The sequence below is a fragment of the Chrysemys picta genome, unplaced genomic scaffold, assembly GCF_011386835.1.
Source record: "Chrysemys picta bellii isolate R12L10 unplaced genomic scaffold, ASM1138683v2 scaf91, whole genome shotgun sequence".
In the NCBI taxonomy this organism is placed as follows: Eukaryota; Metazoa; Chordata; order Testudines; family Emydidae; genus Chrysemys; species Chrysemys picta.
Genome location: NW_027052798.1, coordinates 42,539 through 113,715, shown reverse-complemented (window position 1 = coordinate 113,715; position 71,177 = coordinate 42,539). Strand labels below are relative to the sequence as shown.

At 49.8% G+C, this 71,177-nt stretch overlaps 2 protein-coding genes across 2 annotated transcripts; both read right to left on the bottom strand.

The window, feature by feature from the left end:
- Positions 1-33,028: 33,028 nt before the first annotated feature.
- LOC135977979 (intelectin-like protein) lies at positions 33,029-44,913 on the bottom strand. The gene is made up of 8 exons (XM_065579101.1): positions 44,595-44,913; positions 43,346-43,409; positions 40,706-40,855; positions 38,787-39,034; positions 38,247-38,405; positions 37,307-37,427; positions 35,544-35,647; positions 33,029-33,986 (listed from the first exon to the last, which is right to left on the bottom strand). Exons 1-8 carry the CDS (start codon positions 44,643-44,645, stop codon positions 33,834-33,836), a joined length of 1,050 nt encoding a protein of 349 aa, XP_065435173.1. The 5' UTR covers positions 44,646-44,913; the 3' UTR covers positions 33,029-33,833.
- Positions 44,914-47,396: 2,483 nt separating this feature from the next.
- Positions 47,397-48,716, bottom strand: LOC135977981 (interferon-inducible GTPase 5-like). The gene has a single exon (XM_065579103.1). The coding sequence runs from the start codon at positions 48,702-48,704 to the stop codon at positions 47,397-47,399; it is 1,308 nt and encodes a 435-aa protein (XP_065435175.1). The 5' UTR covers positions 48,705-48,716.
- Positions 48,717-71,177: the final 22,461 nt, after the last annotated feature.

Here is a 71,177-nt window from a genome sequence, read left to right as displayed (position 1 = left end):
ACCGACGCAGCCCCCTCCCCCACAGGAGCTGCTCCCTAACGGCTCTAACCAGCGATGCCCCCTCCCCCACACGAGCCACTCCCTAACGCTCTAACCAGCGCGCCCCCTCCCCCACAGGAGCTGCTCCCTAACGGCTCCAACCGACGCAGCCCCCTCCCCCACACGAGCCTCTCCCTAACGGCTCCAACCGACGCAGCCCCCTCCCCCACACGAGCCGCTCCCTAACGCTCTAACCAGCGCGCCCCCTCCCCCACAGGAGCTGCTCCCTAACGGCTCCAACCGACGCAGCCCCCTCCCCCACACGAGCCGCTCCCTAACGGCTCCAACCGACGTAGCCCCCTCTCCCTCAGGAGCTGTTCCTTAATGGCTACAGCTGACACAGGCCCAGCCCCAGTCTTGTGTTTTTTTCACAAGTGCTGGGGTTTTGCCGGGGGGCTGGGGCTTGTCTGGTGATGGCGCGAAAAGCTCCAGGCCCCTGGTGAAGTCCAGCCCCGCTGGGAGCCAGCAAAGTCGCTCCTCTCCGCTCACCGCTCTGATTGGGGGAGCAAAGAGTCCAGCTGCCCAGGGTGGTGCCGCTCCCTCCCTTCCCGTGTCCCATGAGCAACGGGATGGGACAGCTCCTATGCTCCTCCCCCACCCACAGCACCCACCCTGGGAAGGGGCAAATGGGGGTGAGGAGCCCCAGGAGCTGCTCCCAACCCATTGCAGGCCTCCCTCGAACGGGGGGGGGTGTGAAAAATCCCAGGAGGAGCAGAGGAGAGGCTGTGGGGGGCTGAGTTGAGCAGGTGGGAGTCTGGGATTGCTGGGGCGGAGGCTGGGGCTGAACTGACGGGGGATTGATGGAGGTGGGGGCTGGGGGGCTGAACTGAGGGGAGCTGTACTGCTGGGGTGGAGAATGGGGAGCTGAACTGGGGGTGTTGGACTGATGGGGTTGTGGGCTGGGGTGGGGCGGGGGGGCTGGACCGATGGAGGGTGGGCAATGGGGGGTTACTGAGGTGGCTGAACTGATGGGGGGGAATGGGTGCAGAGAGAATAGAAGGGGGAACTGGGGGACAGGATTAATTACTGCACAGGGGACAGGCAAATGTGGGGGTGACAGCTCCTGCAACAGGGACCAAAATCCCCTTCCCCTATAAATTGAGGAGAGTGGGCAACACGAATTGTCACAGACGCACACTGAGGTGGGCAGGGAGAGTTCTAACATCAAAAGACAGGCCGCAATTCACAGTGCAGTCCTTTTAAAAGAAGCTCTTTATTTCTTGGGGCCGATCTCATGAGTTTTAGGGTCTGACTCACAATTTTTGATCTCTTGAGATTGGCAATACCATAGACCCCTCTCCCACAGGGGTGGCTCCCTAAAGGCTCTAACCAGAGCCGTCCCCTTCCCGCATGGTTGGCCTCACCAATTCCTAGTCTTAGTCCTTTTGAAATCCCAATGAAATAGTTTTTCTGCAGTATTTGCCAATTTGTGACAATCAAAAGGCTTTGAAGAGATGGTCCAATTTCAATGATGTTCTGATGGAAACCATGCAAATTCCAAAACCCACCTGGTTTTCTCCCAGATTGCTGACCTGGCTCTTTGGCATCTTGCCAGCAGGATTGCCTCAGAGCTGGGTGTCCATTTCCCTTCAGAGAAAATTTTGCAATTGATTAGATTTATTCTAAATTGGGACGGAACCAATTTTCAAAATATTGAAATCCTCCACCATAAAGAATTACTTTTCTCCTGCCAGTTCTATCTAACATGATGCTATAAATTATTTCTGTCTCTGATTTGGGACCAGATTCACTGAAAATTTTGGATGGGGCCCATTGCTAATCTGAGCAGACGTCAGAATGAAATGTAAATGACTAGTGCCATCGATTATGACCTTTGCCCTTTCTTTCTCACCATGAAGGTGAATAACACCAGGGCCCACTTACCCATCTCCATCAACAATGGGGCCCTTCTGCTCTATCAGAGCGGCACCTCCCTCGTCCTCCACACCGACTTCAACCTCAGAGTGTCCTACAACTGGAACAAACACCTGAGGGTCACCGTCCCTAATGACTTCTCTGAGAGCCTGTGCGGTCTATGCAGCAATTATAATGGGGACCCTTCCGATGACTTCTGGACCCCAGCCGAGGATCAGGATCCCAGTGCCATACTCCAGGAGCAAAACTGGGAAGTGGAAGATGAGGATCAGTTTTGCTGGCACGATTGCATTGGAGGTTGCAGACCCTGTGCCCCCAGCATAGCCAGAAAGTACAAGGAGGAGGCCTCGTGCAGCCTGATAACCAAGGTCTCAGATGGGCCCTTCAGCCAGTGCCACATCAAGCTGGATCCTACAGTCTATTGGACAACTGCATGTATCATCTGTGCCACGACGACGACTACAGGAAGGCCCTGTGTGAGGCCCTGAAGGCCTATGCGGACGCCTGCCAGCTGGAGGGGGTCAGAATTGGGGAATGGAGGCAGCTGGCCAGATGCCGTGAGTACAGATTTGAATGCCAACATTATGTAAACGGGTTTGGGGGTCAGCACTCCTGCATTCTATTCTTCTCCTTAGGAGGGAGTGTGGCCTAGTGCTTTGAGCAGTGGTTGGGATACGAGGACTCTTGGTTGTACTGTACCTACAGTATCTCTGCCTGTCTGTCTATGGTATTTCTAAGGTGGCTCTCACTGTGAATATATAACATCTGCCGATGACACATGGGAGTGTGAGATAAGTTGATGCCAATTTTTAAGTCAATCATCCCTTTATGGGCCTGATCCTTTAGGGTGCCAGGCACCTCCTGCCATGTGATGAGCATCATTGACTCTTCTTGAGGTGAGTGGGATTGGAGAGCTCTCTGTGCCCCATTAGAGACGTCCCTTTCTGTCTATTTTAAATGCTGCTTTTTCATGGAGAGAACTTGCTGCTAAATCTGTGGGTCCTTCACTCTCCAGCCATGGAGTGCCCCCTGGAGAAAAGCCAGTACCAGCTCTGTGGAACAGCCTGCCCAGCCACGTGTGTGGACCAGTCAGCCCCCAGCAGCTGCCAAGATCCCTGAGTAGAAAGCTGCCAGTGCAAGGATGGTTTTGTGCTGAGCCAGGGCAAATGCATCCCACAGGGCAGCTGTGGGTGCCAGTTTAAAGGGTGCCCCATGCCCCCAATGAGAGCTTCTGAGTCGACAAGGCATGTGGGACATGGTGCATGTGCAATGCAGCCACTAGACAAGTTGAATGTGTGGGTGCTACATGCAAACGTTCAGAGAGATGCAGGCTAGTGAATGTCGTACGGGGCTGTTACCCTTCCAGCTACGCCACCTGCTCTGTGACAAGGAATCTGTGCTATGCTACCTTTGATGGGCAGAGATACGACTTCCAAGGGCACCTGCCACTACCAGCTCACGGCTCTGTGCGAGAAGGCAGAGGGACTGGTGGACTTTGAAGTCTACTTCCAGAAGAACAATACCTCTCCTGTACAGATCAAAGTTTATCAGACCAACCTCAGGGTCAGCAATCAATTCCCTGGGAAAGTCCTGGTGAGTTTCTCAAATTGTCTCTAATTTCATTTGTGGAAAGTCACCTGTTTGATCCAGAAAAGTTGCAGACAGCGCATGGAAGGATTTTGAAATATAGGGTGAATTGTAACCACATTCTTCTATAAACAGGGAGCCAATGGAGATATTTAAGGACTGGGGTGATGTGGTTACACTTCGGAGTGTGAGAAGGTGTCTGAATCATAGGACTGGAAAGTACCTCGAGAGGTCATTAGTCAAGTTCCATGCACTCATGGCAAGATTAAGTATTACCTAGACCATTCCTGACAGGTCGTTGTGTAACCTGCTCTTAAAAATCTCCAATGATGGATATTCCACAACCTCCGTAAGCAATTTATTCTAGTGATTAACTACCCAGATAGTTAGGAAGTTTTTCCTAACGTCCAAACTAAACCTCCCTTGCCTATGCCCAGTGATGCAGAATTCCCCCATGAGCAGCACCTTGCCCGTGGAGGCAGTTTAGGACAGAGTGGGGCACACAGGGCTGCTGGGGGGTCACAGACTGGGATTCAGAATGACTTGTAGGGGGGACAGACTGGCACATGGGCTCAGGAGCTAGTTGGGTGACAGCGTTGAGCCTGGGGAGGGGGGAGGGGGCTGCAGAGACCCGTGGGGATGAGGGGTGTGGGGATGGGGCAGATGTGCCTGACTGAATGGGAGAGGCTTGGGGTCATCCAGAGTCTGCATGGGGGAGGCTTCCCAACACCCAATCCCACCCCCCATGAAGAAAAACCTCCCACCCACACCCAGCACTCTCCAGTTTCACTCCTAGGTTCCTTCTCTCTCCCTGAGGTCCTCCATTACCCCTGACTCCCCAAGCCTTTGCCCTGCTTCTGACAGGTGCAGGAATTACAGTTCTGTATTGTAATATAAATGAATTACACAAAGTTCTGTATGAATATGCCTAGTAAGGAATCTGTCAAAAACAACTTTGCCAGAATATTTTCTTTTCTTTTTTTTTTTTTGGTCTCTACATACTGACAGATATCTTGAAATAAATTACCAAAATAATTGAAACTGGCATGATTATATTGTGTTATTTTGACAAGAAAGATATGCAGAATTTTGCAGAATTTTCAAACATTGTGGGCAGAATTTTTTATTTTTTGGTGCAGAATTCCTCCGGGTGTAATTTGTCCTTATTGAATTTTATCTTATTTACTTCAGACCATTTCTCCAGTTTGTCTAGATCATTTTGAATTTTAATCCTATCCTCCAAAGCACTTTCAATCCCTCCCAATTTGGTATCTTCCACAAACTTTATAAATGTCCTCTCTATGCCATTATCTAAATCACTGATGAAGATATTGAATAGAACTAGAGTCAAAACTGATCCTTGCAGCCAAAACTGATCCTTGATATGCTCTTCCAGCTTGACTGTGATCCACTGATAACTATTCTCTGGGAACAGTTTTCCAACCAGTTATGCACCCACCTTATAGTAGCTCCATCTAGGTAGTATTTTCCTAGTTTGTTTATGAGAAGATCACGCAAGACAGTATCAAAAGCCTTACTAAATTCAAGATATACCACATCTACCTCTTCCCTCCCATCTACAAGTGTCCACACTGTCAGAGTGTGGTCTCACTCCCAATGGGGCACCTCCTTGTGGCTGCAGCTTGGAATTAGCTCTGCTTTTCTGAAGCCCCTGCCTGCGAGTGCTCACTGTATGACACTCTCTCTACCTGAACTCGATGGTTCCCTCTTTGTGGCTTGGCCCTCTGGCTAGGTCACTGTAGTTTGTCCTTTCTGGGAGGCTTGTGTACCAAGTGTCACCAACTGCCCCAGGCAGTCTTCCAATTCACTGCCCTTCTATGGTGCCACATCCCCAGTGGCTGGTAGGGGAACGTGGGCTCACCCTCATCTTTGGGTTCCAGCCCAGGACCCTAAAACCAGCAGCTACGGTCTGCTCTGTCCCATGCCTTGTTTCTGTTTCCTTGGATTGCTTCCTATGTTGCCTCTATCAGTCTCCTCCTCTACCCTTCTTCGGCTACACCCTTCCCTCCTGGCCAAGCCTCACCTCTCCCTAGCCTCAGAGAGTGACTGCAGACCTCCTCCCTGCAGCCCCCTTCTGCCCTAAGCTACCTTGCTTTATACCAACCCCACCTGTTCCTGTTCAGCTTCACCCTTTAATTAGTTCTCATTGCTCCCTGGCTCCTCCTCCAGGTGCATCTTAGGTGGTTAATTGGCCTGTCTAGCCACCTTAACCCTTTCAGGGGCAGGTGTGGGGTGAGCACTCCCTCACAGTGTCAATAGCATCCAGCAGAGGTGGGAACCTGGGGAGCTGGGGCTCAAATAGAACAGAGAGAAGGGAACTGCAATAGCTAATGCCAGGGGAAATTCAAGTCTGGGTAGAGCTGGGATTCAGGCAAGCTGTAGGGAAGGAAGCAGGCCGGACTGGATGATTATTTGAACAGAGGTGGCTTATTATTGTAATCATGGACCAGAGTTCTGTGATGGGGTGAGAGGTTCCACCAGAGGTGAGCAAGGTTTCATATCCCATGTGTCTTGCTTTAACAGGTGAACACTTTCCTGATGAATCTTCCCTTGAACCTCATTGATTAAAAAATCACTGTGTATACGAACACAGCAGACAGAGACAGACACACACCTTGTTTGTGGGAGAGAGAGAGATGCACACTGCCCCTTTAAGTAAGCTGACCCACTCTTAAGTGCATTGTCTTTTTAAGTGGATCAGGAAGTTGAGACAGCAGCTGCTGCCCCAAGCACTCTCTGTCTCTCTCCACCGGTGTCCCCTCCCTGCTCTATATGGAGAAGGGGTAAGCGGGGTGCAGGAGCAGGGGGACACTCTGACATTAGCCCCCCCATCCTCCACCGCAAAGCAAGCAGGAGTCTCTGGGAGCAGCTCCAAGGCATAGGGCAGGAGCAGCACATGGCAGTGGGGGAAGGGACAGTTGAACTGCTGGCAATTGATAGCCTGCAACTGATAGCCTGCTGGGCGGCTGCAGCACAGGGACCTTAGGGGAGTAGGGAGCTGATAGGGGGGCTGCTGATCCACTCCGGTTCCAAGCCCCCACCAGCTAGCTGCAACGGGCTGCTCTTCCTGCAAGCAGTGGACAAAGCAGGCAGGTGCCAAACAACGTTAAAAGGGAGCATTGCACAACTTTAAACAAGCATGTTCCCTAACTGATCAGCAACATTAACCGGGACAACTTTAAGTGAGGATTTACTGTACCAAGAAGTGTTTCTAGGAAAAGGAAAGTGTCCAGAGCTTACCACTTTTAGCACTGCGCATACAATTTTTCTTACTGTTCTTATACCACTGGTGATCTGACTTAATCATTTCATCCGAAGAAGTGAGGTTTTTACTCACGAAAGCTTATGCCCAAATAAATCTGTTAGTCTTTAAGGTGCCACCAGACTCTTTGTCATTTCATCCTGGTCTTCCTGAAACCACTTGGAGACAAGTTTATTCCATAAGTGCTGGAAAAACTGTCAGTATTTTGGTTCTTTTAATTTATTTGTATTTTTGGTATTAAGACAAAGTTACATTACTGGTTGTAATCATACTAATTATACATTATTTATTACTTATTCGGGATCAGATTAATATTCAGAGAACCTGGCTAAAGATTCTGGTTTGCTGACTGAGTTCTCCTCCTCTGAGTGTGTTAAAAAGGATGACCAAATTTCTAAAAACCAATCCTCTTTCTGGAGTTTCGCTTGTGTAAGTACTTGGTGTGAAAGCTTTTCCTCTACACGGACAGCCCACATTTTACTTTCTTATATAACACACCCTATTTATATAATACAATTCCATAGGAGGAGGAGTCACATTTTTCCAGTAATGTGCAGTACAAAGTCTAGCTGCTAGCAATAAGAAGAAAATACTTTGTCATTCTGTTTAAAATGCAGATCCTTTACTGGAGCATTAAGGAAGGAGGTCAGGGGATCTCTAAGAAGCCAGCATTTTGTCATAAGATGGATCTCTTTAATAATTTCCTCTCAAAACTTTCTAATTCCTGGACACAACTACCACGTGTGCAAGTATGTTCCCATTTCCTCCACAATCTCTCTAACAGAGCTTTTCTCTAGCAGCAACAATATGATGGATCTTAACTGAAGTCTACTGTCATTTACACACTAAATTTATATAAATTTTATTGATGAGCTACACAAACTGAAGATGTATATCCCTTTTCCCACACATATACCCACTCATGCAGATCAATTTCTTTCTCCAAATCCCTCTCCCATCTTTTCTTCTGGGTTGTTATCTTCTCAACATCTTTGTCAATCAAAATTGTTTATATCTTAGAAATTACATTTATATTTTTCGTAAAGGCTTTAATTTTATTTACACACACACACATACACACACACACACACACACGTGTGTGCATACATAAATATGTAATGTAACTGAACAATACAGTTGTACTGTATGCTGAGTGCTTTGGTAGGGAGAAGGTATCTGATGATTACTATTGTTATAAAGTTAAAGGGGTTAATTTGGATACAACCAAATTTGGTTATTTTTAACATAACTATGACCTTTCTATGACTTTTACTAAAATTTGCCATGATGCCCACATTGCCAGATACACAAATCTCTTGCCAATAGCAGTTAGTAATAGAGAACATTTGTTTATAATCTATGAATATCTAGCTATTCTGATGAATGAGTTGCATTCTGCCATCTTCCCACCTCCACAGCCATCAGTCATTCTGTTTAGTTTGTTGTTGAATTAAAATGGGTTAAGTTTTTCAGCATGTTACCACACAAAATCACTCTGTGAGTTACACATGACTTGGATATCTGAAAAAGCACACAACTACAACAAATATGTGCTTTCAGGGGTCATGTGCATATCTCTGCAAAACTGACAAAAAAGTGAAAATAAAATTAGAAACTAAAACCAATGTAGAGTCAGAAAAAAGACTTTAAAAACTAGAGAGAGGAAGCAGTACTAAGAGCCTGTTAAATGACTCGCTCTGTATGACAGTTCCTACTGTGCTATCAGGGATTTCATGTTCTTTTTTGACAAATATTAAGTTGTAATAGATAAATAAAATAGACCAGTTTTTTCTTGTTTTCTGTGTTCTTTTCAAAGAATATAAATAAATAATAAACGAGGATACTGGGAGAAAGACTTGGAGAAACTAAGAGGGGGAAGCATTATATCATTGATTAATGTACATGTGACTATGACAGTTCTATTACATGAGATAAATAAAAAGTGTTGCATATAAATAAAAAGGTGATACATTTAATGTTTGATATTTAATAGGCTATTTATCAGTATTAATTCTCACTGTGCCGCAGTTTATCCATCTTTAAAATGGAGAGAATACCTGTCTGCTCCACACTGTGGTTTTTTTGTGTGTGACTAGACTAAATGAACATCTGTACTTACTTTCCTGCACAGAAAGAAGCAGAATCATCTATTACATGACCTCGGTTCTGGCAGATAAGGCTCTTTACCAGCCACTGCTTGCAGAAGCTGTGGGCACAAATTAGGCCAAGCACTTGTGGAAATAACAGCTCCCAACACACCAGACTGCTGAACCCTCTGAGGAAAAATCCCTGCTAAGAATCCAGCCACAACAATCCATCTCCTTCACCATCCAAGTTCTGGAACACTCCTGAAACCTCTGTGACAGCAGTTCCATGGCAACCATTTCTACTTCAACAGCTTCCTTGTAATCACTGCAGAACCATGCACCTCTCGCTTTCAGAACAGCTAAGGCAGGGCACTAATGTTTAGCTAGGCTCACGTCTTGATCACACCCATCAGGTTTGGCAATCTCATATGTGGTGCTTTTTGGCAAGAATGTAGAAATCACATCAGATACAAATTAAGACCCACAGCAGCAGAGACCAATGCTTAATTATATGTTTTAAAAAGCCAAAAGAGAGACACTCTTGCTACAGCATTTCATGTAGCATACCACACTAAGGGAATTAGAGTGAATGACAAATGGCCAAAGAAACTTAAGGTAACTAAGCCCTTTTGTACATAGCAGTATTACAAATCTACGTAGTATGTGCCAAGTAAAGTTTGAGATATCACATCCATGGAACAGTTTTATTTTTAAAAGTAAGGGCCGTTAACCTGTAGTCAGTAACACAAAATGTCTTAAGACCCTATCGGTGTTTTTTAGTAGTTAGACCAAGGGTGTGAAAGTCAAAATTTGAATTCAGTTCCCACCTCTGTCACTGACTTCCCTTACACCACTTACACTCACTCCACCAAAATGAGGTTAATAATAATTAATTACTTCACAAGGGTGTTCTGTTGTTTAATTAACGTTTGGCACTTCAATATTTGATGATGAAAGGATCAGAAAGAGTTAATTAGGTTATTGCTTTAATATCTGATATTTAGAGCAGTTGTCAGTTTATAACTATAAACGTATTTGTACAATGTATGGCTTGATGAAAAAGATATATAATGCTTTTCTTCAGCAGGTACTTTACTTCAAAAGACAAAGTAGATCATTGAAATATTCTCTGTAGTCAGTCCCTGGGGCACAGATGTTAGGCCATTTCTACAAGTCACAGTCAGTCGAAGCAGAACCATAAAAAGAACCCAGATCTCCTGATTCACCTGTTCTATCCTCTTCTCTATAGCTACCTGTCATGTGATGAACTACACCTTCTGTGATGGACTACTTTTACTGAACCAGGGCAGACTGCAGACAGACACCAGAGATGCCGGCTGTTAGCCAAGCATGGGAAGCAGAACTCGGGATCTTCAGCTCCAAAAATAGGCCTCTGTCACTTGAGCACAAAGAAAATTACCACCAGTTCTCCCTAAACTTGAAGTTTTTATTTATCTTTTTGGGCTAGTCTCTAGAGAGGGCACATACTCATAAACAAATGGGCAGGGGCAGGGGCAGGCAGGATGCACACATATATAACAGCCACTACATCACCCCCTTTTTGTGAGTTAACACCTGGTTGTCATGGCAATTGCACCACAGCCTTCATTGTGACATCCTCTAGCCCAAGCAAAGCTATTGAGGCAATGGACAAAAGTCAGTGCTCAACTTGGCCTCAGAGAGAGACAGTTGGTGCCGTGCTATACTGTAGCAATTTTGAGTTTCTAGTACATACAAGATTTGGCATTCAGACCTCAGAAGTAAGTGAGTTTTTCCGTGTACCCAATATAATAGAACTGTGTGAGTTTCTTTATGAATGGAGTTGTGGGGCCACAGGGGTTTCAGCCTAGTTCTCAGTGGGCATTAGATAGATTATTCCTGTAACTTTGAACTTAGATGATTCCAAATGAAAACAAAACTAACAAAGAAAAGCCTGAAAGAATCTTAACCTAGTATGGCAGGAATGATAGACAGAATGTCAACTGAGATGCTGAATCAAACAGCAGCTTTGACTGTCAAGACATTTCAAGCATACCTGAACATTACTTGGTGTCTATTCTTTTTTAAACTGTCTGTTGTCTACTTACACCAGTGATTTCAACTCCTTCAGTCATGGGGGTTTTAACCTGGATCATTTGTTGTTCGGGTGGTTTTCATTGTAGTTAGTGCTGGGGGTTGAGAGCCAGACTTCTGAGATCTAGTCCCCAGCTTTGCCATTGGCTTGCTTTCAATACTGATCTGGCCCATATCAAGAGCAGTGTTCTCAGGATCAATCCCCTAATCCACTCAGTTCTCTTCATAATGTATTTTATTAACATCAGTTCTACTTCAAATTATGAGATCTTAAAAGACTCAGAATAAAATCCATCCTGCTTGAAATAATCTAGGAACATAAATTTATGGCCCTTAAATAATTCTCCCCATACTAATCCAGCCGTCCATGGCATGTATTGTTATGTGTCTTATAAATTCAAGATCAGTGAGGCTCACTTTATCCCATAGATGCACATATTAGTGGTATCTGTGTCCATTATAAGCTGGATGACCCCTTGCAAATTAAAATCTAGTTGTTTCACGATCCCCTCACTTGTGCCCACTCCCTGTTTTATGGATTGCAGAGACATTGATTAGGTGACCTAAGGCAGCTTCACTATAATGCTAGTGCAGTAGCCTGTGTATTTTCCATTCTGTGGGCACAATGGGTAGATCTGGTAAAGGATTGTTCAAGGAGCATGTCTTGCCCTGCAGCACCAAGGGCTTCGCAGTCTGACTTTTCTTTATATGAAGGATTATTAACTTCATTATAGACATAAGGACTCTGAGAGAGTTAATGCCATAAGAATTGCTCAGAAGTTATTTGACTCTTGGTTTACAATGCTGGTTTTTAATTTATTTCATGATCATATTAACTGCATTGAAAAGGCAGCTGCTAAATGCCTTTCCTACTGCTACAAACCTACTTTTGAACTTGTCCTAAAGAAAGCAGCAGAGCCTACTCCACTGTTGCATTAGCTTACTGGGTTTGTTTGCTGGGAAAAACCCTAAATAGGACTTAATCAGTCTCTTAAACAGAGGGATATTGTATGAGATATGGGAACAGTTTTAAGACCATCTTCAGCTGTGGAGATCACCTCATTGTTTAATGAATTCCTTTGCCCTATCATTAATGAGATGAGTACCAACCTGAAAAACAGTCCTATCTTCACAAGTCAATAATAATCCTTGGTCTAGCCAGTGATCCTAAATATATATATATATAGAGAGAGAGAGAGAGAGAGCACCAATCACCACAACATCTCTCTATCCATCTATCAAAGTAGGGAAGTATTATTTACCTCTCACATAACACAAAAAAAGGGGTCACCCAATGAAATTAATAGGCAGTAGATTTAAAACAAAATGAAGTACTTCTTCACACAAAGCATAGTCAACCTGTGAAATTCATTGCCAAGGGATGTTGTGAAGAGCAAAAGTATAACTGGGTTCAAAAAAGAATTAGATAAATTCATGGAGGACAGATCCATCAGTGGCTATTAGTCAAGATGGTCAGAGACTCAATCCCCAGGCTCCAGGTTTCCTAAACCTCTAGTGCTAGAAGCTGGGACTGTACAACACTTGAAATTGCCCAGTAATGTTCATTCCTTCTGAAGCATCTGGCACTGGTCACTTTCAGAAGACAAGATACTCCCATTGTCCAATCATCTCTCTTTAACCGCATGGACGATTTCCCTAATGTCTAATGTAAATTTCTCTATTTTTATTCAATTAAGATCTCAGAACCCATTCGTGGAGGATGGAGTACCTCAGGTCAATGTTGGATTCTTGGTAAGAAGATAAGAAAAGTTTTACATTGTACACACTGTACAGAGTGACAGAGTGTGTGTGTGGGGGGAGGCGGGGGGGAGTGACAGGGGAAAAGGTCAGAGTTTGAGCCACATAGTGTAGCCAAAAAGCCTCAGCATACCATGTTACCATGTAGGCCACTGACAGCTTCACACATAATCCTGCAGGCAGCTCTGCTTAGTGTATAGTGTTGCATGTCTCCTTCTGAACCCCCTAACAGTTGAGTGGCTAAATGTCTGGGCTCCTCTCAGAGATCCCTTCCTAAAATAATAGTTTTAGGTGCCTCAAAAAGTCATTAAGCCACCCTTTTAAATCAGGTTTCCTGCTCAATGCTGGAGTCAGCAATCCTTTAGCTCCTGTACTGTTCACAGCATTCCTTAAACCCACAGTTCATAAATGGCTTTGGTTATTGGTAAAATACTCTTATTAGGAACTCATTGGGATATTGTCTGTCATTTTACACAGAGGAACAGAATAATAAACAGACTGTGTATTCCAACCCTAAATCGATAGACACCTCCCAGTGCCCTACCCATTCCTAACATTTTGTTGTTTCCATTTAATTTAGGATGAAGGCTCCATCAAGGGCCAGACCAAGGGTCCACACCAAATTTTCAGCTACGTTTTGGCCTCTAACCTACTTTGTCTTGCCGAATAAAGCCTCCTCACCTTTTAAAAAGATAGCTCCATCCTTGATCAGGTAATTCTGGCAATGAGCATACTCCTTGCCCTAGGTTAGAGTACTTTGGGGGCTGCAGGATTTCAGGTACATGTATGGAACAGGGCCCCCATCTTTCTGAAAATGTGGATGCAGCACTGTTCAAAAAACTCTTCCTTCGCCAGGGGTGTGTGTCCTGCCTGAACCCCGGCAAAGTCTGGGAATGCCCACATCTGGAGCTTGGGACCCATTTTTCTAGTTTATGATGCTCTCAAGAGTGAGAAAAGAAGGGAATTAGGAACAGAAAATGCAGCAGTCACATGTTTAGTGTGATCTCAACTTTGCTCTCTGTATTTCACTGGGACTGTAGGGTAGGCAGGGGGTGAGGAACAGCTCTACTAAGAGGACAACGTACTTACAAAGGTATTTCTACAGTGTAGTTTGGGAAGGGGCAACTGAGAGCCAGAGCCGGCTCTGGCTTTTTTGCTGCCTCAGGCAAAAAAGCCTCCCGCTGCCCCCCGCCCCCTGGCGGGGAGCACGGCAGGGGAGGTCGGCGAGCCCGGCCGCGGCCCCACTCTCCGTGGCCGGCCGGAGTGCTGGGGGAGGGCGGCGAACCCGGCCAGGGCCCTGCTCTCCCCGATCGGCCGGAGCGCCGGGAGGAGGGCGGAGAGCCCGGCCGCGGCCCCACTCTCCCCGGCCGGCCGGAGCGCTGGGAGTGGGCGGCCCCACTCTTCCCGGCCAGCCGGAGTGCCGGGGAGAGGGCAGCGAGCCCGGCCGCGGCCCTGCTCTCCCCAGCCGGCCGGAGCACCGGGGGAGGGCAGCGAGCCCGCCACGGCTCCACTCTCCCTGGCAGCCTGAGCGCCGGGGGGAGGGCAGCAAGCCCGGCCAGGGCCCCGCTCTCCCTGACTGGCCAGAGCGCCGGGAGGAGGGCGGCGAGCCCGGCTGTGGCCCCGCTCTCCCCAGGTGAGCGCCGCCCCCCTCCAGGTGCCGCCCCAAGCACACGCTTGGAGGGCTGGTGCCTGGAGCCAGCCCTGCTGAGAGCTACTCCAAAGATCTCAATCACTTGGAAAGAGATTATTCCCTAAAATCCTTTGCCCATGAGTAATGGAACACTCCATCCCTGATTCAATGGAATTTATTTTCTCCTTTGGTAGTGACCAAGACCAAGAAGAATGGCTGATGAAATAAAGCACATGGTGGGACAGCTGATGGCCATATAGGGATTAGGGAGTCATGGGGCTCACTGCTTTTCCTCTCTCTTGCCCATTTAGCTGATATGAAAATTTAGGAGTCTGCGGGAGCCCAGTTCCCCAAATTGATTTGAAATTTCTGTTGATGAAACAATAGAGATTTTATTAGAGGATGGAAGAAAGTCACATTAACATTGATTTTACCAGGCCGTGGGATCATTCAGTGTTATTAATGTAAATTATGGTATATGAGGAGGCAGGAGATACAGGAGAGAATTCCTTTCCTGATACTCACATTTCCTTTCCATTCATGTTATTTTAGGATGAATACTCCAGCATGGCTTCACTTGATCAGTGACTCTCCCTTGCCTGCCCCTGTACTCCCTGAGGCTCAGTTCTTTGGGTTTTATGAAAGTTTCCTCAAACAGACTCTACCCCTGAGTGAGTATTTGGATTTCTTCACTTCTTTATGTGTATGTATATTGGGGAGGGTGCATGTCCAAGTTTGTGCAGGGCTTTGGGTGTAGACAATATGGTTACCACATTTCTAAAAAGATAAACACATAACAATATATTCTCTGCAGTCATTGTAAGGAAGAACTACATTCTCTCTCACCCTGGGCATTTTCTGACCAACAACCAGCTCCAACCATTCCTCCTCACGTTAACATTCTCTTGCAATGCAAATACACCTTTCCCGCAATCCTGACTTCACCCTGCTACTGTCTAGTTAGTGATTGTCATATTCTCCTCTATCACTGCACTTCAGTAGAAGGGGAAAGTCTTAACATATTTGCAGAGTGATTCAAAGATTCAGGGTATGTTTACACTACCTGTCGGATCAGCGGGCAGTGATCGATCCAGCAGGGGTCAATTTATCATGTCTAGTCTAGACGCAATAAATCGACCCCCCCCCAGCGCTCTCCCATCAACTCCTGTACTCCGCCACCGCGACAAGCGCAGGCAGAGTCAAGAGTGGAGTGGCTGCAGCCGACTCACCACAGTGAAGACATGCGGTGAGTAGGTCTAAGTACGTTGACTTCAGCTACATTAGTCACGTAGCTGAAGTTGCGTAACTTAGATAGATCCCCCCCAGTGTAGACCAAGCCTCAGTTACTGCTTTGGCAAAGGAGTTTACTACTATTTAATTTAGAGCAGACCCTCTTCCATTCAGTGAGTACAGGAGATCTACTGTGCAGGTACATCTTTCTTTCTTTTGTGCGGGGAGGGGTCAATAAAGGCTCAGGTTAAAGCATGGAATAGAGTTGCCATCTACCTGAAAACGTAAATACGAGATGTTTATGTTGCTCCAGGCATTCTAAGGAGGCACCAAATTCCAGATTTCTCAGGACACTGGCCAACCAACACCTTCCCCCAACTATTGCTTCTCATCTTAGCATTTACATCAAGAAAGAATGATTCTTTACTTTCCAATTTATATCATGTCATCAGAGCATTAAAGAGCAGCATACAATGTCTCTGCCCAAAAGCGCTTACAATACAGCAGATTGATACAGATCTTACTGAGAGGTGGTAAAAAGGGATTGTGCTGATGCAAATGTTTGTGCTTCTTTTTCCTTGAGACAGAGATCTTCCTCATCTCCAACTTCACAGCCTCAGGCAGATCAACTGAAGAGTGGGCCATCTTCTGCCCAGCAAATACTGAGTCTCTCTTCAGTTCCTCCCTCCTCAAACACCACACAGTGTGATACGTCAGTGTAGGGAGTAGGGAGGAGGCGTGTAATATGGCAATCATCTTCCTGAAAGGGGAACTGTTAGATGATCACACCTTGCAGGCATTTTAAGGAAGCATCAGCTTCTGGATCACTCAGGGCACTGCCTGGTCTATGACAGAACTTGGTCATAGCTTCTCATTTTAGCATCTCCTTCAAAAGTCAATATCCTTTACCCCTGGGGGAATTCTGCGCCAAAAAAAAATCAAAATCAAAATTCTGCATCCTTTATTTGTCAAAATAATGCAATATAATCACATCAGATTCAACTGTTTTGATAATTTACTTAAACTACAATACAGAAAAATCACAAGAACTATTCAGCATTTCCTAAGCACGTGAAAGTTAAGTTACAAACACTTGGTAACTAATACCCTTTCATTTAAATTACATTACAGAGCACAAAAGAGCAAAAAAATAAGTAGAATGTCATTTTAAATTGTTCAGACTTTCACACATGAAAGTCATACAGTTTTGGTAATTGTCCTGGACCTGGCTGGGTACTTTGGGAAGTGCTTGGTTCTGATTGTCCTGACATTTTATTGACTCTTTGGTAAATGTTTTATTTGCCCTCAAAGTCTTTTTTTTAATGGGTAAGTAAAATAAATCCTGAGCTGTATTCTAACCCCATTGTGTCACTTTGGCACAGAAATAAAGTGAGAAAGCACATAGATCTTCCTAGCTCAGGATTCTCTTACTGTCATTTATAATAAGGCTCCTTTACATCACTCTAACAATGTAGGGGCCTTAAAATTTTTACAGGTTTTCTGCTCCTGGGGAAATTAACTGAGGCCTGGTCTACACTACGAGTTTAGGTCGACTTTAGCAGCGTTAAATCGAATTAAGCCTGGACACGTTCACACGACGAAGCCCTTTCTTTCGACTTAAGGGGCCCTTTAAACCGGTTTCTTTACTCCACCTCCGACGAGGGGATTAGCGACAAAATCGGCCTTAGCGGGTCGGAATTGGGGTAGTGTGGACGGAATTCGACGTTATTGGCCTCCGGGAGCTATCCCACAGTGCTTCATTGTGACTGCTCTGGACAGCACTCTCAACTCGGATGCACTGACCAGGTAGACAGGAAAAGCCCCGCGAACGTTTGAATTTCATTTCCTGTTTGCCCAGCGTGGAGAGCACAGGTGACCACGCAGAGCTCATCAGCACAGGTAACCATGATGGAGTCCCAGGATCGCAAAAGAGCTCCAGCATGGACCGAACGGGAGGTACGGGATCTACTCGCCATATGGGGAGATGAATCAGTGCTAGCTGAACTCCGTAGCAGTAAAAGAAATGACAAAATATTAGAAAAGGTCTCAAAGGCCATGAAGGACAGAGGCCATAACAGGGACGCGTGAAAATTAAGGAGCTAAGGCGAGCCTACCACAAAGCCAGAGAGGAAAACGGAAGGTCCGGGGCACAGCCGCAACCATGCCGCTTCTACGCGGAGCTGCATGCCATGCTAGGGGGTGCAGCCATCACTACCCCAACCGTGTGCTATGACTCCTTCACTGGAGAAACACACAGGGAAGAGGGTTTGGGGTACAAGGAAGAGGAGGATGAAGATAATGTGGATAGCTCACAGCAGCAAGGAAGCGGAGAAACCGGTTTCCCCAACAGCCAGGATATGTTTATCACCCTGGACCTGGAGCCAGTAACCCCCGAACTCACCCAAGGCATGCTCCCAGACCCTGAGGGCACACAAGGGACCTCTGGTGAGTGTACCTTTGTAAATATTACACATGGTTTAAAAGCAAGCGTGTTTAATGATTAATGATTAATTAGCTCTGGCAATCGCGGCCAGTAGAGCTACTGGAAAAGTCTGTTAACGTGTATGGGGATGGAGCAGAAATCCTCCAGGGACATCTCCAGAAATCTCTCCTTCATGTACTCCCAAAGCCTTTGCAAAAGGTTTCTGGGGAGGGCTGCCTTATCCCGTCCGCGATGGTAGGACACTTTACCACGCCAGGCCAGTAGCTTGTAGTCTGGAATCATTGCATAACAAAGCATGGCAGCGTATGGTCCCGGTGTTTGCTGGCATGCAGACAACATCCATTCCTTATCGCTCTTTGTTATCTTCAGGAGAGTGATATCATTCACGGTCACCTGGTTGAAATGGGGTGATTTTATTAAGGGGACATTCAGAGGTGCCCGTTCCTGCTCTGCTGAACAGAAATGTTCCCCGCTGTTAGCCACGCGGTGGGGGGGGGGGGGGAGGGGTGAAGTGATCATCCCAAAGAATTGGGTGTTGGGGGGGAGGGGGCTTAGTTGGGTTTGTGCTGCATGTTATCCCGGGAACCGCAGCCCCTCCTTTTACATTGCAAACCCATTTTAAATGGCCAACCCAATGGGTGCTTGGTATGGGAAATGAGGGCGCTACAGTTTGAAACCATTCCCACATGTTAAGAAGGTGAAACAAGCCAAAAGACTGTGGCTTACCATGGCTGCCTGCAAGCCGAAATCTGTTGCCTGGCACTGCGTGAGTGATCTCTCACACCAAACAGGCAGGCCCTCAATATAAGAGGAAAAATGCGACCTTGTAACGAAAGCACATGTGCTGTGTAATGTGAACAGCAAAATTTAACGTGAAAGAGTGTACCCATTGTTCTCTAAAATGTGTCTTTTTTAACCACCTCTCCCTTCTCCTCCACCAGCTGCAAATGTTTCTCCTTCACAGAGGCTAGTGAAGATTAGAAGGAGAAAACAGCGGACTTGGGATGACATGTTCACGGAGCTCCAGATGTCCTCCCATGCTGAAAGAGCACAGCAGAATGCGTGGAGGCAGTCAATGTCAGACTACAGAAAAGCACAGTATGAACGAGAGGAGAGGTGGCGGGCTGAATTGCGGGATGAACAGAGCAAGTGGCGGGCTGACGATGATAGGTGGCGTCAGCTTGCAGACAGAAGGCAAGAGTCGATGCTCCGGCTGCTGGAGCATCAAACTGATATGCTCCAGCATATGGTTGAGCTGCAGGAAAGGCAGCAGGAGCAGAGACCACCACTACAGCCCCCGTGTAACCAACAGCCCTCCTCCCCAAGTTCCATAGCCCCCTCACCCAGACGCCCAAGAACACGGTGGGAGGCCTCCGGCCACCCAGTCACTCCACCCAGATGATTGCCCGAGCATCAGAAGGCTGGCCTTCAATAAGAGTTAAAGTTTTAAACTACAGTGTGTCCTTTTCCTTCCCTCCTCCCCCACTCATCCCGGGCTACCTTGGCAATTATCCCCCTAGTTGTGTGATGAATTAATAAAGAATGCATGAATGTGAAGTAACAATGACTTTATTGCCTCTGCAAGCGGTGCTCAAAGGGGGAGGGGAGGGTGGGGTTTTTGGTTTACAAGGAAGTAGAGTGAACCAGGTGGGGCGGTGGGGCGGAGGGTTCATCAAGGAGAAACAAACAGAAGTCTCACACCGTAGCCTGGCCAGTCACAAAACTCATTTTCAAAGGAAATTGACATGGACATAGACCTCTCACAAAGTACAGGCCCCAGCAATGTGCAAATCATGGTGTTACTGGGGCAGGTTCATGCCGTGGAATGCCGATTCTGGGCCCGGGAAACAAGCACAGACTGGTGGGACCGCATCGTGTTGCAGGTGTGGGACGATTTCCAGTGGCTGCGAAACTTTCGCATGCGTAAGGGCACTTTCATGGAACTTTGTGACTTGCTTTCCCCTGCTCTGAAGCGCCAGAATACCAGGATGAGAGCAGCCCTCAAAGTTGAGAAGCGAGTGGCGATAGCCCTGTGGAAGCTTGAAAAGCCAGACAGCTACCGGTCAGTCGGGAATCAATTTGGAGTGGGCAAATCTACTGTGGGAGCTGCTGTGATCCAAGTTGCCAGAGAAATCAAAGACCTGGTGATATCAAGGATAGTGACTCTGGGAAACGTGCAGGTCATAGTGGATGGCTTTGCTGCAGTGGGATTCCCAAATTGTGGTGGGGCGATAGAAGGAACCCATATCCCTATCTTGGCACTGGAGCACCAAGCCACTGAGTACATAAACCGCAAGGGGTACTTTTCAATGCTGCTGCAAGCCCTGGTGGATCACAAGGGACGTTTCACCAACATCAACATGGGATGGCCGGGAAAGGTACATGATGCTCGCGTCTTCAGGCACTCTGGTCTGTTTCGAAAGCTGGAGAAAGGGACTTTCTTCTCGGACCAGAAAATAACCGTTGGGGATGTTGAAATGCCTATCGTTATCCTTGGGGATCCAGCCTACCCCTTAATGCCATGGCTCATGAAGCCGTACACAGGCAGCCTGGACAGTAGTCAGGACCTGTTCAACTATCGGCTGAGCAAGTGCTGAATGGTGGTGGAATGTGCATTTGGATGTTTAAAAGCGCGCTGGCGCAGCTTACAGACTCGGCTAGACCTCAGCGAAACCAATATCCCCATTGTTATTGCTGCTTGCTGTGCGCTCCACAATATCTGTGAGAGTAAGGGGGAGACATTTATGGCAGGCTGGGAGGTTGAGGCAAATCGCCTGGCCGCTGATTACGCGCAGCCAGACACCAGGGCGGTTAGAAGAGTACAGCAGGGCGCGGTGCGCATCAGAGGAGCTTCGAAAACCAGTTTTGTGACTGGCCATGCTACGGTGTGAAACTTCTGTTTGTTTCTCCTTGATGAACCCTCCGTCCCCCCCCCCCCGCCCCAGTTCACTCTACTTCCCTGTAAACCAACCACCCCACCCTCCCCTCCCCCGTTCGAGCTCCGCTTGCAGAGGCAATAAAGTCATTGTTACTTCTCATTCATGCATTCTTTAGTAATTCATCACACAACTAGGGGGATAATTGCCAAGGTAGACCAGGATGGGTGGGGGAGGAGGGAAGGAAAAGGACACACTGCAGTTTAAAACTTTAAAACTTTAACACTTATTGAAGGCCAGCCTTCCGATGCTTGGGCAATCATCTGGGGTGGAGTAACTGGGTGGCCTGAGGCCCCCCCACCGTGTTCTTGGGCATCTGGGTGAGGAGGCAATGGGACCTGGGGAAGAGGGCTGTTGGTTACACAGGGGCTGTAGCGGCGGTCTCTGCTCCTGCTGCCTTTCCTACAGCTCAACCATACGCTGGAGCATATCAGTTTGATGCTCCAGCAGCCGGAGCATCGACTCTTGCCTTCTGTCTGCAAGCTGACGCCACCTATCATCTTCAGCCCGCCACTTGCTCTGTTCAGCCCGCGATTCATCCCGCCACCTCTCCTCTCGTTCAAATTGTGCTTTTTTGCACTCTGACATTGACTGCCTCCACACATTCTGCTGTGCTCTTTCAGCGTGGGAGGACATCTGGAGCTCCGAGAACATATAATCCCAAGTCCGCCGTTTTTTCCTTCTAATCTTCACTAGCCTCTGCGAAGGAGAAACATTTGCAGCTGGTGGAGAAGGGAGAGGTGGTTAAAAAAGACACATTTTAGAGAACAATGGGTACACTCTTTCACGTTAAATTTTGCTGTTCACATTACACAGCACATGTGCTTTCGTTACAAGGTCGCATTTTTCCTCTTATATTGTGGGTCTGCCGGTTTGGTGTGAGAGATAATTCACGCAGTGCCAGGCAACAGAATTCGGCTTGCAGGCAGCCATGATAAGCCACAGTCTTTTGCCTTTTTTAACCTTCATAACATGTGGGAATCGTTTCAAACAGCAGCGCCCTCATTTCCCATACTAAGGACCCATTGGGTTGGCCATTTAAAATGGGTTTGCAATGTAAAAGGAGGGGCTGCGGTTTCCGGTTTAAAATGCAGCACAAACCCAACTACCCCCCCCTCCCCCCCCCCCCACACACACATACCCAATTCTCTGGGATGATCACTTCACCCCTCCCCCCCCACCGCGTGGCTAACAGTGGGGAACATTTCTGTTCAGACGAGCAGGAACGGGCACCTCTGAATGTCCCCTTAATAAAATCACTCCATTTCAACCAGGTGACCATGAATGATATCACTCTCCTGAGGATAACAAAGAGAGATAAGGAATGGATGTTGTCTGCATGCCAGCAATCACTGGGACCATACGCTGCCATGCTTTGTTATGCAATGATTCCAGACTACATGCTACTGGCCTGGCGTGGTAAAGTGTCCTACCATCGCGGACGGGATAAGGCAGCCCTCCCCAGAAACCTTTTGCAAAAGCTTTGGGAGTACATGAAGGAGAGCTTTCTGGAGATGTCCCTGGAGGATTTCTGCTCCATCCCCATACACGTTAACAGACTTTTTCAGTAGCTGTACTGGCCGCGATTGCCAGGGCAAATTAATCATTAATCATTAAACACGTTTGCTTTTAAATCATGTGTAATATTTACAAAGGTACACTCACCAGAGGTCCCTTGTGTGCCCTCAGGGTCTGGGAGCACGCCTTGGGTGAGTTCGGGGGTTACTGGTTCCAGGTCCAGGGTGATAAACCTATCCTGGCTGTTGGGGAAACCGGTTTCTCCACTTCCTTGCTGTGAGCTATCTTCATTGTCTTCATCATCGTCATCTTCCGTGTACCCCGAACCGGCTTCCCTGTTGCATGTTTCTCCATTGACGGAGTCAAAGCACACGGTTGAGGTAGTGGTGGCTGCACCCCCTAGAATGGCATGCAGCTCCGCGTAGAAGCGGCATGTTTGCGGCTCTGCCCCAGACCTTCCATTTGCCTCTCTGGCTTTGTGGTAGGCTTGCCTTAGCTCCTTAATTTTCATGCTGCACTGCTGTGCGTCCCTGTTATGGCCTCTGTCCTTCATGGCCTTTGAGACCTTTTCTAATATTTTGCCATTTCTTTTACTGCTACGGAGTTCAGCTAGCACTGATTCGTCTCCCCATATGGTGAGCAGATCCTGTACCTCCCGTTCTGTCCGTGCTGGAGCTCTTTTGCGATCCTGGGACTCCATCTTGATTACCTGTGCTGATGAGCTCTGCGTGGTCACCTGTGCTCTCCACGCTGGGCAAACAGGAAATGAAATTCAAAAGTTCGTGAGGCTTTTCCTGTCTACCTGGTCAGTGCATCTGAGTTGAGAGTGCTGTCCAGAGCGGTCACAATGAAGCACTGTGGGATAGCTCCCGGAGGCCAATAACGTCGAATTCCATCCACACTACCCCAAATCTGACTCGCAAAGGCCGATTTTAGCGCTAATCCCCTCGTCGGAGGTGGAGTAAAGAAACCGGTTTAAAGGGCCCTTTAAGTCAAAAGAAAGGGCTTTGTCGTGTGGACGTGTCGAGGCTTAATTTGATTTAACGCTTCTAAAGTCGACCTAAACTCGTAGTGTAGACCAGGCCTCAGAGAATGAATCAGTTAACTCAGGCAGGGCTACTACATTTGTGCCTCTAGACAGCCTTGTGCACCAGTCAGCTGTCGTAGCAAGGGAGAGGGACAGAGTTTCTCTCTCTCTCTCACGATTGTTCACGCACAGAAAAATGTTGGTCATATGAATTCCCCCAGCAAGTATAATATGGAGATAAACCTATCTCCTAGAACAGAAGGGACCTTGAAAGATCATTGAGTCCAGCCCCCTGCCTTCACTAGCAGGACCAAGGACTGATTTTGCCCCTGATCCCTAAGTTGCCCCCTCAAGGATTGAACTTACAACCCTGGGTTTAGAAGGCCAATGCTCAAACCACTGAGCTATCCCTCCCTATTTTTACAGTGTATCATGCTATCTTGTTCCTTCCCTGTTGTGTGAGAGTGAGGGCCTTGTTTCCTTTATCACAGACTCAGTTATCTGCAATATTAAATGAATTTTACTGTTAAGGCCTGGAGTCACTAGTTCTCCTGCCCTTGCCTTGTTCCTCTCTATTGTCAAACACAATCATTAGCAGCGACTCTAATTATTCATGCTTATGAGATTGGGAACAGGATCTAGTTTTCCACAGTTCCTTGGCATTGTCTCCTGCAACCTTCCCCAGAACAATACAGATTAGCTAGACATGCAAATCAGTGTCATTCGCTCTACTAAACACTTTGGGATATGCTGGAGTCTACTGTTCTCTACCCACAGTACTTTGCTTGCTTCTTCTGATTCACTGTGGGGAAGCAGCTCTGTATTTTATCCTTTTGAAGAGTCATGTAGATCCAGCTGGCTGGTGAAGTTGAGGGTATATTAACATGGACAATAAAAGCAAATGGGAGAGGTAAAATGGGGATTGTTCAGCTGTGTCTAATATTCTATTTCCATTTCTCTTATTTCAGGTGGATGCTATCTTCCTTGGAACTTTCAGAAGCTACAGCCAATAATATGCTTAAGGTTGGCGAGTTGTCTGTGGGCGACGACTGGGCTGCCTTCCAAGGTCTGTGAAAGTGAGGAATCATTGTCCAGGATGGGTTGTAGATCACTGATTATGCGTTGGAGAGGTTTAAGCTGAGGACTGTTGGTGATGGTCAGTGGAGTTCTGTTGGCTTCTTTCTTGGGCTTGTCTTGCAGCAGGAGGCTTCTGGGTACACGTCTGACTCTGTTGATTTGTTTCCTTATTTCCTCGTGCGGGTATCATATTTATATCTGCCTTTGGAAATTTCACTATCAAAGAAACTGAGGAATCACCTGATCAGCATCCTATACAGCAAACAGGAAAACATCAAAAAAGAGGTCTCCAACCTGGGGACTTTCATAAATAACCAGCCCTCCACACAAACAGACTTTACTAACATAAGACAGGAGATGTACATTACACACTTCACCTTTCTACAAAGGAAAAAGGACCGCAAGCTGTCTAAAATCCTACCTGCCACATGGGGCCACGATAGAATAGTGGTACCCCTAACTCACCCAGCAATATCGTCAACTTATCCAGTGACACACTCAACCCGGCAGAAGTCTGTCCTATCTTGGGGACACTCTTTTTGCCCCACCACCCCCACGAACATAATACAGTTCTGCGGTGATCTGGAAGCCCTCTAGTCTATAAGGTGCCACAGGACTCTTTGTTGCTTTTCATACCAGAGGTTCCCAACGTGCTTTACAAACCAACTCTCCAACAGTCTGAATCACTATTGATCCCAATTGCTATGGACCTGCATTCATTCCACAAGTGGAACTCCCTTGGATGGCAGTTGATGTTTTGCATGCAGAATCATAGATATCAGGGTTGGACGGGACCTCAGGAGGTCATCTAGTCCAACCCCCTCCTCAAAGCAGGACCAATGCTCAAACTACTGAGCTATCCCTCCCCCGTCATGCTATGGAGATCCACTGCACATCAGAGTGGGAAATATTGCTGAGTCTGTGCAGAATGAGAGACAAAACACTGGCATAAGTAAACCACATAGTGAGATGTAAGATTTTGATAAATAGCCTTTCAAACAAAAGCTCTGGGTTTTGCATCTTTTACTCCTGAGTGGTGCAGATTCATGCAAGCAGGCTGTGATGCGGTGTTCATCCCCAAACAAGGCGTGAAGGGGTAAGTTATGCCAATTTACCTATAGGCTGCACATGGAGGAAAGCCAGGAAATGTTAAGGCCTAATTGGCCTAATCTTCATCTCCAGGCCTTGTGTGGGGTGGAAACCCCATCGCACAGGCCCACAAGCGTAAGTACAATTCAGATCTGAGTAAGGGTTGCAGCACTAGGTCCATAAAATATCAAGTCAGCCAGCTATCTCTCACCAACATCGAAATGTGTTTAGCCCAGATCCTCAGAGGTATTTAGGTACCTAGGCTAATATATACAAAAGGGACTTAGGCATAGGATGATCAGTGTCACAACACCTAACTTTTAGGCCACTAGGCAAAGCGATAGGCACCTTTGAATGCAATCCACAAAGCCAGCATGCTAGGAGCCACCTAAGCCAGCCAGCAGGAGATGCAGACAACAGGGGCGTATCCTAAGTCCCACGCTTCTCTCAGAGTTCAGCACCTATCTCTGCTAGAGATCCATGAACTGAGGTAAGAAAGGCATTAGGCCACGTAAGCAGTGAATGGGCCTGATTTGACAGGTGTGCTCAGATGCCACCAGCTAGATCAGGACTTTTAGATGAGTTTACACAAAACAGCTGGGGGGGGGGGGAGAACGAGGGACAGAGACAGCTCTCTTATAATCTTTAGCCTAGTGGTTAGAGTACTCACCCAAGATGTGGAAGACAACCCCCCACCCATCTGAGAGGAAGTAGGTATTTGAACAGGGATCTGCCACATCTGAGGTGAGAACCCTAATCACTATGGTTTGGAATATCCTGATATGGGGCTCCCTCAGTCTCTTCTATTGAAGTTTTTGAACTTAAATTAAATAATTATATATTAATTGGGCTAGACAAAGTTAAATGACACTATAGCTTAGTGATTAGAACACTCACTTGAGTGATGTAGATCCCTGTTAAAATTCCTTCTCCTTATGAGGCAGAGGAGGGACTTGAACTGGGGATCTCCCACATCCCATAACCACTAAGCTACAGAGTATAAAGGAAGGTTCCCTCCACCACCTGCAACTGTTGTGTTAACTCACCTAATGGGCCCAATCCAGTAAGCAGCCTCTGGACATGCCTACCTGATCAGGCCCAGCATGCAATTTAGGTGGACAAATGCCTGTCTTCCCTGGTTTGTGGATCAATCTGGAGCATAGACAGGAGATGGCGTCTGGGCGCCTGTGGTGAAGCAGCACAGCACATGCACACAGGCAGAAATGTAGGTACCTGGGGTACTCCCTCTGCACATGATTCGGCACTGAATTAGTTTAGGAACCTACAGGGGCAAGCAGCAGTCAAAGGGGAGTTTTGTGGATCTCAGTGTTCTGGGAAGAGTCGGGCGGGATAACAGATACCTGACCAGTTAGCTGGTAACGCAGTATAAGCTTTGGTCCCACAAACCCTATGATGGCCTATTAAGGCCGGGAAGGGTCGGTTGCACCCATTTGTCACATAGGTGCCTGCAATGGAGGAGTAATATCCTCCAAAGGGCACAGTGTAATTCTCCTTATGAGGAGTGGTGTTATTTGCATGGCATTGAAAGACTGTATTGTTTTCACTAAGGTTACTGTAGGGGGAACATGAGATTGATTTTTCTGTTTGATCCCAGGTCGAGAAAAAATTCATATCCCCATACCCGGCCCGCCACTCTTTAGTTTTGGTCAAATAATCCCATACACCATTGGCCACAATATGCCGAAGGCAACGGCTTTTTCCCAGATCCAACCCTGTCCCATTACATACCCAACACCAATGACCTTTTCCCTCCACCACACTTATCCATTTAGATACATTTATTCCCACTGCTTCCCAAGGGTCATTGCTGTTCCATGTTTTGTTAAACGGACGAGGTCCTCCAGTGAGGTCTGGGGAATTGAGTGGGATTGCCAGGACAGGAACACCAGCTTCAGAGTGGGCTGGGATGTGGCTGCAGCACGGCAATTAGAAATATTAAGGGGCTGAGCTATCCACACTTGCTGCTGGATGAAAGAATTGTCGTTGTGGACTCCCCAGACCTTAAGACACCAGCAGCCAAGGAACAGGCGCCACCAGAGGCGCATGTTGGAGGCAAGGCCCTGCTGATTCTGACAACCTCAACTGAGGGAACCGCAGTCACGGTTTTACATTCACCAGGGAGCAGGTGCTAGGCTCGCTACTGCTTCTTCTTGCGCCTTGCTTTAGGTCGTCGTCTGCTTCTGGCAACCCTTACGAGAGCGTAGATTGTAAGGTATTGCAGGCTGTTCCTCTACATCTTCTTCTGGAATCAAAATTGACTCTGCGTGGTTCTGAGGTGATGATTGGTTCGTTGGGGATGGTGCCTTCTTACACTGTGAAGCATGTATCCACGCTGCGATGCCAGATAGTTTAACAGCCGTCTGGGTAGTAAGCAGTACCTGATGAGGACCCTTCCACCGGGGCTCCAAGGCGTGTTTTCGATGATAGTGCCGTTCGTAGACCCAATCACCTGGCTCGAGGTTGTGGCAAGCGTCAGAGGTGGGTTCCGTTGGCCAGGCGGCTCAAACCCGTGAATGGAAGTGACTTAGAGCATGCATTAATCCCTTGCAATATTGAAGGAGCGTACTGTGAGTCACGTTCAAGTCTGGGACTGGAGTAATGGTAGCCATAGCTTGCATAGGGCGTCCCATCACCATTTCAAAGGGACTCAATTTATGCCTTTGGGATGGAGTGGATCGCATTTCCATAAGGGCCAGTGATAAAGCCACTGGCCAGCTTAACCCTGTAGAGTCACAAATTTTAGCAAGCTTATTTTTAAGTACACCATTTCGTCTTTCAACTGCACCCGCGCTCTGTGGGTGGTAGGGACAGTGCAACAGGTGTGTGATATGTAATACACGATCCAGGTGTTGAACAAGTTGTCCGGTAAAATGTGTACCCCCATCACTGGACAGAGTGACAGGAATTCCCTTGGCAGGCATAATATGATTTAACAAACATTTGGCAACAGACAGTGCCTTTCGACAAGGAAAGGCTTTGATCCAACCAGAAAATAAACATACCATAACCAAAATAAATTCATATTGTTGACACTTAGGCATTTGTACAAAATCAAGTTGCCAATGCAAGAATGGTGTTTGGGGCAGGCCCCGGAACCCGAGCCAATTTTACAGGTTTACCAATATTGTGGCTTTGGCAAGTGGTACAGGCGGCACAGTGGCGGGCTGCAAAGGAGCTGAAATGTGGGGCCCACCATCCTGCCTTAGTTACAGCAGAGACCATCCCCTCCTTTCCGACATGTGTAGCAGGGCGGCCAGCAACGAGTTGAGTGAAAAGGGGGCCACAAAGGCGCCAGTAGGCGAACGCCAAAGGGAATCAGGATGTAGAGAGCAACCCTGGGCAACCCAGGAGTCTTTTTCGGCTTCTGGGTCAGAGTCTTGGAGCAGGGTGAGGTTAGTGAGGGACGGCGGTGGTATAGAAACAGAAAGGGAACCTAGAAATGCATCTGGGGGAGGTTCTATGGCAGCAGCATGTTTAGCAGAGGCGTCAGCAAATGCGTTACCCTTAGCAACATCAGTATCCGCCATCGAGTGGCCAGGGCACTTAACAATAGCTAGGGCAGATGGAAGTAACACTGCATACAGGAGAGCAGCGATGTAGGGGCCATTTTGGATAGGGGTACCGGGGAGGTAAGGAAACCCCGAGCTTGCCAGAGGGTGCCAAAGTCATGTACAACCCCAAAAGCGTAGCGGGAGTCAGTGTAAATGGTGGCGGAGCGTCCCTCCGCCAAAAAGCAGGCACGGGTGTGGGCAACTAATTCAGCAACTTGCGCTGACGTTACCGAAAGTAAAGGCGCAGCTTCTAGAGTTTCAGAGAGTGACACTACAGCGTATCCTGCAAGGAGACGACCTTGGTTGTCTCGAAAACAGGAACCATCAGTAAACAAAACAAGGTCAGAGTTAGGGAGAGGGACATCAGAAATGTCAGAGCGCGGAATGGTGACAGCAGAAACAGTTGCAAGGCAGTGGTGAGGATCACCGTCATCAGACAAAGGAAGGAGAGTGGCAGGGTTTAACTCAGAACAATGCTTTATGGTGATATACAAAGCAGACAGCAGTAAAAGTTCATACCTGGTAAGGCAGGCGGAGGAGAGGTGGCCTGTGTTACGTTGTAACAGCAGAGTTTCCACAGAGTGAGTGACCATGAGGGTAAGAGGAGAGTGGAGGACAAGGGATTCGGACATTTCAACTAGGCACGCTGCGGCAGCCATAGCACGCAGGCAGGGGGGTAAGCCTTGGGCAACAGGGTCCAAAGTGGCAGAGAAATAAGCCACTGGGCGGTTTTTGCCTCCGTGCACCTGAGTGAGAACTCCAAGTCCACACCCAGATTGTTCGTGGCAGAAAAAGATAAAAGGCTTAGAGTAGTCAGGCAGCATCTGGTGGGATAGAAGCCAGAATCATTCCTGGGTTAGGGACAACAGAAAAGGTGGGTATGACAATACGATTAATGGCTCGAAGGTCCTGAACAAATCGCCATGATTTGCCATCAGCTTTTCGAACTGGGGGGATAGGGGTGTTACAGGGACTGGAGCAGGGAACAATAATGCCTTGCTCCCGCAGGGCGGTCATGACCGGAGCAATGCCAGCCTCTGCCTCAGGGTTTAAAGGGTATTGAGACAGGTGAGGCAGAGGCTTGGAGGAGTCAACAGTAATGCAGACGGGGTCAGTATTTAAGTGGCCCACCTCAGAGGGATGGCTTGGCCACAGAGAGGATGGGATGTGCGAAATTAGGTGTTCAAGGGACGGGACCAGTGGGCAACAAGGGACCGGGGTGGAAAAGGGGGTTTCAGACAGCAGGGAGGCTACAGAATCACTCAGAGAGGACTGGGGGATTTGTAAATAGACCCCATCCGGGGAACAGTATATGGTGCAGCCAAGTTTCCATAACAGATCCCGACCCAAACGGTTTACCAGAGTGGAATCAGAGAGAAGGAAGGCATGATCTGCGGATAGGGGACCAACTTGGACCGGTAGAGGTTTTGAAAGGGGATAAGGGGTTGGGATTCCCAAAATGCCCACAGCGGACACGGTCTTTTCAGAACCAGGAACCACAGGCAGGTCAGTAGTACGAACTGCAGAGAGCGAAGCTCCCGTATCAACAAGGAAAGGGAGAGACAAATCATTGATAGTTAACACACACTCACCCGTGGGAGTGAGAGGTAGTAAAGGAGCTAAAATTTCCTGAGGTTCCCCGGCGTCCCGTCATCGCTGTGGGACAAAGTAAGGCTGGGGACTGACTGGCTGTGCCGGCAGGGGGTCTAGCTGGTTATTTACAGAGTTATCAGGCCAGCTCGGACATTCGTTCTTCCAATGTCCGGGCTGCTTACAGTAATTACAAACATCCCCATAATCCGAAAATCCAGTTCCTCGGCCCCTCCCTCGACCACGTCCCCGTCCCTGGTATTTTCCCCGTCCCCGGTACTGTTTGCCCTGCCCTGAATAATGCTGTATTTGCAGGGCCATTAACTGTTGAGCTGATTGTTCCTCCTTTCCTATCAGAGTGTTGGCAGTGCTCTGCCACTGTTTGCAATTTGTCCATGGTTTCGGTCTCCCACCCAACACTTATTTGCTTTAGCATATTGCCAACAGCAGGTAGGAGGCCATTAACAAACGCATTAGCCAGGGTGCTCTGTCCATTTTTATCCGGTTGCTGTATACCAGAATGTTGCAGAAAAATGTCAGTTAGCCGGGTGCGACAGTCGCCCGGGTTTTCTCCCTGTCGTTGCTTAGAGCCGTTTATGGCCGTCCAGTTGGTTTTAGGACTCCATACCCGAGGGATGGCTTCAAATAGATTTTTAACTCGCTCCTTACACTTTTTCCAGTATTCAGCATTACGACCGGTGTCTGGTAAAGTAGAGTGGCGGTCAGCAGCGAGCCAATCTGCTGCTGTGAGCCATTTTTCATGCTCACTAGGGACTGCTACAAGTAGCTTGCACAGCTGCAGGAGGTCTGTCTCAGAGGGTTCACAGGCATCACATACTAACAAAAATTCCTCTGCGAATTTGGTAGGATTTTCCCGGGGCTTTGGAAAGCCTTTTACAACAGAAAGGAGCTCTGTACGAGTCCAGCTCCAAGTGGGACCCCCGTCTTGGCCCCCAGTATGCAGGATTCGGAGGGGAGCCTGGATATTTTTAAGGCCCAAGCGCGAGCTTTTACGGGGCGGAGCGGAACCAGAGGAATGGGCCTGGGCCGTATCGGACGGTCCGGATGGGTCTGAACTGGAGACCTCTGGAAGTTGTTCCTGAGCTGGGGAAGCTGGTGACTGTCTATTGATCCAACGCAAGGCTGCCAAGCCGATTAATGCGTCTTCCTCATCATCGTCCCCAGAATCTAACAAGGGGTTTTCTTCGTCCTCTTTCACAATGAGATGGGAGTATGAAGGCGGGTGGGATCGATCTGAGTCTGCTCGAAGAACGAGGTAAAGGGGAGCATTCGGTCTAGTGGTGGGAGAGGAGGTTTCCAATAAAGCTTTTAACTTATCATTTGAATCTTTGAGAGAGGCGAGTTTCGATTCTGTCCACCTACGATTTGCCTCTTTCCACCACTGCATGAAACAATCAACCTCTCCTCTGGCCAATTTAGTTTTAGATTGGCTGAGTTTGTTTTTTAAGATGCCCACTCGGTTCTTGTCCCAAGATCCTAACAGTGGCCACTGAGTTTTGGGATCTCCCTGAGTTAGCCTAGACCATTTTTCCAGAAATTTACAGAAGTCCGGACCCTTCCTAAAATACATAAAATGAGCCAGCGTTCCTTTAGGGAACTGTCCCGACTTAGATGTCTAGTTACCCATACAGGAGGACTTTACACACACCAATCACACAAGAAGGAAATTCGGGTTCGTCAGAGCGATGCCTGGTGCAACACACAAAAGGAGCCCACAGGCTACTGCCTCAATCGCCCTTGCTTTCACACCAAGGGTTTTACCCAAGGTACGGTGCGGCTGCGATTGTGCAGATTTCACTCACTCAGACCGCGGGGACAGGAACCCCTTGGTCGGCCGATCCCCCGACAGAGACGGCACCCAGACTCAAACACTCCATAGGAGGACAGATAGACACAGAGACAGGACAGTCCTCAGTCCGGACAAAACACAGAAGTAATTACCTGACAAAATTCCTGATGTCAAATCCTGGGATCCCTACCAGAACAGAGTGGAAACCAACAGGTTCGATGGCGTAGACGTCACTGTGGTTGTGCGCCCTTCCGTTCAGGAGGAGGACCGCTCGGGCCAAATGCCCAGGTGCCGGCTGTCACGGTCATCCTACAAAAACAGTCAGGAATCACACGGCCCCAGTGAAGACGGTTGCCATCTCGGTGGAACCTCCAAATTGTCAAAGTTAGAATCAGGACTCACAATTTGTCAAGACCACTCTGTTTATTAGCACAGCGCTCTGCTAATACATTCAGATAAGGTGAGCCCCCCTTCCAAGACCCACACTACCTTAGTTTATACAGGTAAAAAGGGTGCGAACTTAACAAGAGGACAAAGAAAGCAGAACTGACAAGTTTACCTGAGGCTAGACATACATATTCAATTACAGATCTCCGGCTAATGTTCCACCATTAGCTTAAGTGGACTCATTGTTTATGTCTTAATGTTCCTGTTCCTGACACCTGTATTTCAGCATTCCTTATTTCTGCTTAAGGGTACATACAGCATTTATTTACTCCATTCTACTTTTATAATATAATTCATTCTACTTTCAAAAAAGCTAATTCCCTGGATGACCAGCAGGCGCCGTGGAGGTGAGCATCGTACCGCCACAGGGTCCTCAAGGAGACATGAAGAGGTCAGAGGTGCAGTTAACTCAGGAGCTGTGACAACTTCATCACCTCCTGGGCCTTATTCCCCGCGTCTGTAACATAGGAAAAAGTGCGCTGCCCTCCTTGGCAAAGTGCTTTCAGATCTAGGGACCCAGAGCGCTAGCTAAGGGCCAGGTGTTCGTAATGAAAGCAGTCCCTGATCCTGACTGGTGCTGAGAACGTCTCAGCCCTCTCTGGGTTGCAAGGAGAGTAATTCACACTGAGACCCCAGTGCACTTCACTTTTTTTTATTTGCATCACAGATGTCTACAGCTGAGACCACAATACTCCTCCCAGGGAGCAGCTCCCGCTGGAGCGAAGCAGCATCCTTCCCTGGGTCACGCCAGCCTTTCCGGACTCAGCGGTAGAACAGCAGCACTGCGGATTCAATCATCTCCTTGGATACGCTCCAGTGTTGATGGGTTCCATAGCCATCCCAGGCAAAGGCAGGAAAATCGCTGCACTGAAGCGGGTTCCCTTCTGGGAAGAACCCTCCTCCACCCAGGCAGTGCTGAGGATAAAACAGAGGAATTGCCAGATGGGAGCAGAGCAGGGGCCCATATAGCCGCTCTCCTGTTTCCAGGCCAGTGCCAGCTGCTTCAGAGGAAAGTGCAAGAAACCCTGCAATGGCCACTTGGTGAATAATTTGCCCACAGAGAAAGTTACCTCCTGACCCCCCACAGTCAGAAGTCAGCTAATGCCCTGAAGCATGAGGGTTTAAATCCCTTCCTAACTCTTGGGACCAGAGCCTCCACTGCCCTGACTTACTCCAGTGCAATGGGCCCCCAGATGCCAGCGTTTGCCACTCCCTTCTGGCCTTTGAATCTGTGGATCTGTGACGGCACCAGAGAAGGGGCTGCTGGGGAAGGGGCTGCATTGGTGTGTATCACACCCTAGAACAGAAATCAAGTCTTGAGCTGTGGAAGCAGCGTGGCCTAGTGGATACAGCACTAGACTGGGACTCAGGTGATCTGGGTTTTATTCCTGGCTCTGCCGCTCTGTGCCTCAGTTTCCCCTTCTGTAAAATGGGGGTGATGATACTGACCTCCTTTGTACAGCACTTTAAGATTTGATGAAAAACACCATACCCGAACTAGGGATTATTATTACAAATGCTACAGCTAGGGCCTTACCAAATTCATGGTTCATTATGGTCAATTTCATGGTCATAGGATTTTAAAAATCGTAAATTTCATAATTTCAGGTTCTTAAATCTGAAATTTCACGGTGTTGTAATTGTAGGGGTCCTGACCCAAAAAGGAGTTGGGAGCGGGTCACAAGGTTATTGTACGGGGGCGTTGCGGAACTTCTACCCTTACTTCTGCGCTGCTGCTGGTGGGGCGCTGCCTTCAGAGCTGGGCTCCCGGCCAATATCCGCTGCCTTCCAGCTTCCCAGCTCTGAAGTCAGCACAGACTTAAGGGTGGCAATACCAGGACCCCCATAAAATAACCTTGTGAACTCCTGCAATTCGCTTTTTGGGTCTGGACCCCCAATTTGAGAAATGCTGGTCTCCCCCAGGAACTCTGCATAGTATAGGGCAAAAGCACACAAAAGACCAGATTTCACAGCGGGAAACCAGATTTCACAGTCCATCATGCATTTTTCATGGCTATGAATTTGGTAGGGCCATAGCTACAACTCAGAGCCCCATGGACCTCTCTGGGTCAGGAGCAGACCCTGAGTAGGTTTGATTCACTCTCGGCTCCCCGTGGCAGATGCTTTGGCTGCAAGACCCCTGGTGGCAGAAATTACACCTTGAAAGACTTCCCAGTGGTGCTAAGTGACCACAGCAGCTTCTGACAACAGAGCTCCTGTGAGCTGTTCCCTCCCAGCAAGTCTCCCCAAAGAAGAGATTTAACATCCACCCCCTTGGCCTGTCCTGGGCCTCCATGTGTACAGCTGTCCCTGCTGGCACAGGGAGCACAAACTGAACCTACCCTGCGCCAGTGCCGAGCTAAAAGCAGGTCTTGTGCATCCGGCCAGCTCTAACAGTGACACTAGGCAGCCCCAAGGCTGATCAGCTGACCTTTGCTCCACAGCTAACCCCCACTCTGACCAGATACTCACATGCTCGGTGTTACAGCCGGTGACTTTCACCCCAGCACACAGAGCCATGGCCGCCTTCTCAGTATTAAACACGCGGAACTGGATGTAGCCGGGGACGAATTCATCTGGTGACAGAAAAGGGCAGGTCAGGACCACTGTTTGCCATGGAGAGGCAGAGAGAAGGAACAGTGGTCCAATCTCAGCTGGTCCTTCAGTAAGTCCCTGTGTGTGAACTGGGAATGATGGGGGACTAAGGATCAGGAACTCCAGCCCCAGAGATGATCAGGAATTACCAGTCTCAGCCGGGCTGTTCACAGCTCTGTCACTTGCAGGGCATCTTTAAATTCCTAAGAGCTGGTTTGTGTGCAGTTGCCATGTAGCATGTTAAAGTGGGAAACACACACCGTGCTCTCTCCTGGGGATTTTCCATTTGCTCATTCTTAGTTCATCGTTTTCCCTTTCTCTAAATCAGTGATACGCAGTCTGCAGCTTGCCAGCGCCAGTGGCTCTTCAATGTGTCTCCTGCGGCTCTTTATAGCACATGATATTGAAACACTGTTTGATTTAATTATTAACCAATCTAAGTTATTAACCAATCAGGATGCTTTTACTATGTTATTAACCAGATAAGTTATCAACTGGCAATAGGTTATTAACTTATTTCCTGTGAGAATAATATATAAATATTTTGCCTGTCATACTGTTTAAATATGAGTAGTACTATAGCAAATGAAACAATTAATTCACACACCTGTGGCTCTTTTGGGTAATGTTGATCACTAATTTGACTCCTGAACCTCTGAGGTCTGAGTATCACAGCTCTAAACAAAGATTATCCAGACTGGAGCAGGCCCAGGGCTTAAATTCAGAGGGAGCTGTCTAGAGCAGAGCTCTGGTGAATATTTTCACACACCTCTGGAGCTCTTACACCATGTTGGGGGTGGGCACATGGGGGGGCCTCTGGGAAATACTCCTGGAGGAATTCTGTGGCACTGCTCAATGCAGAATTTTGCAGAAATTAATGTTTTTTGTGCAGAATTTCCTTCCCCCCACAGAAATGGGCTGCAGTGCTGCTGGCCACCAGTAGGGGCTGCTGGACCCAGCCTAGCCCAGCTCACACATAGAAAACACTGCCGGGGGCAGGGAGAGAGCTAGAGGGTTCCCAGCAGCGAAGGGAAGGAGGCAGCACGCAGCAAACTCTGTGCAAGCCCTGCCCGGGCCCCAGCATTAGGCTCTGTCTCCCTTTGGATCCCTGGGCTCTGAGGAGGAGGAGAAGGAGGAGGGGGTGGGTGGGTACCTGGGCTGGGGGGGGCGCTGCAGCTGGGCTCTGCGGGGAAGGGGTGTGGGTATCTGGGCAAAGGGGGCCATGGCTGGGCTCTGTGGGGAGAAGGGGGTTTGGGTATATTGTCTGTGGGGGGGCTGCGGCTGTGCTCTGGGAGGAAGGGGGTGTGACTGTCTGTCCCCCCCATTGGGCTCTGGGAGAGAGGAGGTAGAGAAGCAGGATCTGGGTTGTCATAGGGGTTTCTTTAACTCTCTACTCCCGGGGGAAAATATTTGTGTTTCTGTATTGTTACAGACAGACTTGCTGACAGGTATTTTGAAATAAATTACCAAAATAATTGAAACTGGCGTGACAAGTAACATTTGCAGAATTTTAAAATATTGTGTGCAGAATTTTTAATGTTTTGGCACAGAATTCCCCCAGGAGTGAGAATTTAAGCCTTGGGCAGGGCTGATCTGTGCGGCTGGATAAGGAAGAACCCGCATGCTCACTGCAGACTTACTTCGGCCGTTTGGAGAGTAATAGTTGGCGGTTTGCTGGGCATCGCCATAGTCGTAGATGACGGGCACGGCGGGGCCATTGTCAGTCTTGCAGACGCCGGTGCCGTATTTCACTGGGTATTTCTGGGAGACACAAACACAGTGAGAATCCAGTGTTAGTTTCTGTCCCTGTGGCAGGGCAGCTCCAGCACAGACAAGTCAGCTTCACTGACACATGCTCGCTGGGTGATTTGTTCAGTCAGTGCCACTGCCCACACAGGCCAGCCCTAGGGCACAGCAGTGACCGCAGCAGTGGGCAGGGAAATCTGGCATGTCAAGGTACCATTTGGGGTGGATTTATCTCAGCCTCTTTGGGACAGGGACTGTTGTTCTGTTCTGGGTCCGTACAGCACCTAGCACCGTGGGGCCCTTGTCTGTGGGGGGGGTCTCCTAGGGGCTAGCACAATGCGGGCAGTAAATGATAATAGGGGAGAATCAGCATGTGTCCAGCACCATTGCCCACCACCCTGGCACTGAGGAAATACCCCTGGTAGGACGCCTGAACCCCAAAGCCGGGCTCAAGGGTGAGTAGAGGGCCTGGTCTAGCACCAAATCACCTGTGTCCAATGGCCCCCATCTCCAGGGTGTGAGGTGGGGTCAGTCTCCATGGCCCATTCAGCCTCTCTGCTGAGTCTGTCAGCAGGTCAGAGACAAGAGATGTGGCTGGTTTGGGACATGAACACCAGCAGTTGCCTGAGACCAGCCAACTCATCTCACACCAAGGTCACAGTCAGATTCCAACAGGCTGTGTCTAGGCGAAGGCTCCTTGTCCCATTATCGGCCCCCCAGCATGGAGCGTTGAGAATTTGCTCACCCCAGCTCCTCCATCTACACTGGGGCCAGCAGAGCCACCCGGACCCTCCTGCACACACCCCTCCAAAGCCCCCAACCCAGTGCCATCACCTGGTAGAGTTTGAGGAGGTTCCCCCCCTCCGAGGACAGGAAGCTGGTCTCGGTGTGGTACCTCAGGATGGACTTGTTCTTCCATTCCTTCAGAGGCGTCTTGTTAGTTACGTGCCACACAGACAGGTCCTGGGCTTGGAGATCGTAATAACCAGGGTTCTGAAAAGCAAGGACCCAGATGAAACTTCTTAACCACATCCCCGGTACTTACATCACTGGGCATCTGGACACATCACCAGCTGTGGTATATTTATTGTAACACCCGCCCCGCGAGGCAGAGAAGCACCTTCCCCATTGTACGGGGGAGAACGGAGGCACAGAGACTAGGTGACTTGCCCTAGGTCACACTGGGGGCCTGTGGCAGGGCACGGAATGGAAGCCAGGGCTGCCTAGCCCTACACCACTGCCTTGACCACTGGGCCATCCCCCCATATAACCCCCATGCCCATGTCCCCCACCTGCCCATGTGCATTCAACCACATTCTAACGCACCCTCTCTCCCCAGCAAGTAGCTGTTGGCCATGGAGAAGGGGACCCCACCTTGTAGTCGTCACTGGTGGAGCCCACCGCAGAGCCGAAGGTGTTGTAATTGGCCCAGTTGCCGTCTCCCTCTGGGTAGTTGACGTCGCTCCCCTGCTGGCTGGACCAGCGATCGCCATTGGTGCACTTGCCGTAGGCGTTGTTCTCGTGCACGCTGGCCACCAGGGTCCAGCCGCCCCCCTTGGTGGTCATGTCGCAGAAGGTCTGGTAGGTCTCGCCGTTCTCGGTGCGCAGGGTGTAAATCCCATCTGCAGGGGGCGGGGTGGGAAGTGGGGAGCACTGAGCTGGTCAGCCAGGGCCGGGGAAAGGGGCAGGGCCCTCTCGGAGCCAGCCGTTAAATTGGCAACGCCCAGGTGAGGAGCTTCTAGTGCGCTGCAGCAGGGCCCACACCCGGAGTCACTGGAGCAGGACGTGCCCCTGCATCCGGGAGCACAGCAGCCTGATTCCCAGGGACACTAAAGCCCCTTGGCAGCGGGAAGTGAGTGCAAATTACAGGGACTCCCAGAGGACATGGACTGAGCCTTTCCACACAAGGGGCTTTATACAGGGATAGCCATTCCCATAGGGAAGGGAAATAGGCTGTCCCTGTCTAAGGCACCTTTCCCCCAGTATAACTGTGTTCACACCGGGGCTGGATTGGTATCAATATATCAGGAAAACCCAACCCCCGACCCGTCACAGTGACACCAGCACAGATGCCATGCGCAGACCAGGCCTAAGTGTAACCGAGAATCAGGCCCGGGGGCAATTTGTGCTCAGGAAAGGCCCCAGGCCTCATTCAGAGCCCCCTGCCCCTCCTGCTGTCTGTGTCCCCGCGCTGTGTCCCTCTTTTGGGCCTGAGCCTGCGGTGACTCGGTCTGGGGGCGGAACGATGGGTGGAACAGAGTCAGGCAAAGAATCTGCCACCCACTGGCTACACCCGGACTGTCAAAGGTGCTGAGCACCCGCCCCGGCCTGGATGTCGCCTGGCACTGGAGGGGCTCAGCCCCAAGAGCAGCCTCTGGGTCCCTGTCTGAGTCCTGCATGCCCTTCCTCCAGCTGAGACTCATGCCACGGTCCATGGGGGGGGGGCGGGATTTTCAGAGGCACACGCTGGGCAATGGGAGTTGGGCGCCTCTGTGCCACTTGTGCCTCTGAAACTCTCTGCTGGGGGAGACCAGCTGGCCCCTAACGAGGCAGCAGGAGCCCTGTAGCAGGGTGATCATAGGCTGAGGCAAGGTGGGGATAGAGGGGGGGGGGGGTTCCCCGGGGAGGGGAGACCCAGATCTGTGGGGTATTGCCGGGAGAGGCAGCACCCTAGGGCAAAGGGCACCGGGGTGCTGGGAGGAACACAGCAGCAGCAGGACACCAGCCTGCAGAGGGTGCTCTGAGGGCTGGAAAGCTAATTCCCTGCGCCAGCCAGCAGGAGGCGCCACAGGGGTGAGTCCCGCACGTCACAAGCCCCAATGAGCTTTTCTCTGCCGGCAGCTGCTGTGTGTGGCGGGGGCCTGAGCAGCAGGGTGTGGCAGAGAGCTGAGTTCTCATGTCGCTCCTGTCCTGTGCAGTGCTAGAGAGACGTCTCCACGGAGCTCGGGGGCTGGAGTTCACTGAGTTACCGGCTAGGCAAGGTTTAGGCTGGTTGGGCCCTGAGGAGTTTGCTGACAAGGCAGACAGGCTGGAGCAGGAGGGAGCTGTCAGCTGCAGCATATCTCCTGCCTGCTGGGGCTGGCAGGGCTAGCAGAGTGTCTCACAGCCAGCCCTGGTAATGGGGTTCCCCACTGTGCCCCAGGCAGGCAGGTGCCCCTGCTCCCAGCACAGAGCTGCCCGGCTGCATCTGAACAGACTGGACCCAGCTGTGGCCTTTACACTGGGTCTGGAGCAGGCACCCAGCAGAGGCAAAGCAGCTTCTGCAGGTCCAGGGATGCTTCCTCCGCACTCACCTCCAGCCCCGGCCCGGGTGGCTTTAATTTCCTTGCAGCTGCGGGGCAGGCTCTGGTAGCTCTGGCCACTCTGGGAGTAGGACGTGTCTTCCCAGTTCTCCAGCAGGTCACGGATGGCAAGTTTCAGTTCAGCAACACCCACGCTCTCGGCTGCACAGGGGGTGACTTGGGGTTAGTTAGGAGTTTTCTCTGTTACTATGTATGGGGCCAGAACGGCTTCAGAGTCAAACTTTTTATACGTAGATTGTCAGCCATTAGGTGCTGTTCTGGGTTTGTACAGCGCCTGGAACCACAGGGGCCGGGTCCAGGACTGGGGCACCTAGGCACGACTGTAACACAGAGTAATAAAAGTAATCCCTTTAGGTGCCCACCTCTCAGGGGCGGCTCTATGTATTTTGCCGCCCCAAGCATGGCAGGCAGGCTGCCTTCGGCGGCATGCCTGCGGGAGGTCCGCCGGTCCCACAGCTTCAGTGTACCCGCTGCCAAATTGCTGCAGAAGCCGCGGGACTGGCAGACCTCCCGCAGGCATGCCACCGAAGGCAGCCTGAGGCTGCCCCCCCGCGGCTTGCTGCCCCAGGCACGCGCTTGGTGCGCTGGTGCCTGGAGCTGCCCCTGCCCCCTCTGCAAACCTGGGCTCCACGATATGTACAGAAGAAATTCACTGGAGCAGGTTCCTTATTGTTGATGTCACTAGGCCTCACCCTAGGTAACTTGGGAGGGTGGAAGGCCACTAAGTGTCAATGAAGCCTTCCTGCACTAGGCCTAAGTGAACCAAACTCTATCCTTCCATGTTTAAACTCTAATCAACCTCAAAAGCCAGGTGCAATTGGAATATGTAAGCAACCAGTTATCTGTGTGCAACCCCCTGCTCAAGCGGTAATAATGAGGCCTGCATGTTTCTGGCTGAAGGGAAAAAGGACAAGATAACGGTTTAAAGAAGTTACTAACAAGCTAGGCTTATAGCTGCCAAGAATGACTTAACTGCTTAAATGTAATCGTTATTTGCTTAGTAACTATTACCAGGGACGGGAGGGGTAGAGGGAGGAATGGGGGGGGAGAAAGGGAGGGCTAGAGGGGAAAGGGGGGGTGAGGTATACATACTGCAAAATGTATAAAAGAAGAAAAACTGTTCCTGTTAGTGTTAGGGTTACCATTCGTCCGGATTTACCCGGACATGTCCTCCTTTTTGTACTAAAAATAGCGTCCGGGGGGAATTTGTAAAGCACTCACAATGTCCGGGATTTCCCCCCTCCCCCGGCAGAGCAGAGCGAGCGGCTGGGAGGGCTGCAGGGAAGTCCCGGGCTGGACTCCAGAGCAGCTGTAGAGGAGCCGGATCCGCCCTGTATTCTGAGCAAGTGTCTCAGCCCAAAGTGCAGCCCTCCCCTTTTGCAACTGGGAGCGGTTTCTGCCATGCAGCGTAGCAAAACGGGAGCGAGAGCACTTTGTGCTGATACAAGGGCAGCTCTCCCCTGCAGCCCGGTCCGGGCCAGGGTCCGGGTTTTGTTGTGCAGGGCCAGGGACCGGTTTTGTTGTGCTGGGGAGCTCAGCCACGTGTCCGGCTCGCACAGAGCCCAACACCCTGTTCTGAGCAGCAGGGTAAGGGGGCCAGGGGGCAGGAGAAGGGGCAGGGAGGTTCTGGAGGTGGCAGTCAAGAAACGGGGGGGGGCTTTTTGGGGGGAGTGGAGAAAGTTTTGGGCAGTCAGGGTACAGGTAGGGGGTAGGGTCCTGGGGAGCAGTTGGGGGGGGTCTTAGGAGGGGGCAGTTAGGGGACAAGGAACAGGGGGGTGGGGGGCTGGGAGTTCTGGGGGGGAGCTGTCAGGGGGCAGGAGTGGGGAGAGGGATCGGAGCGGTCAGGGGACAGGGAGCAGAGGGGTTTAGATGGGTTGGGAGTTCTGGGGGGGGCTGTCAGGGGGCAGGAGTGCGGAGAGGGATCGGAGCAGTCAGGGGACAGGGAGGAGAGGGGTTTAGATGGGTTGGGAGTTCTGGGGGGGGCTGTCAGGGGGTGGGGAGTGGTTGGATGGGGCGTGGGAGTCCCAGGGGTCTGTCTGGGGGTGGGGGGGTGGATAAGGGTTGGGGCAGTCAGGGGACAAGAGGCAGGGAGGCTTAGATAGGGAGTGGAGTCCTGGGGGGCAGTTAGGGGCAGGGGTCCCAGGAGGGGGCAGTCAGGGGACAAGGAACGAGGGGAGGGTTGGGGGTTCTGGGGGGGGCGGGAAGTGGGAGGGGCAGGGGCGGGGCTAGGGCGGGGCTCCTCCCGTCCTCTTTTTTGCTTGCTGAAATATGGTAACCCTAGTTAGTGTGCTTGATCTGCGACGTGCCTGTCTCCTAGCACCGCTTTGGGATCCCAAATAAACTTTGTTTGCTTCTCCCCCTGGTGTGTTTATTGGCGCGAAGCACACCGGGCAATGAACCCCGCTGTTGCTTTGCCTCGGGCACTCTGTGCTGGCAACATTATGAAGCAGGGGTGGAAGGAGGCTGCCTGCCAGTTGGGGTCGTTATTGCCTCACTTGTGTATCAGCAAAGCCTCCCCTGTAGCAACCCGCCCAGCTCTTCCCCTGCATGTATCACAGCCCTGGCCCCAGAGGCAGGGTCAGAGTTCGGGAGAATTAGTTCCCAGAAGAGGAAAACGAAACAGCCACTTACCGCAAGGGGTCGCCCTGGTCACTGAGATGAGGAGCAGCAGGAGAGCGAGTTGCTTCATTGTTGACTTTGCAGCAGAGAAAAGAGTAGATCCGCTAGTTAATAGCCAGCCTGGGGCTAGTTAGTGTCACAGAGCACAGGAGGTGGAGGTGGGGGGGCGGCTTCTCCCCAAACCTCCTGCTCCCAGGGCTGCCCTGGCTTTCTGCATAACCTGCCCTTGGCACTAACTCCCTACAGCCCTTGAGTTCAGCGGGAGTTTGCCGGAGTGGGGTTGGCCTTGCAGTGACATCCTTAGAGCAGTTTTCATCTTCAGAGCCCACTGAGGGCTCAGCAATGGTTCAGTGATGGGCTTGTGGGATGGGAAGCTGAGGTGAACAGGGCTGGGAGGGGAGCACCAGGGGAGTGCTGCACGGGGCACTGGGAGGACTCCAGGTAGCATCATGTGCACAGAGCAAGCCTTCCTCCTGCACTTCTTCTGCTAACTGAGCCTTGCATCAACGCTGCAGGGTGGACAGGTCTCAGTATACCCATTTTGTAGTTGGGGAGACTGAGGCAGATAGACCCTGACCTGAAGCCCATTGAAGTCAATGGAATGCCTCACACTGGCTCCAGTCAGCGCTGGGATCAGGTCCAGGGAAGGGAAGCGAGGGGATCAGTACCCAAACCCCACCTCAGACCTTTTTCTAGGAGTCTCTCTCCTTGCTTTGCAGCAGAACCGACACCAGCACATTTCACTCATGCCCTGGCATCTTCCCTCCCACTGCATGGCCACAGCTTCACAAGCCCAGCCAAAGGGCCCTGCAACACAGCTACCCAGTGCTAGAGGCAGGCAGAGGGGGCTTGTTAAGGCTCAGATTCAGGAGAGCAGGGTTCAATTCCCCCTCTGTCACTGACTCCTTGGGCAGGTGATGGGCTCTCTCTGGGCTCAGCTCCCCAGCTGTAAAATGGGCGAGAACCGTCCCTACTTCACCAGGTGCTCTGAGGATTAGTGCATTGAGGCTCATGTGTGCTGTGGTGCTGGGGACCCAGACGGACCCAAGCGGATGCTATGTAATAATAATGCCTAGTGCTGTCATGAGTAGATCTCAAAGCACTTTACAGAGCAGCTCAGTAGTGTTATCCTCATTTTACAGATGTAGAGAAACCAACAATGTCTTGGGCTTTTTAAAGCTACTATTGTCGTGTTGACATATCACAACTACTGCTACGTGACATCACAGAGTAATGTACTAAGGGAAGGGTCAGGACTCACTTGATTCCCAGTTCCAGTGTCGCTGAGGCGTCTAACAGCAGATTTCAGCATCAGAAGCTTCTGACCAGAGAGACAGAGCGATTCCTCTGATGCACCAGTCGCAGATCTAACTTTTAAAGGGAGTGGAGCCACCCAATAAAAGCAAACACAGCTTACAAATACCAGAACTCTCCAGCCACGTATGCAGGGGCTGGGCAGAGGGTTTCCAGCAGAAACATTAAACAGGGTCAAATCTAGTTCATGTTCCAGGTATCTGAATGTATTGCCCTTCAAAACAAGGTCCGGCAGTCCACCCAGGAAACTCCAGGTTGATGCAATAGCACATGACGGGCCTGATATTACTGCATTATCACTGATTATTTGCATGCTGGGGCTGAGTGTTGATTCAGGTGGTGGAGTTGAATGGTCCTGATGAAGCCAAGAAGGAAGTTGCAGCTCTGTAGATCCTCCACTGCTATAATAACAAGACAGATTAAAGCAGGAACGTGGCTATTTAGGTTTCATTTAAGCAGTGTCTCTGCCCTTTGTCACAGCTCTGGAACAGTCCCTACACCCAACCTGCTTTAGGGTCATGCTCTCACTAGGGGAAGCCACTTGGATTCACCGCCACCTTAGGCCGAACCTCAGAGCCTTCAGCATCCCTGCGTCACACGAGTCCAGCTGAGTTGGACCCTGAGACAGACTTGAACACCCAAAGGGAGCAATTCACCCCCACCTTCAGCATGCGCAGTGACTCTCAGCCAGCGTGGTGAGAGCAGCAGGGTTTATTAGCCATCTGGAACACAGTGTGGCAGGTCCTTGGTTAGCCCAGAGAACTGAAAGTTACAGCCTGGTCCATCTGGGTCAGCCCAAAGCACAGAGCCCTCTGACCCCTCTTCAGTCCCAGTCCAGGAGCATCTCTTGCTTCCAGCAGCCCACACTTCACATCCCCATTGGGCCCTTCTTCCATACTTTGTTTCTGTTCCAGGGCAAACATTGTCACCTGACCTCACCTCCATAGCCCTTTGTTCTCCAGCTGGTCACACCTGACTGGCTTCCTGCGGAGGGTAGGCCATCCATGGTCGTTAATCGCTAGGTGCCAAATGTCTGAGCAATTCGAGTGGCCTTTGTCTTCTCAGACTCTCCATGGGCTTGGGGCTCCAGGCTCTAAACAGCTAGACATCAGTCACGTCTGTATCGCTGGGTCTCTGCAATGAGCAAACAACCTTTTCCCACTACCTAGTTAACCAAGCACCATATGGGGAAACTGAGGCACACACAATATTAATACAAAATATTATGGAACATTCACACATCGTCACATGCTTGATGTTCAGAAATGCCTCTGGCCACTAAGAACAATCAGAAGAATTTATTTAATTTGTCATTTTTCATCTTTCAGTTAGAATGGTTCGCTCTCGCACAGCACGAGATCTGGGATACCCAGATCAAAAGTGCTGTGCTTTCCAAAAGGAATCAGCATCAGTACCCCAATTTACAGAGAAAAACTGAGGCCCAAAGACTAGAAGGGACTCGCCTGGGGTCATCCAGCAGGTCAGTGGCAATGTTGGGACTAGAACCTAGATTGCTAGATTCCCACTCACCACAGGATCACACAGCTGTCTCTTTACAGTATAATACCCTTTCTGCTCCAGTCCCCACTGTCTACTCACCAGTATCCTTTAGTCCCATGTGTCTCATGTCTGGGGTGTGTCGGTCCCCCATTGTGACAGAAAATACCAGTGTTCACACCCTACAGACTATTGTAAGAGTGTCTGTACAAGGTATGCCTTGTGAGGTATCAGTTAAAAACTGATAACTTGCTGATCGGTAACATCATGGCAAAATTAACGTAGCAGCGTTATATGTAAAGTTATGGACATAATCTGAAATCATGACTGAAGTGTGTTTCCCAGATTAGTCCGGGGAGTGGCTAAACAATTCCTCAGAGACAAAGGGCAAACTGACTCCTCAGCCATCTGTCAACAAGGCTGATGAACATACCTGCTAAGTGGCCATTCTTTGGCGAGGAAGGGGGCAGGGACAAAAATCTACAGCGTAGCAAAGAAACAGCCTGAAATTTTCTTTCTCTACCAGCCTGCCTGTCGCCTGGCTCCCAGCTGGAAATGCTTCTCAAAGGGGGTCAGGACTAGAAAAAGAAGGGGTGGGTACCCCAAGACACCCCTCGTCTCACTCCCTATCTGTCTCTGGCATCATACCTAAGAAGACAAAGGAGAACAGCCGTTGGACTCCAGGGGAGAGCTCCTGATCTGAGAGTTTGGTCAGTAATCTGCTGGAGCATGCGGTGAGAAACTTTGCTTGAATCTAATACAGTTTGGTAAATTAAACACTAGTAAGTGTTTTATCTTTATTTTTCTTGTAACCATTTTTGACTTTTATGCCTCACTGCTTGTACTCACTTAAAATCTGTCTCTGGTTTACATCTAATGGAGCTCCTCACAGCTTTAAACTATGTATGTACAATGGAGTTCTTCCCAGTTTACACCAGAGTTATGCCCATTTTACAATTAGGTGTTTACTGGTAGTGGCGATACCCCCAGTTTATGACAACATATTTACAATGGATTTACGGTTTGCGCCAGTGTCAGTGAGAGCAGAACCAGATCTGATATTTGAGATTTAAAAAGCAAAGTAACTGCAACAGAATCTTTAGAAATTCATTGCTGTATTTTCTATCCAGCTAGGGAATGAAATTCTGACATTTGGTAGGAAGCTCGGGGGATTTCCTGGGGATGTCGGGGTCCTGTCTCCACTTTCCCTCCCTAGAAGGTGTCTTGATCTTTCTCTCTCCTCCTCTCTGGCTCATTTCTCAGCATCCACCTGGAAGGCTTTGATCAGCACCCTCTGGACACTGGCAGTCACCTCATCCATGAAACTCCTCAGCATCTTGTAAGCGGTGGCAAAAGACAGTGCTCCAGAGGCCATGGAGCCCAGCACAGGGACAGAGCGCAGCACCTCCTTGGATAGCTTTGGCACCTTGCCACCTGCCTGTATCAGCAGCTGCACCACCAGGCTGTTGGAGATCTCCTGGGCCAGTGGTGCCTCGATAACAGCCTTCATCTGTCCCACCGGCTGCCCCACTTTTGCTGCCAGCTTCTCCAGAGAGTCGTCATCCAGGCCAAAGCTCTTGCAGTAACCTTGCAGGGTCCTGGCCAGGATGTCCACATCGCAGGAGATCAGGAGCCCTGGGATGGGCGCGGCGTGGACACCACAGGCCATGGTGGAGACCAGCCACATCTGCTTCAGCATGGCAGCCTTCTTCTTCTCCAGGATGTGCAGGGAGATGTTGGGCAGGGCCATCAGGAAGGCGTGCCGCTTGTGGTGGCTCAGCTCCCTCTCCAGCGTCTCCCCCAGGAGGTGAAAGTCGTACTTGCTGAGATCAAAAGCCGAGAGGAGGAAGACCTGGGGCGAGCGGATGCCTTGGGCCCGCAGACCCTCCAGGCAGTTCTGCCGGATCTCCTGCAGCACCCCCACCTCGCTGTAGCTGGATGGCCGGCGCCTGAGGGAGGAATCCAGGTCTACATCCACCTTGGAGCGGACGAAGTAGAAGTTCTTGTCCATAGCCTGGATGTGGCGGGCCATAGCAGCGTGGTTGGCGGTGAAGCGCTGCGAGGCGATGATGAAGAAGATGTCGTAGCGCGAGAAGCCGACCTGCTCCTGGTAGGCGTCGGGGTGGAAATCGGGTGTGTCGATCCCCGGCAGGTCCCAGATGGTCACGTTGGGGTACCGGGGATGCTGGTATGGAGTCGGCTCCCTGGTGGTCTCCACCACACCGGTGCGGGCGGCACCTGCATCCTCATCGCCTAGGCCCTGCAGGGCGTTGACAAAGGACGACTTCCCGGAGCCGGTCTCGCCCGTGATGCCCACATCCAGCTGGATGCTCTCCAGCGACTCCAGCATTTCCTGCAGCCTGGAGGCCACTCCGGCGAGGTTCCCCTCCTCAAAGGCAGCTTTCAGGGCCTCCAGCTCCTCCCTCGACAGCTTGATGATGTCCTCACTGCTCTGTGAGGCCATGTCGGCTCTGGCAAGCTGCTGCAGCTCCTGTCTTACAGAGGGAAAAGCCAGTTCTTGTCTGAGTTCCTGAGAATGCTGAACCGCTGAAACCCTCATCTAGGTCTTTGTCTCTGGGCAGCTCCTCCCGGAGACCCAACCCCATCCCAGCCTTCATCTTCTCTGGCCTGGCCAATGGCAGCTCCCTCCCCTCTGACCTCCCATGAATCCAGTTCCCCCTCAGTGGAGATTCCCACCCTGGCTTCCATCTCCTCCGGCCTGGGCTATCACAGCACCTGCCTCTCCCTCACTTCCAGACCTCTCCTCGGCTGGGATCCCCCCCCACTCCCCCAGCCTCTATCTCCTCTGGCCTGGCCTATGGCAGCTCCCACCCCTCTGGCTTCCCAGAGCATCAGACACCAGCATGGGCTGGCTGGGGGAAGGGCGTGGGCTTGAAGCAAGAGCAGAAGTGAAGCCATTTCTGCTGCACCAAAGGGTCCTGTGAGGTAACAAGCAAGGAGAATGGGGAAGAGCCATCAAGGAGGAAGTTGGTGACTCCCAGTGGGGCTGAGAGAAGATGGAAGCTGAGGGTCAGACTGAGCGAAGATCCCTTACTCTGACAGTTACATTATTAAAGGTGAAAGTCCCACCCCGCTCTAACCACTAGACCCCACTCCACTCCCAGAGCTGTACATCAAACTCAGATGTCCTCACTCCCAGCCTCTGAGTTCCCTCACCCACCTGCCCTCCCCAGGAAACAATGGGTGCAGAGATGGTTTAGGCTGGTGTTGTTTAATACACCAGGGAACCAGCTTCTGCCCGCACCTCAGAGCGGGTTACTCCCATTCACACCGGGCTGGCTTCTGGCCTCAGCTCTGCCCGAGTGTCCCCCAGTATCTTATCCCCAGGTGTGTCTGCCATGGAATATGAGCACATCTTATAGCCACATGCTGATTGGCTGACTGTGCCTTCTTATGTGATGTCAGTGGCTGTGGTGCAGTGCCACCAGACTCATCGCTGATTTGCATAAAGGGTATCCCTTCGCCCATTCGACGTATAATGGGTATCCCTCCACCCAATATGTGCATAAGACAGGGCAGAGCATGGAAGGTAGAAACAAAACAGTTAGTGGTGACTCTTCTCCTTCAAACCATAACGCTGCACTTAAATCGTCCATTTCACCTGAGCATCTGCAAGCTCTTAATGAGCCTTAATTAACTAACCACAGAGTTAGAAGTGAAATTAAAAGTGACCTGCAAAACAGGAGACCCACTCCAAGGCTCCTTTCCCCTGCTAGAGCATTGCAAAGAGGCCTTGGTTTAATGGGGAATCAGTCCCTGGATGGTGAAAAGATGCCTGGCAGGAGCCCGAGCTGTGGAGTAGGAACCCATGGTGTTAGGCGCTGTACGTTGGTTATTAGGTGTATTACGGTAGCATCCAGGAGCCCTGGCCATTGACCAGGTCCCCTCCTGCTGGCATAGGGTGTGTCTACACTGAAGCACAACAGCAGTGCAGCTGTGTGACTGTAGTATTGAAGTGTACACATGGGTGGCGGGTATAATAGGTTAGGGTTTTTTTTTTATCTATTATGCCGCATGCAGGTTCCAGGGTGGCTGAGGAGGCGGTATCTGCTATTCAGCTTCCTGGGTTCATCAGTAATCTCCCTGGACTCCAGAGAGATTACTGATGAGCCCCAGAAGCTGAGTAACACATACCAACTCCTCAGCTGCCCCAGAACCTGTATGGGGCATCTCAAAGCTTCTTCAGATGAGAGTGAGAGGCTTTTCCTGCAGCGGCTTGGGCTCTGGGGAGAGGAGGCATGGCGTGGCTGTGGCTGGCCCAGGGCAGCTCTGGGCAGGTGGGCGGGGGGGCCTCAGGGCACTTCTGGGCGGTGTTGGGGAGGCTCAGGGCTTCGACTGCCCTGGGGCTCCAGCTGCGGGGTAGGGACATGGGCAGAAGGTGTACGGGGAGATTTTGGCAAACCAGTAAAGTGCTTGAAACCACTATGGCTTATTGTTAAAGGCGGCCTAGTCAGCAAGCTGTAAATTGGCCATTAAGCAATCTCAGCTTGACCAAGGCAGGAGGGGAGGGGAGATTGGGGTGCCACAGAAAGGGCAGCTTGACCCCGCATCCTTCCATGATTAGAATTGTGTTGAAGTTGCTGATCCATGCATTTTAAAAGAGCAGGATGTGCCCCAGGAATGTCTAGTGGGGTCTCAAGGTTGCAAACTCTGGAAAAACCCACACCTGGTTAATCAATAATCAGAAGGAGCTTCTTGCTTGCCCATTGGAACTGCCTTTAAGGGACATGTCATTCTATTACTAATGTATAAATAAGGGGAAAAAAGCTTGAGATTCTTGGACTCGTTTGGGGACTCTTTTTGGACTCTCCCTCTGGACACAGAATTGACCTGAATTGGTGACCAGACAGGACCTGTGGCAGGATCTTAAAAACCTGCCAGGGTCACCCTGGGGGCAGTGGTGAGCACCTGCTGAGCTAGACCTTGCATACGCTGATTATTAGGTTCAGAGACATTTGCTCAGAAATGTTTTTGTTGTGAATAAACAGGACTTCACTTTCTGAGAGCTGGCTGGTCACTGCCTAACCCAGCCACGACCCGGCAGAGAACAGGGCCATAGATGCTGAACTGACCTCACCTCTGCTGAGCTAACCGTTGTGAATTGCAGCCCAGGCCTGCTCTGGAGGGAGGGGATTGCAGAATCCAGCCCCGAGAAGAGTGACAGCCGAAGGCCTGACATCGAGGTGGGGTCGGTAGAGGGGTGGTCACCATCTCCTGCCCCGAAGGGCTTAAAAACAGCCCTGGAGAGGGCTGTAGCTGGGGAAAAGCCTGATTGGGGAAGCAGTCTCAGCTGGGGCCACACCCCAATCAGGCCGCAGCTGGCCCTATAAAGGGGCTGCTAGGCTGGAGCTAGGCAGACACTCTCTCTCTCGCCTATTGAGAGGGAGGGACCTGGCTGCTAGAAGCGTACCAAGGTACCTGAGGTGGAGCAGGGCTGGGGGGAAGGCCATAGGAGCTGGGGAGTTCTGGCCTGGAAATCCCCCAGGCTGTGGGCCTAGTGTAAGGCCAAAAAGGTACTGGGGTTGCAGGGGCAGCCCAGGGGTAGGTGAAGGCAGCAGGTCCAAACCTCCCCTTGCTGGTGATAAGTGGCAATTATACTGCAGTCAGCCCCAGTGAACGGGGGCTCGATGGTGACTGGCAGTAGCCATATACTGAGGTGGGGATAGGGGGTGGGGGTTCCCTGGGAGGGGGAGACCCAGAGACTGTGGGGGTACTGCCAGGGGGCAGCAACCCGGCGGAAAGGGGCACCAGGGTCCAGGAGGGACACGGGGGCCCAGCAGTAGCGAGACACTGGCCGACAGAGAGCGCTCCGGAGGCTGGAAAGTGTTAAAGTTAGAATCAGGACTCACAATTTGTCAAGACTACTCTGTTTATTAGCACAACGCTCTGCTAATACATTCAGATAAGGTGAGCCCCCCTTCCAAGACCCACACTACCTTAGTTTATACAGGTAAAAAGGGTGCGAACTTAACAAGAGGACAAAGAAAGCAGAACTGACAAGTTTACCTGAGGCTAGACATACATATTCAATTTACATACTAAGTTTTACAGATCTTCAGCTGATGTTCCACAATTAGCTTAAGTGGATTCATTGTTTATGTCTTAATGTTCCTTTTCCTGACACCTGTATTTCAGCATTCCTTATTTCTGCTTAAAGGTACATACAGCATTTCTTTAATCCATTCTACTTTTACAATCCCTCCTTTTGATCAAGCTACACTATGACCAACAATTACTGGGTTCCACATATTAACCGTTCTTTATCCCTTTGTTCATCAGCGATATTCAAAATCATTATATTAGCACTCTGTTTTGGGGCAGTCACCTGGGTGGCATACCTTACACAATTCTGGATACAACAGGAGATTAACTGAAAACATACAAAAATCATTACGATTCCAAACAGGATAGTCAGTGCTCCCTGAAACAACCAGTTTCCTATGCCAGAGAAATTGAACAGGTTACTTAGCCATTTCCATAAAGAACTTGGCTCTTCATGGGGAAGATATGCGATTTGTTCTAAGTGGTTAGCGCGATCTATTACCTCATTGGTGTTGTCAGGTATAAACACACAACATTTTTTTCCAATGAGAGCACAGTTCCCTCCTTTGGCCGCCAGCACTATGTCCAAGGCCTGACGGTTTTGGAGGGCCATCTGTCGGATCGCCCCTGTTTCTTTGGCCAGGGCTTTTAAACTCTCTCCGGTTTCATTTGCCATTATTTCAACTACTGCTTGTAACCTCAGGAGCCTTTTTGCATGGTGTATTACTCCCCCAAGTGGGATAAGGGAACCGCCAATGGCCTCTTCCCAGGTTAAGGGGCTTATGTTATTTACATACCAGTGGGCATCTGGTAAGTCCCTTCTTATACGCCTGAAATTACGGAGGCGTTCTCGTAGGAAGGACCCTAGCACTCGGAATTGTGGGAAGAGTCGGGTGGGATAACAGATACCTGACAAGTTAGCTGGTAACGCAGTATAAGCTTTGGTCCCACAAACCCAATGATGGCCTATTAAGGCCGGGAAGGGTTGGTTGCACCCATCTGTCACATAGGTGCCTGCAAAGGAGGAGTAATATCCTCCAAAGGGCACAGGGTAATTCTCCTTACGAGGAGTGGTGTTATTTGCATGGCACTGAAAGATTGTATTGTTTTCACTAAGGTTACTGTAGGGGGAACATGAGATTGATTTTTCTGTTTGATCCCAGGTCAAGAAAAAATTCATATCCCCATACCTGGCCCACCACTCTTTAGTTTTCTTCGAATAATCCCATACACCATTGGCCACAATATGCTGAAGGCAACGGCTTCTTCCCAGATCCAACCCTGTCTCATTACATACCCAACATCAATGATCTTTTCCCTCCACCACACTTATCCATTTAGATACATTTATTCCCACTGCTTCCCAAGGGTCATTGCTGTTCCATGTTTTGTTAAACGGACGAGGTCCTCCAGTGAGGTCTGGGGAATTGAGTGGGATTGCCAGGACAGGAACACCAGCTTGAGAGTGGGCTGGGATGTTGTTGCACACCCAGCAATTAGAAATATTAACGGTCTGAGCTATCCACACTTGCTGCTGGATGAAAGAATTGTCATTGTGGACTCCCCGGACCTTAAGACACCAAGCAGCCAAGGAACGGGCGCCACCAGAGGCGCATGTTGGAGGCAAGACCCTGCTGGTTCTGACAACCTCAACTGAGGGAACCGAGGTCACGGTTTTACATCCACCAGGTAGCAGGCGCTAGACTCGCTACTGCTTCTTCTTGCGCCTTGCTTTAGGTCATCGTCTGCTTCTGGCAACCCTTACAAGAGCGTAGATTGTAAGGTATTGCAGGCTATTCCTCTACGTCTTCTTCTGGAGTCAAAATTGACTCTGCGTGGTTCTGAGGTGATGATTGGTTCGCTGGGGATGGTGCCTTCTTACACTGCGAAGCATGTATCCACGCTGCGATGCCAGATAGTTTAACAGCTGTCTGGGTAGTAAGCAGTACCTGATGAGGCCCCTTCCACTGGAGTTCCAAGGCATGTTTTCGATGATAGTGCCGTACGTAGACCCAATCACCTGGCTTGAGGTCGTGGCAAGCGTCAGAGGTGGGTTCCATTGGCCAGGCGGTTCAACCCTGTGAATGGAAGTGACTTACGGCTTATATTAATCCCTTGCAATATTGAAGGAGCATACAGTGAGTAAAGTTCAAGTCTGGGACTGGAGTAATGGTAGCCATAGCTCGCATAGGGCGTCCCATCACAATTTCAAAGGGACTCAATTTATGCCTTTGGGATGGAGTGGATCGCATTTCCATAAAGGCCAGTGGTAGAGCCGCTGGCCAGCTTAACCCTGTAGAGTCACAAATTTTAGCAAGCTTATTCTTATGTACACCATTTCGTCTTTCAACTGCACCTGCGCTCTGTGGGTGGTAGGGACAGTGCAAGAGGTGTGTGATATGTAAAACACGATCCAGGTGTTGAACAAGTTGTCCGCTAAAATGTGTACCCCAATCACTGGACAGAGTGGCAGGAATTCCCTTGGCAGGCATAATATGATTTAACAAACATTTGGCAACAGACAGTGAGTCAGCCTTTCGACAAGGAAAGGCTTCGATCCAACCAGAAAATAAACATACCATAACCAAAATAAATTCATATTGTTGATACTTAGGCATTTGTACAAAATCAAGTTGCCAATGCAAGAATGGTACTTGGGGCAGGCCCCGGAACCCCTGAGCCACTTTTACAGGTTTACCAATATTGTGGCTTTGGCAAGTGGTACAGGCGGCACAGTGGCGGGTTGCAAAAGAGCTGAAATGGGGAGCCCACCATCCTGCCTTAGTTACAGCAGAGACCATCCCCTCCTTTCCGACATGTGTAGCAGGGCGGACAGCGACGGGTAGAGTGAAAAGGGGGCCACAAAGGCGCCGGCAGGCGAACGGCAAAGGGAATCAGGATGTAGAGAGCAACCCTGGCAACCCAGGAATCCTTTTCGGCTTCTGGGTCAGAGTCTTGGAGCAGGGTGAGGTTAGTGAGGGACGGCGGTGGTATAGAAACAGAAAGGGAACCTAGAAACGCATCTGGGGAAGGTTCTATGGCAGCAGCATGTTTAGCAGAGGTGTCAGCAAATGCGTTACCCTTAGCAACATCAGTATCCTCCATCGAGTGGCCAAGGCACTTAACAATAGCTAGGGCAGACGGAAGTAAAACTGCATATAGGAGAGCAGCGATGTAGGGGCCATTTTTGATAGGGGTACCGGGGGAGGTAAGGAAACCCCGAGCTTGCCAGAGGGTGCCAAAGTCATGTACAACCCCAAAAGCGTAGCGGGAGTCAGTGTAAATGGTGGCAGAGCATCCCTCCACCAAAAAGCAGGCACGGGTGAGGGCAACTAATTCAGCAACTTGCGCTGAGGTTACAGAAAGTAAAGGCGCAGCTTCTAGAGTTTCAGAGAGTGACACTACAGCGTATCCTACAAGGAGATGACCTTGGTTGTCTCAAAAACAGGAACCATCAGTAAACAAAACAAGGTCAGAGTTAGGGAGAGGGACATCAGAAAGGTCAGAGCGCGGGACGGTGACAGCAGAGACAGTTGCAAGGCAGTCGTGGGGATCACTGTCATCAGACAAAGGAAGGAGAGTGGCACGGTTTAACTGAGAACAATGCTTTATGGTGATATACGAAGCCGACAGCAGTAAAAGTTCATACCTGGTAAGGCGGGCGGTGGAGAGGTGACCTGTGTTAGGTTGTAGCAGGAAGGTTTCCACAGAGCGAGGGACCATGAGGGTAAGAGAAGAGCGGAGGACAAGGGATTTGGACATTTCGACTAAGCGCGCTGCGGCAGCCACAGCACGCAGGCAGGGGGGTAAGCCTTGGGCAACAGGGTCCAAAGTGGCAGAGAAATAAGCCACTGGGCGGTTTTTGTCTCCGTGCATCTGAGTGAGGATTCCCAGTGCACACCCAGATTGCTCGTGGCAGAAAAGGGTAAAGGGTTTAGAATAGTCAGGCAGCCCTAAGGCAGGGGCAGAAGCCAAACCACGTTTGAGGGAAACAAAGGCAGAGTCGGCCTCAGGGAGCCACGGCATGGGGTCAGGCACAGAGACTCGAGTGAGGTCCTGGAAAGGTTTTGCAAGGGAGGCATATTGGGGAATCCATTGCCTGCAAAATCCAGCCATGTCCAAAAACTTTCGGCCCTGGCGTGGGGAGCGGGGTCGGGGAAAACTGAGGATAGCTTGGATGCAGGCGGGAGAAAGTGTACGGGAACCCTGGGAGAGGAGAAAGCCAAGGTATGTGACGGAGGCCTGACAGAGCTGTAGCTTAGAGTGAGAAGCCTTGTGCCCCTTCTTTGCTAGGGCAGTAAGGAGCACTAAAGAATCAGTTTCTGAGGCAGACAACGAAGGGGAACAGAGGAGTAGATCATCTACATATTGGACTAGTGTGGCCCTGGATGGAAAAACAAGGTCAGCAAGGTCTCTGATTAATGCTTGGGAAAAGTAAGATACGCTTTCAGTATACCCCTGAGGGAGTGTGGTCCATGTGTACTGTTGCCCCTTGTAAGAAAAGGCAAAAAGATACTGGGAGTCAGGGTGAACTGGGGCAGAAAAGAAAGCAGAGCACAAATCAACAACAGTAAAATGAGTTGCACCTGGTAGGATAGAAGCCAGAATTGTTGCTGGGTTAGGGACAACAGGAAAGGCGGGTATAACAATGCGATTAATGGCTCAAAGATCCTGAACAAAAAGCCACGATTTACCATCAAACTGGGAGGATAGGGTGTTACAGGGGCTGGAGCAGGGGACAATAATGCCTTGTTCCTGCAGGGCGGTCATGACCGGAGCAATGCCAGCCTCTGCTTCGGGGTTTAAAGAGTATTGAGACAGGCAAGACAGGGGTTTAGAGGAGTCAACAGTAATGCAGACAGGGTCAGTATTTAAGCAGCCCACTTCAGATGGGTGGGTTGGCCACAGAAAAGATGGGACCTGCGAAATTAGGTGCTCAAGGGATGGGATCAATGGGTAACAGGGAACTGGAGTGGAAAGGGAAGTTTCAGACAGCAGGGAGGCCACAGAATCGCTCAGAGAGGACTGGGGTATTTGTAAGTAGACACCATCTGGGGAACAATAGATAGTACAGCTAAGTTTACATAACAGATCCCGACCCAAAAGGTTTACTGGAGTGGAATGAGAGAGAAAGAATGCATGATCCACGGAAAGGGGACCAACTTGGACCGGTAGAGGTTTTGAGGCGAATTACTCCTGATGCACACCAGTGTAAATAAAGGGGCAGGGAATGAGGCTGCCTGTGCTCCCCCTGCAGGATTCAGTGTTTCCCTTTGATGTTTACAACTGTTTTCTCACAGCCCTGTGGCCTCTAAGATTGTAGCTCTTCTCATTAAGTCTAATAGTGTTCTTTGTTTCTTAAGGACGTTCTTACTTTTCCTAACGCAAGAACAAAATACTTAGCTTCTCCATCTCAAAGAATATTCCCAGTACAGGTGAATTTACACACATCACATGCTTTTAAATTGGATAGTTACATTATACTCATTTTACAAGGTGGGCCCTTAGGGACAGAGAAGTCAAGGGACAGGACTAGCATCACAGTGGGATTGCGTAGGAGTGCCTTACCTCTTTCTGCTGGGTACAGTTGCTACCTCAGTCTCCCACTTGTTCCCAGCTTGTCTGGCAGGAAGGGCAGTTTTGTGCTCTAGGCATACTGGAGAAAATCAGGCTACACAGATTTCCACATATGAAAGTACCTGGGGGGTGCGTAAAGCCCACTCTAGAGCTTCATTCTCTGCTGTCTCAAAGAGGGTGGTCTATGAAAACCCAGTCTTTTTATTAATGGACCCCACCTGTCCCACTGTCAATCTCCCTCTGACCTGAATTAACCCCTTCCCTGCTCTCTACTTGTATAAAGCTTCTACTCACCATTAGAGGGAGTAAGGGCTAGATCTAGAATTAGAACTCAGGAATTCCTAGTTCCATGTTCAGAGCAGCATCTTGCACTGCTCTCAGCATCAGAAAAATGAGGTGCATTGTCAGGCTTTACAAAAAACCACTCTTGTATTGCATTAGCACAACTCCACCACAGCAAAATGTTGTTGCATTCAAATTTTGTGGTGCAATAGACATTGCTCGTGTGCTGTTTTTTGAGTGTAAAAAATAATCAAAATAAAAATAAAGTATATAATAAAATACAGAAGAGAATATCTGGATTATTAAACAAGAAAATTGGCTTTAAATATACAGTAGCTTGGGTTCCTGCACCTCCTCTAGGAGCCAGCCCAAACTGTGTTTCTGCCTTCAGTGTCAGAGTGGGGAGGCATATTTCTATATTCAGATATACCCATAGCATTTGTGTACACAAACTGTACCTGGAACTTGGTTCCAATCTCTAATTAGCATAAACTTCCTGTAGGGGTACCTATTATATAATGAACTGGTATAAAATATGATTATTGGTTAATATGTATGGCCCATAGATTTAAAGTCAGCTCGCTGAAAGGCAGTGAAACCATCTAATTTGGTCTCTTAGCCCTGTAAGAATTCAGTCAGCTGCCTTGCAGAACTGTTGAGGGGAATACAGAAGAAGGATACAAACAACTGCAGCAGGAGTCGCAGTATAAAGAGCACTATAGTAATCAAGCTAAAATTGTCCTAGTTAATGTATGACATATGTTCAATTCCCCCACAAACTAATTATTTCACCTCTTTTGAGGAGCTGAGGCAACAAAATGATAGAGTACTGTTTGCTGCTTGAGTCCGAACATGCTCATGGTGATAGAGAGCAAGCTGTCAGGAAGGGTCCTTCTTTGCAAACTGACGTAACGGGTTAGACCCCAGCTTACTGGAAGGTGAAAGAAAGTTACAGCACATGAATGGCCATTTTAATCCCTTTTCTCAAGACTGTAAATGCTAACTTGGACTGATCGGAGAAAATAACCATCCAAAAAATGAAGCGGAGTCATGACACTCCGAGGTGGCATTCCAGCTTCTCAGAAAGGAAGGTGTCCAGTCTGTGAAAGAAATTTACTGAAACATCTCTCAGGGTGAGATTTTATCTGTACTCAATTGTATTACTATATTAGGCTTAGATTTGCGTGTTTTATTTTATTTCGCTTGGCAATTCACTTTGTTCTGTCTGTTACTACTTGGAACCACTTAAATCCTACTTTCTGTATTTAATAAAATCACTTTTTACTTATTAATTAACCCAGAGTATGTATTAATACCTGGAGGGGGGAAACAGCTGTGCATATCTCTCTATCAATGTTATAGAGGGCAAACAATTTATGAGTTTACCCTGTATAAGCCTTATACAGGGCAAAATGGATTTATTTGGGGTTTAGACCCCATTGGGAGTTGGACATCTGAGTGCTAAAGACAGGAACACTTCTGTAAACTGCTTTCAGTTAACTCTGCAGCTTTGTGGCATGTGGTTCAGACCCTGGGTCTCTGTTGGAGCAGACGGGAGTGTCTGGCTCAGCAAGACAGGGTGCTGGAGTCCTGAGCTGGCAGGGAAGGCAGGGGCAGAAGTAGTCTTGGCACATCATTTGGCAGTTCCCAAGGGGGTTTCTGCGATCCAACCCATCACAACTATAGCTCTCATTTTCTACCACCACAGAGAAGTTTGCCAGCCCAGCTTCACTACTACAGACTCTGGCCAAGCTGTAAGTGCAAGTGCCCTGGAAATCAAAGGCCCGTCCGTCAAAGGTCAGATAGTGAGGGTCACCAGATGCTACACATTTGCCAAAGCATGTGGCGTGGCAGCCTAGGATTCCATTCTCCACCCTGCACTGCTCGTTGGCTCCGCAGGAGGCCTTCTGGCACTCAACGACCCTGTTGTGTTTGCACTGGCACCTTTCCTGGCAGGAGGCGCTGGGGTAGAACTCCTCTCCCTTCCTGTAGTACCTGCCCTGGTGCACACAGACACACTGCACAATGGGGACACACCAGTCTCTGCTCAGGAGGAACCCGGCGTCAAAGAAACAACCTTCGGCACGGGGGCGTCACAGCCATCAGGCCCCTAAAGGCTGTGGCAGGTGGCAGGGCAGCCGCTCTCACAGAGCTCGTAGTGGGAGTTACTGGGGCAGGTGGCACATGCAGGAGAAGATCAGAGGAAACGTGCAGATGGGGGTGAGAGAAAGCTTCTTAAATTAAGGCACCACTGGAAAAGAAGGTGCAGGTATCACTTACAATAGTGTTGTTCAGGGGAATTGGGAGCCAAAACTCCTGGGTTCTAGTCATGGTTCAGGGAGGGACATGGGGTCTACTGGGTTGGAGCAGGCGGGGCTGGGAGCCAGGACTGCTGGGCTCTATCACTGGCTCTGGGGGGAAAGTGGCGTCTAGTGGTTAAAAGCAGGGGAGACTGGAACTCAGGACTCCTGGGTTCTAGTCCTTGCTGTGAGCAGCCAAAGGGATCTAGCCAATCAGAGTTGGAGGGCTTGCAATCAGGTTTCCTGGGTTGTACTGCCAGCTCTGGGAAGGGATTAGGATCTAGTTGCTTAGTCACAGAAGGGCTGGGAGTCAGGATTCTGGGGTTTTCTTTCTCTTGGAGGGACGTTTGGTCTAGTGGTTAGAGCTGCAGACAAGGGGACGTGTTCCAAGTTGAAACCCAAATTCTGGAGTGGGCAGCTATGTATGGTTTAGTGATGGAGGACTTCGATGGCCAGGGCTGCGTGGCGCTGCAGAGCTGTGGGTGCTTCAAGAAGTGGATATATTACAAGGTACCGCCCCCTGTTGGGGGTATTAACTCCTATAAGTTCACTTCCTCCACACCCTGCTCTCATCAGCCATGTTGGATCAGACCATTGTCAATTGCCAATGGCAATACAGTAACTCCTCACTTAAAGTCATCCCAGTTAATGTTGTTTCATTGTTACGTTGCTAATCAATTAGGGAACATGCTCGTTTAAAGTTGTACAATGCTCAGGTATAACCTTTGGCAGCCGCCTGCTTTGTCCACTGCTTGCAGGAAGAGCAGCTCGTTGCAGCTGGCTGGTGGGGGCTTGGAACCAGGGTGGACTGGCAGCCCCGCTATCAGCTCCCCTAAGTTCTGTGTGCAGCAGCTGCCTGCAGTTCAGCTGTGTCCCTCCCCGCACTGCCATGTGCTGCTCCTGCCCTCTGCCTTGGAGCTGCTCCTGGGAGCTTCTTGCTTGCTGTGCAGGGGAGGGGGAAAGAGGGGAGCTAATGTCAGGGTGTCTCCCTCCCCCCCTACTCTTGCCCCCCACTTACCCCTTCTCCATATAGAGCAGGGTGGGGACAGGGCAGGGCTCAGGATGGAGAGAGCTTGCTAACCACAGCTGCTGTCTCAACTTCCTGATTTTTGTACTTAGAGTGGGGTCAGCATACTTAGAGGGGCTATGCACATCTTTCTCTCTCTCCCACACACACAGGGTGTGTGTCTCTGTCTGCCACGCTGTCTCCCCTCCCTCTATTCGTGCTGCCTTTTAGAGTGTGGGGCTACGTTAACAAAAATGTGTTAACCCTTGAGGGCTCAGCCGAATGCTAGTTAATCATTTAGCAGTAAGGTATTCCCCGGGAAATATCCCACCCTCTTCCACCCTTTAACTTCACCACCTCAACCAAACTTCACAATCATCAGTGCTGTGTACAGTATTAAATTGTTTGTTTAAAACGTATAGTGTGTGTGTGTGTGTGTGTGTATATATATATAATATAGTTTTTTGTCTGGTGAAAAAAATTTCCCTGGAACCTAACCCCCCCATTTACATTAATTCTTATGGGGAAATTGGATTCGCTTAACATCGTTTTCTAAGTATAACATTATGGTGGAGAATTGCGAAAGGGGGAATATTGGCATATGTTGTGGTTATTGTGAAAACTGGTGTGCACATGGCCAGCTCTAGAAGGCTTGGCACTTCTATTTTGCCAACCAGACAAACTCTGAAGGATATAGGAGTTTGTCCACCCCCTAGGTCTTGAAGGATATATATAGACAGAGGTGAATCTTGGCACTTGTATTTGGTTAACCAGACAAACTCTGAAGGATATAGGAGTTTGTCCACCTCCTGGCCCTGAAGGGTATATATAGGTAGAGGTAAAATATACATATAAAAATTACTATATGCAAATTACCTAACTGATAGAGGAAGGAGAGAACTGCCCATAATTGGCAGCACAAAGGATCCACAGATAAAGGACATATCTGGTCAGCAAACAAACTACCCGAAACCAAAAGACTCAAATTATGACCCTCCAGAGGAAGGTGGAAGGAGTCAAACCTAAGAATAAGAGGGGGACAGGTTAACCCTAAATAGAAAACTGCAGTATGCAGTGCTGAAATCTGAAGACAACTACAAAAGTTTTCTGCTTATATGCATAACACCCCTACCTTTTAATTCACCAAAAGCCCAAGGATATAATTCATGGTATAACAAGATACTTTTAATAGATTTGATGTTAATATTAAACATTGGGATAAATGTAATGTTAATAAGTATCTCTGTAACAATGCATAGTGTGTATGATTTTGAAAAAGGAAAACCTTTAAGGTCATACGGTAATGATGCTTCTCAGCTATTACCTGTGAATAAATGTAAAGCTTAGCACAGCAGAAAAACCATTATAAACTTGGTCTTCTGTAGAAGAAGGGAAACTGAGGTACACCACCTCCTGAATTTAATGACTGAACAGTGAGATAATTTCCCCTAAACCCTTAAAAGGTAAAAGCCATTGAAACCTGGCCTGCCTATAGAACAAAAACACAGGAAAATAGGGGGGTAATTCTTCTGTTTTGCCTGAAATCAGCAAGGCTATTTGTAAAAGAAAGGGATATTTTAAGCAATAATCTGCCACCCCAAAAGGGGTAGAAACATGTTGTTTTTGTCTTTCAGAAAATCAGAAAAAGCTGATACCAGCTGAAGAGCCACCCAGAATACCATGGATCTACTGTCGTGACAAAACTTGTGTTTTGTGTTTTATGTTTTGTCTTGTGTTGTTTGTCTTGTTGCTAGCATTGTTATGTATTGAAAACTACTGCATTAAAAGCATTTTAACTATATTTTCAGAAGCCAATGTTGCAGAAGGGTGGAGGTCAAGGAATGCCAGTCTGTTAACAGGGAAACATCCTCAGGTAGCAGACACAATATTAGGAGGGATTGGTTTTGGAGTAGGAATTATGAATACTGAACCTGGAGGTAATTAAGAATAAATTAAGCTCTCCGTCCCAGCTACAGGACAGCCTGATACAAAAACAAATACATGCTAATGTGGATCTAGTCCAAATAAGTCTGGGTAATTTGAAAGCTAGATGGAATATGTGGCTCAATGCTATCACCTGGCTGCTGTATAAGAAACAGATGGAAATTGAAAACCATACTGCTATAGCCATGGGATGTAGTGAAATGCAGATACTTGCTTTGTCCACCTTAGAACACGAAATGTTTTGGGTAATATCGGGAAACACTAAGGTTTTAATACACTTGCTAAAGCAAAGAAAAAGATCATTGTTTGATACTTATCAATATGAATGGATGCAGTGTGTTTCTAGCATGGTAAGGCCAGACCTTTTAATTGGAGAAATTGTTGGTAAAATTGCACCCCAACAGTCTCTGGAAGCAAGGATATGGAAAGTTAGTCCACTCCCCATATTGCACATGGGATCTTTCTTGCTACCCCGGATCTCGAGCCAGTGGGCTGGGGAGGGAGGGAAGCTATTGGACACCAGAGGTTGAACCGAATGGACTCCTCAAAAGTGGGTATGTTTGTCCTTACCTATTGCCCCAGAGCCCTGTACCAAAGATATATCGCTGGGATCGTGTATGTGGGATGAATTGGATAATGAGACCAAGGTACTGTATAATGGGCAATGTGTGTGTGTGAATTCTTGGGAAGAGGTCTTTTGGGAGATGAATGTAAATGCAATGTAAGTACTGTGTTTACCAATAATCACACTTACTATCTACCACAGCCAGAAAAATTTCATCTTACTGTGAGCACGAATGGCTCCTCTGGGAGGGGGCGGGTTAGGAGCGGCTACGTCGGTTGGAGCCGTTAGGGAGCAGCTCCTGTGGGGGGGGGAGCCAGATTAGATTAGATTAGAGAAAAGGAGAGACTCAATACATTGTTAGGAGGATGGATTAGAGGATAGGGAGATTAAACAGATTTAATGGATGGGTAGATCGATTAGATGCATTGGGTGATTAAATAGATTAAGTGGAGGATACGTGGCTAAAATTGATGGAGAGATTAAATGGATGTAATAGATAGATAGCTTTGTATTGGCAATTGTAATCAGTCACGCTGAAGAAAAAATGGTGGGATTTTTTTATGACTAAAAAAATTTCCCAAATTGAAAATTTTTTGGTTTTGGAATCAATAAAATTTCATTTTCAAAAGCTACTTAACCTGCAAATGGGAAACTGAAACATAGTTTTAAAATGTTTTTTTAAAAAGGAAAATAAAAAATGAACAGAATGAAAATGAATTCAAAATTCACCATTTGGGGTTTGTTTTCAACCAGCTTTACCTGTAAAGTTCTTTAAGGGGCGGGGTTCTGCAGGGCTACTTCCAATACTGCGTGTACGACTATTGCTTCTTCAAAGGCCAACAAACCGTGATATGCCAGCTTATCACAGGCTATTCTGCAGCCTGCCAGGCCACCGGGGTGACTATATATACCTGGAGGACCAACTCCTTCTGCAGAAGTGGAAGCAGCTTGGGACCATCTTCTGGGATGAAAGTTAATGTATGAGGGAAAGAAAACAGGGTCTTTGCTCAAGGGAAAGACAAGTTGGTTGGTGTTCAGGGAAAGGGATATGAGATGTTTCTCCCCTAGGGGGTGCAGGCTTTGATCCAGCCCCAGGGTAGGGGGACTGGCCAGGTCAGGGTGGGCCTGGGAGATGATATGGGGCGTTTCCCCTCTAGGGGGCACCAGCTCTGATCTGATCCCAAGACAGGGGAACTGACTGGCTCAGGGGCAGGGAATTGGAATTCAGGGCCTGTCCCCTGGAGGATGCAAATTCCAATCCAGGCCCTGCCTAGGGGTAGAAGTTGACTCAGGGTGGGTTGTCCAGTGATATGGGGAGCAGTGTGTGTGCCAGGCCAGTGGAGATGTGGTTTGTAAAGTTTTGTCCAGCCTCCCTAATGAGGAGTGCAAGCTAGTGAATGGCATCCGGAAATGCCAGCCTGTCGGATCCATAACATCCTCCGCAGCCGGAGACCTCCACTACCTCTCCTTCGATAGGGTCGCCTTTGATTTCCAAGGCACCTGCACCTACATCCTGGCCAAGACCTGCACCAACACCGGGAACCTGACATTCTTTGCCATGAAGGTGGAGAATGTGGCCTGGAGCAATGGGAAGGTGTCTGTCACCAAGCTGGTGTCTGTGGAGGTCTACGGGCTCATGCTTACCCTGCTGCAGAACAGGAAGGGGCTCGTCATGGTAAGTCCTGCTCAAGATGTTCCCAGGGGACTGAATCCTGCAATGGGGCAGCCCAACTGATGTGGCAATGCAAGGAGCACTTGTCTCCTGCACGCAGGCAGGAGGGGTCAGACACCCAGGTTCTGATCCTGACCTTATTGGCACCAGGGCCAATCCAGAGGCATCCCGCTGAAGAAAGCAGAATCTTTGGATTTTCTCTGGGTTTTCTCTGGGACAAGTGAGATCGGAATCCTGCCCTCAGCTCATTGCGCTCAGTGTATGATTGCAGAGTAAGCCCAGGGAACTGATATCAGAATCAGGCCCTGATGCCATTACACTGGACGAGGTGACCCTGGATTTACCTTGGGGTCAGTGAAATCAGAAGTGACCATAACATAATTGAGTTCAGTGGAGTCACTACAGATTTGCCCAGGTGTCACTGAGAACCTATCTTCTGCCCATAACCCACCCCTACAGCATCCACTCCCCCGACTCACAGGGAATGCTCCACCTCTTCCATGTGGACGGGGTGTCTCACAACCTCCCTGTGGTTGTGGCCGATGGGCAGCTCCAAGCATATCAGCATGGTGAAAACGTGCTGGTGCAAACGGACTTCGGCCTCACTGTGAGCTACGACCTGGTTTACCACGCCAGAGTCACCATCCCAGAGAACTACCCGGGCCAGACGTGCGGCCTGTGCGGGAACCACAACGGGCGTTGGGACGACAAGTTCCTCCTCCCCGATGGAAGGGCGGCCCCTAACGTGGCAGCGTTCGGTTCTGCCTGGAAAGTCCCGATCCCGGGGGTGGCCTGTGAGGATGGATGCACCAGGAACAGCTGTCTGGTCTGCAAGGAGATGAAGAAGGACTTCTTCAAACAGCGCAAATACTGCGGGTTGCTCACGGTGCCCGATGGCCCCTTCGCCACCTGCCACAGCACAGTCAGCCCCACTGTGTATTTCAACAGCTGTCTGTATGATCTGTGCCTGGGCAATGGGGACTCCCAGGTCCTGTGCCAGAGCATCCACAGCTACGTGACGGCCTGCCAGGAGTCCCGGGTCACCGTCCAGACCTGGAGGAGCACCTCCTTCTGTCGTAAGTGCTGTGATGCTGGTACAGCACAAGGGCCTGTCCCACTCGCTCCCCTCCCTCTGCAGGGCGGGGACAGTGATTCTAGGTATCTCATTCCAGGCCGCTGGGCTTACTCTGCAATCATACACCGAGCGTGTTAGTCCTCTCGTCCCTGTTAGATTCTCCTCTCCTTCATGTCTGTCCCTCTAAGGTGTGGGGTGAGATCTCTCCAGCCATCAATTACTTCTCTCTCTGCTTTAGCTCTGAGCTGTCCGGCCAACAGTCACTACAAGGTGTGCGCCGACCTCTGAACCACCACCTGTGCCAGGATCACCGATGCCAGAAAGTGCCCAGACACCTGCGCCGAAGGCTGCCAGTGCGATGATGGCTTCCTCTTCGATGGCCAGGGCTGCATGGCTGTGCAGATCTGTGGGTGCTTCAAAAAGGGGATATATTACAAGGTACCGCCCCCTGCTGGGGTATTAAATCCTATCCGTTCGCTTCCTCCACGCCCTGCTCTCATCAGCCATGTTGGATCAGACCGTTGTCACTTGCCAATGGCAATACATGAATCTCTGTAGAAAGGCGAAAGGCACTAATGGTGCAAGGCTTGTTCCATGAACCGTGTCCCTGCAAGGGCAGTGGAGTCTAGGGGTTGGAGCAGGGAGCTGGGAGTCAGGACTCTTCGGTTCTCTCCCCACCCCTGGAAAGGTAGTCATGCTGTTATACTTAGAAAATGAAAATCAGCAGGATCTTATTCAGGGAATAAGGCAATAGTAGGGGATGTAACATTACAGTAGTTGTGGGGGACCATCCGGAAAATATGTCATACCAATGGTAAGCTGTTATCTGTCTCTCTGCAGTGGCAATTCTTAACATATCCCTGTTTGTATTCATAATATGGATGGTTCAGTTTCCCACATTCCCTTTTGTTTGTTCTAGGAACTGTGTTACCTCTTTACCTTTTAATAGATGATTGGTGAATTCCTGCCATTCAATATCAAGATTGACGGAGAATTCAGCTAAATCAGTGCTCACAGTAAAATGAGATTTTTCTGGCTGTGGTAGATAGTAAGTGTGATTATTAACTGACATGGCCCCCTCCCCACAGGAGCTGCACCCCGATGGCTCTAACTGACATGGCTCCCCCCCCACAAGAGTTGCTCACTAACAGCGCCAACCAACACAGCCCCGTCCCCCACAGGAGCTGCTCCCTAACGGCTCCAACCGACGCAGCCCCCTCCCCCACACGAGCCGCTCCCTAACGGCTCCAACCGACGCAGCCCCCTCCCCCACACGAGCCGCTCCCTAACGCTGTAACCAGCGTGGCCCCCTCCCCCACAGGAGCTGCTCCCTAACGGCTCCAACCGACGCAGCCCCCTCCCCCACAGGAGCTGCTCCCTAACGGCTCTAACCAGCGATGCCCCCTCCCCCACACGAGCCACTCCCTAACGCTCTAACCAGCGCGCCCCCTCCCCCACAGGAGCTGCTCCCTAACGGCTCCAACCGACGCAGCCCCCTCCCCCACACGAGCCGCTCCCTAACGCTCTAACCAGCGTGGCCCCCTCCCCCACAGGAGCTGCTCCCTAACGGCTCCAACCGACGCAGCCCCCTCCCCCACAGGAGCTGCTCCCTAACGGCTCTAACCAGCGATGCCCCCTCCCCCACACGAGCCACTCCCTAACGCTCTAACCAGCGCGCCCCCTCCCCCACAGGAGCTGCTCCCTAACGGCTCCAACCGACGCAGCCCCCTCCCCCACACGAGCCTCTCCCTAACGGCTCCAACCGACGCAGCCCCCTCCCCCACACGAGCCGCTCCCTAACGCTCTAACCAGCGCGCCCCCTCCCCCACAGGAGCTGCTCCCTAACGGCTCCAACCGACGCAGCCCCCTCCCCCACACGAGCCGCTCCCTAACGGCTCCAACCGACGTAGCCCCCTCTCCCTCAGGAGCTGTTCCTTAATGGCTACAGCTGACACAGGCCCAGCCCCAGTCTTGTGTTTTTTTCACAAGTGCTGGGGTTTTGCCGGGGGGCTGGGGCTTGTCTGGTGATGGCGCGAAAAGCTCCAGGCCCCTGGTGAAGTCCAGCCCCGCTGGGAGCCAGCAAAGTCGCTCCTCTCCGCTCACCGCTCTGATTGGGGGAGCAAAGAGTCCAGCTGCCCAGGGTGGTGCCGCTCCCTCCCTTCCCGTGTCCCATGAGCAACGGGATGGGACAGCTCCTATGCTCCTCCCCCACCCACAGCACCCACCCTGGGAAGGGGCAAATGGGGGTGAGGAGCCCCAGGAGCTGCTCCCAACCCATTGCAGGCCTCCCTCGAACGGGGGGGGGTGTGAAAAATCCCAGGAGGAGCAGAGGAGAGGCTGTGGGGGGCTGAGTTGAGCAGGTGGGAGTCTGGGATTGCTGGGGCGGAGGCTGGGGCTGAACTGACGGGGGATTGATGGAGGTGGGGGCTGGGGGGCTGAACTGAGGGGAGCTGTACTGCTGGGGTGGAGAATGGGGAGCTGAACTGGGGGTGTTGGACTGATGGGGTTGTGGGCTGGGGTGGGGCGGGGGGGCTGGACCGATGGAGGGTGGGCAATGGGGGGTTACTGAGGTGGCTGAACTGATGGGGGGGAATGGGTGCAGAGAGAATAGAAGGGGGAACTGGGGGACAGGATTAATTACTGCACAGGGGACAGGCAAATGTGGGGGTGACAGCTCCTGCAACAGGGACCAAAATCCCCTTCCCCTATAAATTGAGGAGAGTGGGCAACACGAATTGTCACAGACGCACACTGAGGTGGGCAGGGAGAGTTCTAACATCAAAAGACAGGCCGCAATTCACAGTGCAGTCCTTTTAAAAGAAGCTCTTTATTTCTTGGGGCCGATCTCATGAGTTTTAGGGTCTGACTCACAATTTTTGATCTCTTGAGATTGGCAATACCATAGACCCCTCTCCCACAGGGGTGGCTCCCTAAAGGCTCTAACCAGAGCCGTCCCCTTCCCGCATGGTTGGCCTCACCAATTCCTAGTCTTAGTCCTTTTGAAATCCCAATGAAATAGTTTTTCTGCAGTATTTGCCAATTTGTGACAATCAAAAGGCTTTGAAGAGATGGTCCAATTTCAATGATGTTCTGATGGAAACCATGCAAATTCCAAAACCCACCTGGTTTTCTCCCAGATTGCTGACCTGGCTCTTTGGCATCTTGCCAGCAGGATTGCCTCAGAGCTGGGTGTCCATTTCCCTTCAGAGAAAATTTTGCAATTGATTAGATTTATTCTAAATTGGGACGGAACCAATTTTCAAAATATTGAAATCCTCCACCATAAAGAATTACTTTTCTCCTGCCAGTTCTATCTAACATGATGCTATAAATTATTTCTGTCTCTGATTTGGGACCAGATTCACTGAAAATTTTGGATGGGGCCCATTGCTAATCTGAGCAGACGTCAGAATGAAATGTAAATGACTAGTGCCATCGATTATGACCTTTGCCCTTTCTTTCTCACCATGAAGGTGAATAACACCAGGGCCCACTTACCCATCTCCATCAACAATGGGGCCCTTCTGCTCTATCAGAGCGGCACCTCCCTCGTCCTCCACACCGACTTCAACCTCAGAGTGTCCTACAACTGGAACAAACACCTGAGGGTCACCGTCCCTAATGACTTCTCTGAGAGCCTGTGCGGTCTATGCAGCAATTATAATGGGGACCCTTCCGATGACTTCTGGACCCCAGCCGAGGATCAGGATCCCAGTGCCATACTCCAGGAGCAAAACTGGGAAGTGGAAGATGAGGATCAGTTTTGCTGGCACGATTGCATTGGAGGTTGCAGACCCTGTGCCCCCAGCATAGCCAGAAAGTACAAGGAGGAGGCCTCGTGCAGCCTGATAACCAAGGTCTCAGATGGGCCCTTCAGCCAGTGCCACATCAAGCTGGATCCTACAGTCTATTGGACAACTGCATGTATCATCTGTGCCACGACGACGACTACAGGAAGGCCCTGTGTGAGGCCCTGAAGGCCTATGCGGACGCCTGCCAGCTGGAGGGGGTCAGAATTGGGGAATGGAGGCAGCTGGCCAGATGCCGTGAGTACAGATTTGAATGCCAACATTATGTAAACGGGTTTGGGGGTCAGCACTCCTGCATTCTATTCTTCTCCTTAGGAGGGAGTGTGGCCTAGTGCTTTGAGCAGTGGTTGGGATACGAGGACTCTTGGTTGTACTGTACCTACAGTATCTCTGCCTGTCTGTCTATGGTATTTCTAAGGTGGCTCTCACTGTGAATATATAACATCTGCCGATGACACATGGGAGTGTGAGATAAGTTGATGCCAATTTTTAAGTCAATCATCCCTTTATGGGCCTGATCCTTTAGGGTGCCAGGCACCTCCTGCCATGTGATGAGCATCATTGACTCTTCTTGAGGTGAGTGGGATTGGAGAGCTCTCTGTGCCCCATTAGAGACGTCCCTTTCTGTCTATTTTAAATGCTGCTTTTTCATGGAGAGAACTTGCTGCTAAATCTGTGGGTCCTTCACTCTCCAGCCATGGAGTGCCCCCTGGAGAAAAGCCAGTACCAGCTCTGTGGAA

What these genes read in the sequence shown, in the direction of transcription:
- LOC135977981 (XM_065579103.1), bottom strand. Translation starts at nt 48,704, where the DNA reads ATGAGGGTTTCAGCGGTTCAGCATTCTCAGGAACTCAGACAAGAACTG.
- LOC135977979 (XM_065579101.1), bottom strand. Translation starts at nt 44,645, where the DNA reads ATGCTGAAATCTGCTGTTAGACGCCTCAGCGACACTGGAACTGGGAAT. An exon ending in TTACTCTCCAAACGGCCGAA is followed by an intron (nt 35,648 to 37,306) that starts GTAAGTCTGCAG and finishes TTCTGTCACCAG; the next exon opens with ATGAATTCGTCCCCGGCTAC. An exon ending in CCGGCTGTAACACCGAGCAT is followed by an intron (nt 33,987 to 35,543) that starts GTGAGTATCTGG and finishes TTTTATCCTCAG; the next exon opens with CACTGCCTGGGTGGAGGAGG.